General features: G+C 44.4%; 1 protein-coding gene across 4 annotated transcripts; it reads left to right on the forward strand.

Moving 5' to 3' along the window:
• The first annotated feature begins 7,947 nt into the window (after nucleotides 1–7,947).
• LOC139229220 (signal-transducing adaptor protein 1-like) lies at nucleotides 7,948–59,810 on the forward strand. 4 transcript variants are annotated; one of them, XM_070860877.1, is made up of 13 exons: nucleotides 7,948–8,108; nucleotides 21,868–21,939; nucleotides 26,717–26,836; nucleotides 27,909–27,965; nucleotides 29,177–29,349; nucleotides 30,079–30,210; nucleotides 31,724–31,793; nucleotides 33,573–33,675; nucleotides 35,583–35,666; nucleotides 36,975–37,046; nucleotides 49,781–49,813; nucleotides 54,998–55,096; nucleotides 59,420–59,810. In XM_070860877.1, the coding sequence occupies exons 1-13, from the start codon at nucleotides 8,019–8,021 to the stop codon at nucleotides 59,653–59,655; spliced, it is 1,341 nt and encodes a 446-aa protein (XP_070716978.1). In that variant the 5' UTR covers nucleotides 7,948–8,018; the 3' UTR covers nucleotides 59,656–59,810. The 4 variants fall into 4 exon arrangements, with proteins under 4 accessions (XP_070716978.1, XP_070716980.1, XP_070716981.1 ...); XM_070860879.1 differs by having other exon boundaries at nucleotides 57,363–59,512; XM_070860880.1 differs by having other exon boundaries at nucleotides 57,366–59,512.
• The last annotated feature ends 3,275 nt before the right edge of the window (nucleotides 59,811–63,085 follow it).

Below are 63,085 nucleotides of genomic sequence, written 5' to 3' on the forward strand. Positions count from 1 at the left end.
TGTTCCAAAGGCACTTCACAGTTGCGTTATTAAACAAAATTTGACACTGAGCCACATAAAGACATACAGTATTGGAGCAGATGGCCAAAAGCTTGTTCAAAGAGGTAAGTTTGAAGGAGGGTCTCAAAGGAGGAAAGAGAGGCGGAGAAGTTTAGGGAGGGAATTCCAGACCTTAGAGCTTTGGCAGCTGAAGGCACGGCCGCCAATGGTTGAGCGATTGCAATCGGGGGTGCTCAAGAGGCCAGAATTGGAGGAGTGGAGATTCCGGGACTGGCTTTTTCAATGTTAAGTTTCGCACATGTGCGAAAATGTAAATGGGCTGCGCAGCCCCTTAAAGGGGTCGCATACCCCAAAGAACTTAGGGGGAACATTGGTTGTGGGGCTGGAGGAGATGACAGAGAGAAGAAGGGGCGAGACCATGGAGGGATTTGAAAACCAGGATGAGAATTTTAAAATCGAGGCCTTGCTTAACCGGGAGCCAATGTAGGTCAGCGAGCACAGGGGTGATGGGTGAATGGAATGACCGCGATTCTCCACAATTTTCCCCATTTACTTAATCTGTTAATATCGCTTTGTAATTTTACACAGATCCCAGTGGGACACCACTAGTTGCATCCTGCTAATTGGAATACCTTCCCATTATCTCTACTCTCTGGGGGCGAAATTCCCCTGTTGTGCGCCTCGTGTTAGCGACTCCGGGGGGCACTAACGGGGTGCGAAAGTGTTTTAACCCGGGGGTGGGGGAGGGGCACTACAGGCTCCCGAAGAATTGCAGGGGAGTTAGCGGAGACGCGAATGCAGTTGTGTCGCGCCCCACTGGTAAGGCTCAGGGCCGCCGCGCCTCCGGCGATGATGTCATCACCAAGCCGCTATGCCTCCGCCGATGATGTAATCGGCGTACGCGGCGACCACCTTTCGCCCCAGAATGGCCCAGTTCCGTCCCATGGCGAAAATTGGGCAGCACCCAATGAGACTGCCGAGGGCGATGTTAGCACCAGCCTCGCGGGTCGTGAACCGGGCTGCACATCGATCGCGGGACGAAAGTTAATGGGGACGTGCGCTGTGCCACGCGGCACCATTTTATTTTGTTCTCCGACTCACCAGTCAGGACGTTGTCCATTGATGTCGCGGGGTCCGAGCTGCGATCGTGTTGCCCGGCACTCCGTTTCGGTGCCAGGCTGCGGTCACAACACCCCTCATCCCTGGTGCCCCAGTGGAGGCCCATCAAAGGGCCAGCAGAGTTCGCAGCATCCCTCGACTTTAACGGAAGGGGAGGGGTGTTGAACATGTCAGCGCTCCGCGATGTGCCCGGGTAGCCCACCCGATCCTGCCCTGAGAGAAAGTAGAGTGCTTGACATCCTGTGAGAGGTGGTAACCCCAAGTTCGCATCCGGGGCGGGACTTCTGCGCCGGGCACAAACTGTCCGGCCTCGGAAACGTTACCATCCCCAACCGGGGCGATAGCCAATTTTGACCCCACTGTCCCCTGCCATTCAGCCAATTTCCTAACCAGGTCGATAATTTGCCTTTAATTCCCCAAGCTTCAATGACAAAAGGCATGATGGTGCAAAAAGGAATAATAACGGGACAAGTAAACAAACAAAAGATGGGTCTAGAGGAGCTGTAAATGGCAACAGCAGAACCTTTGTCATCACCTGCTGTCTGAAAATATGGGGCCTGTGGTTTTGATCTGAAATTGTTGAACTCGATGTTGAGTCCAGAAGATCGTAAAGTGCCTCATCGAAAGATGAGGTGCTGTTCCTCGAGCTTCCATTGAGTTTCATTGGAACAGTGTAGGAGGCCGAGGACAGAGAGGTCAGAATGGGAGTGGGCCGGAGATTTAAAGTGGCAAGCGACCAATAGCTCAAGGTCACGCTTGAGGATTGAACGGAGGTGCTCAGCAAAGTGGTCACCCAATCTGTGTTTGGTCTCCCCAATGTAGAGGAGACCACATCATGAGCAGTGAATACACTTTACTAAATTGAAAGAAGTACAAGTGAAGGAGTGTTGGGGGCCCTGGATAGTGTGAAAGGAGGAGGTGAAAGGGCAGATGCTGCATCTCCTGTGCTTGCATGGGAAGGTGTTGTGGGAAGGGGAGCGGGTGTTGTAGGTGATGGAAGGATGGACCAGGGTGCCATGGAGGGAACGGTCCCTTCGGAATGCTGACTGGGAAGGGAAGATATGTTTGGTGGTGGCATCGTACTGGAGGTGGCATACCTTGGGAGCCTACTATCAGCAAGGACAGACATCGATGACGAAGTCCAACACCACCTTCAGTGTGCCAGTGCAGCCTTCGGCCACCTGAGGAAGAGAGTGTTCAAAGACCAGGACCTCAAACCCGGCACCGAGCTTGTGGTCTACAAATCAGTAGTGATACCTGCCCTCCTATATGCTTCAGAGACATGGACTATGTACAGTAGGCACCTCAAAGCACTGGAGAAGTACCACCAATGCTGCCTCCGCAAAATCCTGAAAATTCATCGGCAGGATAGGTGCACCAATGTCCCCAGCATTGAGGCATTGACCACGCTTGATCAGCTTCGTTGGGTGGGCTACTTTGTCCGCATGCCCGATACTAGACTCCCGAAACAAGCTCTCTACGAGCAACGTCATGGGAGGCGAGCCCCAGGAGGGCAGAGAAAACAGTTCAAGGACACCCTCAAAGCCTCCATGAAAAAAGGTAACAGCCCCACCGACTCTTGGGGATCCCTGGCCCAAGACCGCTCAAAGTGGAGGAGAAGCATCCACGAAGATGCCGAACAGTTCGAGTCTCGTCGCTGTGAACGCGCGGAAGTCAAGCACAAACAGCGAAAGGAGCGTATGACAAATCAAGCACCCCACCCACCCGTTCCTCAAACCATCATCTGCCCCTCCTGTGACAGAGACTGTAGATCCCGCATTGATCTTATCAGTCACCTTAGAACTCATTTTAGTGTGGAAGCAAGTCATCCTCGACCTAAGAAGAAGAAGGCAGAAATGGCAGAAGATGATCCATTGAATGTGGAGGCTGATAGGGTGAAAGGTGAGGACATAGAAAATCCTATTGTGGTTCTGGGAGGGAGGGGAAGGGGTAATGGTAGAAGTGCAGGAAATGGGATGGACGCAGTTAAGGGCCCTGTCAACCATGGTGCAGGGGAATCCTTGTTTGAGGAAAAATGAAGACATAGCGGAAGCATTGGTGTGAAAGGTGGCATCGTCAGAACAGATGAGGCGGAGATGAAAAAACTGGGAGTATGGAATAGAGAAAGTGGAGAGGGAGAAAGGGTAGTCAGGCTAGCTGTGGGAGTCAGTGGTCTTACAGTAGATTAGGATAGATATGTCCTGGTAGAAAATGGGGACTGCCCGATATTCACACACATGCACTGCCCAACAGCAGTCATAGAACAATAGTCGGGAGTTTGCCCCTCCTTGCTCAGGACAACAACAGCAACAACAGCGTTTATTTATATAGCGCCTTTAATGTAATAAAACGTCCCAAGGCGCTTCACAACAATGTTACAAGACAAAACAGATAAATTTGACACCGAGCCACAGAAGAAATTAAGGCAGATGACCAAAAGCTTGGTTAAAGAAGTAGGTTTTATGGAGCATCTTAAAGGAGGAAAGAGCGGTAGAGAGGCGGAGAGGTTTAGGGAGGGAGATCCAGAGCTTGGGGTCCAGGCAGCTGCAGGCGCGTCCAGCGATGGTTGAGGATTATAATCAGGGATGTTCAAGAGGACAGACATCTTGTGCGGGTTGTGAGGCTGAAAAAGATTACAGCGATAGGGAGGGGCAAGGCCATGGATGAGAATTTTGAAATTGTGGCATTGTTTAACCGGGAGCTAATGTAGGTCAGAAAGCACAGGGGTGATGGGTGATCGGGACTTGGTGCGAGTTAGGACATGGGCTGCTGAGTTTTAGATAGTAAACCTCAAGTTTACGTAGTGTAGAATGTAGGAGGCCAGCCAGGAGTGAGTTGGAGTAGTCAAGTCCACAGTTAACAAAGGCATGGATGAGGGTTTCAGTAGCAGATGAGCTGAGGCAGGGGCGGAAGCAGGGAATGCTACGGAGGTGGAAAAAGGCGGTTTTAGTTATGCCACAGATATGTGGCCGGAAACTCATTTCATGGTCAAATATGACACCTAGGTTGCAAACAGTCTTGTTCACCCTCAGATTGATGCTAGGGAGAGGGATGAAGTCAGTGGTTAGGGAACACAGTTTGTGGCGGGGACCAAAGACAAGCAGTCTGACAATTTAGAGACCATGGAGGGTGGAGAGAAGTGGTGGAGAAGTAGAGCTGGGTGTCGTCTGCGCACATGTGGAAACTGACTCCGTGTTTTGGGATGATATCGCCAAGAGGCAGCATATCGATGAGAAATAAGAGGGGGCCAAGGACAGATCCTTGGGGGACACCAGAGGTAATGATGCAGGAGCAGGAAGAGAAGCCATTGCAGGAGATTTTCTGGCTACGATTAGATAGATAAGAATGGAACCAGGCGAGTGTAGTCCCACCCAGCTAGACGATGGTGGAGAGGCATTGGAGGAGTATGGAGTGGACAACTGTGTCAAAGGTTGCAGACAGATCGAGGAGGACGAGGAGGGATAGTTTCACAGTCACAGTTGTCACAGTCACAAAGGATGTCATTTGTGACTTTGATGAGAACTGTTTCGGTACTGTGGCAGGGGCGAAAGCCAGATTGATAGGATTCAAACATTGAATTCAGGGAAAGATGGTCACGGATGTGGGAGTCGACAACATGTTCAAGTACTTTGGACAGGAAAAGGAGGTTGGAGATGGGGCGATAGCTAGCAAGCAAAGTGGGGTCAAGGGTTGTTTTTTTGAAGCGAGGGGTGATGACGGCAGATTTGAAGGAGAGGGGAACAGTACCTGAGGACAGAGAACCGTTAACAATGTCGGATAACATGGGAGCCAAAAAAGGAAGTTGGGTGGTCAGCAGTTTAGTGGGAATAGGGACAAGAAAGCAGGAAGTGGGTCTCATGGACAGGATGAGCATGGAGAGATCAAGAGGGGAGATCAGAGAGAAACTCGAGAAAGATGCGAGTTTAGGGCTCGGGCAGGGGGGAGTGTCAGAGGAAGTTTGGCCCGGTGGGCTAGGGGAAAGAAGGGAAGTGGCAGAGGCAGCTGATCGGATGGTCTCAATCTTTGAGACAAAGAAGTCCATGAGCTCCTCACAGTTGTTGTTGGAGGTGAGTGTGGTGGAGACAGGAAAGAGGGGTTTAAGAAGACGGTTAGCAGTAGAGAATCATAACCAGGGGTTATCTTTGCATTCCGGAATGATCCTGGAATAGTGAGCAATTTTTGTAGACAAGTGTAGGACCCGATAACGTTTTATGTGTTTGAGCCAGACCTGGCGGTGAATGGCTAAACCAGTTGACCACCACATCTGTTCAAGTCTGCGCCCTTTTGATTTGAGGGAGCGAAGATGAGGGCTGCACCAGGGGGAATGGCCAGCGTGGGAGAGAGTAATCTTTTCAATAGGGACTAAGGCATCAAAGGTGGTGGTGAGGGTGTGGTTGAGCAGATCAGTGGCTGCAGAAATGTCATTGTTAAAAGAGGGCCCAAGGTTGGACTAATGTAATAGTCCCCGTCCCTCCCCCAGCTAACTCCACACAGACTGGGAACCAATCAGGTCTGCATGATCCTTCAAGGGACAGGTACATTTACACGGACATGATTTTTGCAGCGCGACAGCTGCAGGAAAAACACAGTGAACAGCGCCAGCCCTTATACATGGCCTTCTTTGATCTTACAAAGGCCTTTGACACTGTCAACTGCGAGGGTCTATGGAGCAACCTCCTCCGTTTCGGATGCCCCCAAAACGTCACCATACTCTGCCTGCTCCACGATAACATGCAAGCCGTGATCCTTACCAACGGATCCATCATAGACCCAATTCATGTCCGGACTGGGGTCAAGCAGGGCTGCGTCATCGCCACAATTCTCTTCTCAATCTTCCTCTCTGCCATGCTCCACCTCACAGTTGATAAGCTCCCCGCTGGTGGGAACTAGACTACAGGACCAGTGAGAAGATGTTCAACCTTTGCCGTCTCCAAGCCAGGTCCAAGACCACTCCAACCTCTGTCGTTGAGCTACAGTACGCGGATGACGTCTGTGTCTGTGCACACACAGAGGCTGAACTCCAGGACATAGTCAACGTATTTACCAAGGCATATGAAAGCATGGGCCTTATGCTAAACATTAGTAAGACAAAGGTCCTCCACCAGTTGTCCTCGCCACACAACACTTCCCCCCAAACATCAAGATCCACAGCATGGCCCTGGACAATGTGGACCACTCCTATCAACAAGAGCAGGCATTGATGATGAGATCCAACACCGTCTCCAGTGTGCCAGTGCAGCCTTCGATCGCCTGAGGGAAAGAGTGTTTGAAGATCAGTCCCTCAAAACTGTCACCAAGCTCATGGTCTACAGGGCCGTAGTAATACCCGCCCTCCTGTATGGCTCAGAGACGTGGACCATGTACAGTAGACACCTCAGGTCGCTGGAGAAATACCACCAGCGATGTCTCCACAAGATCCTGCAAATCCCCTGGGAGGACAGACGCACAAACATTAGCATCGTCGTCCAGGCCAACATCTCCAGCATTGAAGCACTGACCACACTTGATCAGCTCCGCTGGGCAGGCCACATAGTTCGCATGCCAAACACGAGACTCCCAAAGCAAGCGCTCTACTTGGAACTCGTCCACTGCAAATGAGCCAAAGGTGGGCAGAGGAAATGTTACAAGGACACCCTCAAAGCCTCCCTGATAAAAATGCGACATCCCCACTGACACCTGGGAGTCCTTAGCCATAGACCGCCCTAAGTGGAGGAAGTGCATTCGGGAGGGCGCTGAGCTCCTCGAGTATCATCGCCGAGAGCGTGCAGAAATCAAGCGCAGGCAGCGGAAGGAGCGTGCGGCAAACCAGACTCCCCACCCACCCTTTCCCTCAACGTCTATCTGTCCCACCTGTGACAGAGACTGTGGTTCTCGTTTTGGACTGTACAGCCACCTAAGAACTCATGCTAAGAGAGGAAGCAAGTCTTTCTCAATTCCGAGGGACTGCCTATGATGATGATGACACTTACACTTAGGAGGGAAAACAGGCAGAGTCTCAAAGTCTGGGAGCAGTGATATTCCTGGTTGAGGCGGAATACCCAGGTGCCACACCATAAACAGTGATGATGAGCATGCACTGAATGATAATAATTTTACGGGATTTTCCCAAGTGCACAACTCTTTTGGAGTAAAACATAATTAACAGTAAATCAAGTACCCCCTAATCTGGGGGACACTCCAGCCACTTTTCAACTGCCCTTTTGTTTTGTGTTTAAAAATTTTTTTTTTTGTGATTTTCCAACAGCTCTTCAACTCTTTTAGAGGAGACAAAATAAAACATTTAAATCAAGTACCCCCCAATCTGGGGAGCCACTCCAAACATTTTCCAATGCCCTTTTTTTAATTTTTTTTTAATTTTTGTATTTTTTTGGGGGGCATTAAAATCGTATATTTTACAAGTGCCCCCTATAAAAGGGGAGGGGGACACTTCCCAAGTGCACAACTCTTTTGAGGCGGAACAAAATAAACATGAGATCAAGTGCCCCCAATCTGGGGGACACTCCAAACATTTTTCAACTGCCCTTTTTTTGGTTTTTTAAAAACTTTTTTTGGTTTTTTTGTGATTTTTTTTGGGCAATAAAATCATAAATTTTACAAGTGCCCCCTATAAAAGGGGAGGGGGACACTTCCCAAGTGAACAATTCTAATCTGTTGAGGCAGCCGGTTGCAGTTGAGGGCCGTGTGACGGGCATTAATGGGGAAACCAATCAGTTGGCTCTCTGCAGCCGGCCCAGTCTCCCCGGTCCAATCAGTATCGGTGAGGGGCGGGCGGGATCGCCTTGCCTCCAGTGCCCAGGTAGAGTAATTGACATTCCTGGAGCGCATACTTCCGGGATCAGTCCCTGAAATAAGCCAGCCTGCTAGCTCTCAGCCACTCCACTCGCACCAGTCCTTGCACCATGTCAACTCCAATCCCAACACGTCACAGAGCTTTCGTCAAACCTGGCTACTACGAGGGTTATTTAGAGAAACTCGAGTCTAAAAGCAAGGTAATTACATTTCTAATCGATCCATTTTAATGTTTCATTATTGCATTCTTTGCAACAAATACATGGGGACTTTGACAAATGCTTACAAAAAATTAATTGTAATGCTATTCGATTGCTTCTGATAAATAGTTCGTGCAAAAAATGACAGATATGTTGCAGTTAGTTTTTGTTCCGCAAACTTCTTTTTGATCCCAGTTTTGACTAGAGGTGGTTAGGACACTGTCTGTTTTCATGGATGGTACACTTTGCTAGTAAGTATGTCCAGAAGTTTTGCACAGTTAAAACCTACTGGCACAGAAAGGGATCCAGGGAGCTGAGCTGTTACGGTTGAGGTGTTTACAGTGTGTAGCTGTTAAAAGGATTATCACCTGGCAGATCATCTTGCAAAGGGAATCAAAAGTGAAGTCCTTTTATTTTTGTTTGTTAACATAGCTGAAGGGGTCAAGGTCTGAAGTGCGGTGCGGACTTTTTCTGATAAACAGGGCAAAGGTTGTTCAGATCAAGAAGGACATTCGGCCTCTCTCAATTCATCCCTCCGGGATAATCTTAGCAACCCAGCTCCCCCCTACTCCCTCCAGTGCAACATCCAACTGTTAACTGCTTCCAGAATTGTGGCCTCCACTATATCTAGAAGTCTATTCTGCACCTTGATCGCTTTTTGTGTGAAGAATTTCCTGATCGCTGTCCTAAAATTAACGTTTACCAGGGACCTGTGGGCCCCTTGTTCTACTCTTGCAGTTTAATTTAAAATAATATTCACATTTAAAGTTTTCTAAACGCATGAATACATCTACAAGCTTGCCACTCAAATGTCTCATTTCTCGGCTGAAAAATCCAAATTTCTCCAGTCTTTGCTCCTAACTCGGACTCCCTGAGGATAAATACTTGATGTTGCTTCCAGTGCTTTAACTTCTCTTGTTTTGGTGATCAGAACTTAGGCAATATTCAAAGTGCAGTCTGATAATAATATATAGGTTTGAACATTACTTTCTCTGACTGATATTCTGCTGCCTTGGTGATATTAGTTGGAAATGTTTAACGATAAGTTGATTTTTAAGACTTTTTTTTTAGCTATATCAACACCATTCATGTTTTGAAAGGACAGGGAGGATAAAACAAGAGGTGGTGTAGCCCTGTCTGCCTGGGAAACCTGGGAGGTAAAAGAGGTTGATTCTGAGGGTGGTTGAACTCTACAGAATGAACTACTCTGGTTAGACATTTCTACACATTAAAGGTGTTATGTCAGAGTGGGGGCAGAGGGAAAGTATTGAATTTGTGCCCCAAGGCTCAGTGCTGGGAACACTACTGTTTCTAATTTACATAAATGACCTGGATTCAGAAAGTCAAAGTGGTCATGTTTGCTGAAGATGCCAAACTAGATGGGGCAATTGAATCATAAATGGCAGCTCAAATTATACAATGAGTTGGATGGGCAGAATGATGGCGGATACAATTTAATGCAGACAAATATAAAATGCGACAGGGCAAGAAATTGGACAACTCCACCTCCTCTTGTCCACTCTTATCTTTTCTGCACACTCTATTCTCTTAAATGTATATTCATGCCCACCCTTTAGATTTAGACAGGTTTCTGATATTCCCATCACATCATAGTCCCCTGTTGCCACAACAGCATCCAGTTCCAGCATTTATTTCTACTGCTACTAGCCTCATGTATATACATTTTATTATACATTTGCCTTCTCTCATATTTCCCCTGTTTTTGGTCTCTGGTTCATGTATGTCTCCCAGGTTATCTATGTCAATACTTATCTGTTGACTGATTGCTACTCTACGCTCTGTCTTGCCTGTAATTCTGTTTTTTCCACCTGCCTCCCCCATCTGGTTTAAATTACTTTGTTTTGCTGGCCCAATGTTCCTCGCAAGACCTTTTTGTCCCCACTTGGTTTAAGTGCCACCATTTTATTCTGGAAGGACTCCCAGTTATTTATTACAGTGACATTGTTGTTCAAGCACCGCACTGAGCTGCCAGCTCACTGGTTGGTAAAAGGATGACTGGAAACTCTGTGAAGCTACCAAAGTGATTCTATTGGCGAACAGTTACTAGGCATGGACCAACATTACAGAGGGTAATAAGGTTGCAGAGGACACTAAGGTCACAGAAGGAAAAAAGTTAGAGCATTTTCATTGTCCAGATTATTGATGAGTTGGTTTTACTTAATGACACTGTTGCTGACTCCTTCATCACTTTGCTGATGAATGGAAGGAGACTGAGGACAGTAATTGGCTGGGTTAAATTTATCCAGTTTTTTGTGGATACTACATATCTGGGCAATCTACCACATTGTTGGATAGATGCTAGTGACCTAACTGTACTGGAATAGCTTGTCTGAGAGCGGTTAGCTCTTGTGCAAAATTGTCGCAGTCCCAGAGTATCACTGCAATAATTCTTTGGAAGCATCCTCTGCCTAACTGTCTTCAGTTGCTTCATCAATGACCTTCCTTCCATCAAAAAGTCAGGAGTGGAGCTGTTTTCTGATGAATCCATTGTGCTCAGCTCCATTCACAACTCCTCCGATAATAATGTAGCCCTTGCCAGTCTTTAGCAGTAACTGGATAACATCCAAAGAGTGATGGTGTTCCCACGATCATGCTGCTCTTGCTCTTCCCAGTGGTAGAGGACATGGGTTTGGGAGGTACTGTTGAAGTGAACATTGTATTGCTGCAGTGATTCATGTAGGTAGTAGTAGTATGTCTGTAGCCATAGTGTGATGAGGGTTTAAGGGGAGGATACTGAGCCCAGAAGCAGGGGATACTGATGAAGCAAACTGTTATGTCCTACATGATGTCGAACGTCTTGTGTTGTTGTAGCTGCACCCATCCATTACCTCCTTGTAAATGATGAAAGGGCTTTGAGGAGTCAGTGGCCTCTGCCCTATGCTTGTAGCCTCATGTTCTGGCTGGTCCAGTTGAGACTTTGCGCAATAATAATCTCTCATCATCATAGGCAGTCCCTCAACGAGGATGACTTGCTGCCATGCTGAAAAGGGATGAGTTCACATGCGTTTCAATGATATTCCAGGTCCTGAACTACATTCTGAAGGGTGGAAGATGCCTGTGCATGGATTATTTTAACGTGTGATGGCCGTTGCACCCCAGCCACCACATGGGCTTGGTCCAGTGGCAAGAATTAACCCAAGACGACTGGAGACCAGCTCTGCTACACGGACCTAGTGCGCACATATCAATCTCTAGGATGTTGATGGCACCACTATTTGAAAGTCAGGGGGAGGTGGTTGGGCCTCATCATGTTGATGTACATAGCCTGGCACTTGTGTGGTGCAAATGCTACCTGCCATTTGTCAACACAAGAGGTGAGCATGTTACCCATGAAGCAAGGCTGACAGTACGGTTAAAGTTGAAGTAATGTCATGGAAATAGAGCTTCCATACTTTAAAAAAAAATTATCTTTATAGATCTGAGGTCCCTATCGGGTAATTATAAGTTGGAGAGTAAGGGGCCGAAATTGGGGCACGCAGTTTAAATCTGGAAATGTAGCACCCAGCAAGGTGGGCTGCTAAATCTCTCGAAATTGGCTTATTTGTGAAACATTTTTTTGGGGGCAGTAATTGGGTGCTTGCAGGGCATGATGCTGAGTGGTATGCTCTGCACATCAGCGCCACGCTAATGGCGTCCGTGGTCCTTCCCTTTTTAAAGAGGAGGGCCGCTGTGAGCTCGGTAGCCACTTTAGTGGTGCCCAATGGGCCACCAGAAGAGTTTCAGCCGGGCCAGTGGCCTGGCACCCAAGAGGGGTTACCGGGCTGTCGTTTGGCGGCCCGGCCGAACCAGCGGCCGCCATTGTCGTGCCGACTGCAAAGTTGGCTGACAAAAAAAAAAGATGGCAGCCACGGCACAAGGCCCTCCCCTTTAAGGGTGACTGGGCACCACAGCTTTGCGACTCGCAAATCTTTGGTTGGCATCGTCCCGTGCCAACCTCGCTCCCGCGGGGCAATTTCCCCGCGGCACGCAAAGGGGTCAGCGCGTGTGGCGATGACACATTGGTGTGTGCGTGATGCCTGGGGTGAAAATTACGGGGCATGGCACAAACCTATTTTCGTCGCCGCTGCCATCCCAAGGGCAATTCTGGGCAGATGGCTTCTGCTGCCCGCCAGCGCTGCCTGCCCCCAGGTGAATACCCTTTAGTGCCCCATTAGTGCCTCGGCGAGACGCTAATAACGGGCCATTTTGAGAGGGGCAATTTCAGCCCCTAGGTTTTCCCAGTCCTTCCTCATAACTCCGACACTAAAATGAATCGGCTTAATCTATTTGTTTGTGATTTTAGAAGACAACGATCTTAAAAAAAAAAAAATGTGGATTGACGTGATTTGTGGCATAACTTGGCATTTGGCCAGAAGTATCAGCATTTATAAAATTTGATTAGTCATTGGGACAACACTGTTACAGTAAGTGTAAAAGTACATCCTGGCGTCAGTGTATTATTCACAGTGATGTCAGGATGTATTTTTACATTTATACATAAACGCAGAATCGCGCACTCACTCCTATATATGCTTGCACACATGTATTACACAAGCACATAACAACAACTTGCATTTATATAGTGCCTTTTTTAATGTGCATATTCTCTCTCTCCCTCCCTCTCCCCTTGGGTCATGTTGTGCTTTAGACACAAGCCTTTCACCTCTGGAATCTGGGCTCAAATAAGTCTGGATTGCTGGTTTAATATGGATGCCTGCTGTAAAAGTCATATGTGACATGAATTTGGAGCAGTCTCCATTCAGTTCTGAGGGCACAGGCTCACAGCATAAATCTGTCTGTTTCTCTCCTCTCCCCCCCCCCCCCCCCCTCCCCCCCCCCCCCCATAATAATACTGAGTTTATAATCTTACTCTAATACAGAACAGGATTGCTGGCATGAGAAAAATGTCACGCCGGAGCAGATGTGAAGGTGGGCCCGAGGCATGTTGCTAAATAGATATACAGGGACCATTAATCTGCATTCCATCTTGCTGTACCTGACCTGGGAGTGCTTGATGCTGATAACTTATCACAAAATTGAAAAAAAATGTAATATCCACCCAAAACCAGAAGAAACAGAACAAGTAGTTCACCGCTAATGGTTACATGATGCAACAAAAAGCACGATACAGCAACTGCTGGAAATCTGGTATAAAAGCAGAAAGTGTTGGAAACACTCACCTGGTTAGGCAGCATCTGTGGTGAAAGCTGACGCTTGAAGTCTTATCATCCTTCGTCTGAATGTCACAAGACCTCCTGAAATGTTCATCTTTTTTCTTCCTCCACAGATGCCGCCTGATATGCTGGGCGTTTCAAGCATTTTCTGTCATGCGTGACATTATGAAATGTGATTTTCTATTTTTCCTCTGCAGAGTGTTTGCTATCATCGTGTGATCATTTACCCACATAGTTCGCCTGTGGGTTGTTGTGACAACTGACATGCCAGAGACTATCCAAACCAGATTTTGCTTTCCCTGATTTGATTCATGTGAACGGTCACAGACTCGTTAGACCAGGAGCAGTATCTTGTATGAAACGCTTTTTAAAAAAAAAGTCACGATTATATAATCTCTGAAACTTTCAGGGGAAAATTTATTGTGGTGACTGTTCCATTTGGATCAGCCAATGTGGCAGCAAGTTCCACATTCTAACCACTCTCTGGGTAAATAAGTGTCTCCTGAATTCTTCTTTGAATTGATTAGTGACCATCTTATATTTATGACCCCTAGCTTTGACTCCTCCACAAGTAGAAACATCTTCTCTACTTCTACCCTATCAAACCCCTTCATAATTTGGAAGACCTCTTAGTTCATCCCTCGGCCTTTTCGCTTTGAAGAGGATAGAGTCCGAGCATCTTCCGCCTTTACTGGTAGTTATAATCTCTCCGTTCTGGAATAATTCTTCTAAAACTTTCCTGCTCTTTCTCCAGTGCATCTACATTCTTTTTGTAATATGGAATTAATAGCTAGTTTACCAGTTTGCTTGGATTTATCAAGTAAATAGAAACAAAACTTGTTACATAACCGAGGGAGAGATAAAATATGCTCGCACCGAACCCAAGGGGGTGAATTCATAGACGGTCTCTCGAGCAAGGATGACTTGCTTCCACACCAAAAGGGATGAGTTCATCAATGTTTCAATGAAGGACCCAATACTCCAGTTGAGGGGGTGGAAGATGCTTGTGCATGGATTTTTTTTTTAATGTGGTGACTGTTGCACATCAGCCACCACACTGACTTGACAGAGCTAGGCCTTTATCCAGTGGCAAGGGTAAACCAGGACAACTGGAGACCTGCTCTACTGCACAGACCTAGTGTGCACATGTATATCGCACTGTGGGCAGGCCCGTGCTGCCCCAGGGCCCTCTGCTCTTCTGGACCCCGTACCTCATTTGCCATACCTCCGTCACGATCTCTCGCCGCCCATCCGCCCCGACCTTCCTGCTCCTCTGTTGTACCTGGACCCTGCCCACGCTCCAAACGATGACCTGTGTTTTGATGACATCACAGGGGGTGAATTAGGTGGGTGGTGACTGGGTGATTGGGAAGCCCATATAATGTGGCCTCATGTGAAGCCTGCGTGATTTTTAACTTCCGAGCCTCATCTGCGTGGTCCAAACCACGAGAAGGCAGTGGGTAAGTTGCCGTGGCAGTTTTAACTGCCGGATTGAGCTGTGTGAGTCAACCCTTTTGGCTCTGTTAGGCAGATGGATATTGGGTGTGGCGCTAATTAATTTCCATTGTGGGGGCTGAAGACAGGCAATTGCAGAAGGGGCATACATTGCACAGTTTAGAAACATAGAAATTAGGTGCAGGAGTAGGCCATTCGGCCCTTTGGGCCTGCACCACCATTCAATAAGATCATGGCTGATCATTCCCTCAGTACCCCTTTCCTGCTTTCTCTCCATACCCCTTGATCCCTTTAGCTGTAAGGGCCATATCTAACACTTTTTTTTTTGAATATATCTAATGAACTGGCCTCAACAACTTTCTGTGGTAGAGCATTCCACAGGTTAACCACTCTGAGTGAAGAAGTTTCTCCTCATCTCGGTCCGAAATGGCTTACCCCTTATTCTTAGACTGTGACCCCTGGTTCTGGAACTCCCCAGCAACGGGAACATTCTTCCTGCCTCTAACCTGTCCAATCCCCTCAGAATGTTATGTTTCTATGAGATCCCCTCATTCATCTAAACTCCAGTGGATATAAGCCCAGTTGATCCAGTCTCTCGTCAGTCCTGCCATCCTGGGAATCAGTCTGGTGAACCTTCGCTGTACTCGCTCAATAGCAAGAACGTCCTTCCTCAGATTAGGAGACCAAAACTGAACACAATATTCCAGGTGTGGCCTCACCAAGGCTCTGTACAACTGCAGTAAGACCTCCCTGCTCCTATACGCAAATCCTCTAGCTATGAAGGCCAACATGCCATTTGCATTCACCCGCCTGCTGTATCTGCATGCCAAACTTCAATGACTGATGTACCATGACACCCAGGTCTTGTTGCACCTCCCCTTTTCCTAATCTGTCACCATTCAGATAATATTCTGTCTTCCTGTTTTTGCCACCAAAGTGGATAACCTCACATTTATCCACATTATACTGCATCTGCCATGCATTTACCCCCTCACCGAAGCTGTCCAATTCACCCTGCAGTCTCTTAGCATCCTCCTCACAGCTTTCACCGCCACCCAGCTTAGTGTCATCTGCGAACTTGGAGATATTACATTCAATTTCTTCATCTAAATCATTGATGTATATTGTAAATAGCTGGGGTCCCAGCACTGAATCTTGCGGCACCCCACTGGTCACTGCCTGCCATTCTGAAAAGGACCCGTTTATTCCTCCTCTCTGCTTCCTTACTGCCAAACAGTTCTCTATCCACGTCAATACATTACCCCCAATACCATGTGCTCTAATTTTGCACATTAATCTTGTGTGGGACCTTGTCAAAAGCCTTTTGAAAGTCCAAATGCACCACATCCACTGGTTCTCCCTTGTCCACTCTACTAGTTACATCCTCAAAATTCTAGAAGATTTGTCAAGCATGATTTCTCTTTCATAAATCCATGCTGACTTGGACCGATCCTGTCACTGCTTTCCAAATGCGCTGCTATTTCATCTTTAATAATTGATTCCAATATTTTCCCCACCACTGATGTCAGGCTAATCGGTCTATAATTCTCCGTTTTCTCTCTCCTTTTTTTAAAAAAAAAAAAAAGTGGTGTTACATTAGCTACCCTCCAGTCCATAGGAACTGAACCAGAGTCGATAGACTGTTGGAAAATGGTCACCAATGCATCCACTATTTCTAGGGCCACTTCCTTAAGTGCTCTTGGATGCAGACTATCAGGCCCCGGGGATTTATCGGCTTTCAATCCCATCAATTTCCCTAACACAATTTCCTGACTAATAAGGATTCTTTCAATTCCTCCTTTTTGCTACACCCTCGAACCCCTAGTATTTCTTGAAGGTTATTTGTGTCTTCCTTAGTGAAGACAGATCCAAAGTATTTGTTCAATTGGTCTGCCATTTCTTTGTTCCCCATTATAAATTCACCTGATTCTGTCTGCAACGACCACCTTTGGTCTTCACTAATCTTTTTCTCTTCGCATATCTATAGAAGCTTTTGCAGTCAGTTTTTATGTTCCCTGCAAGCTTCCTCTCGTACTTTATTTTCCCCCTCCTAATTGGACCCTTTCTCCTCCTCTGTTGAATTCTAAATTTCTCCCAGTCCTCAAGTTTGCTGCTTTTCTCACCAATTTATATGCCTCTTCCTTGGATTTAACACTCCCTAATTTCCCTTGTTAGCCACAGTTGAACTACCTTCCCCTTTTTTAAACTCCAGACAGGGATGTACAATTGTTGAAGTTCATCCATGTAATCTATAAATATCTGCCATTGCCTATCCACTGTCAACGTTTTAACTATCACTTGCCAGTCTATCTTAGCCAATTCACGTCTCATACCATCGAAGTTACCTTTCCTTACGTTCAGGACCCTAGTCTCTGAATTAACACTGTCACTCTCCATCTTAATAAAGAATTCTACCATATTATGGTCACTCTTCTCCCGGGGGCTTCGCACAACAAGATTGCTAATTAGTCCTTTCTCATTACACAACACCCAGTCTATGATAACCAGCTCTCTAGTTGGTTCCTCGACATATTGGTCTGGAAAGCCATCCCTAATACACTCCAGGAAATCCTCCTCCACTGCATTGCTACTAACTTGGTTAACCCAATCTATGTAGATTAAAGTTGCCCATGATAACTGCTGTACCTTTATTGCACGCATCCGTAATGTCTTGTTTGGTGCCATCCCCAACCTCACTACTGCTGTTTGGTGGTCTGTACACAACTCCCACTTGTGTTTTCTGCCCTTTTGGTATTCTGCAGCTCTACCCATACAGATTCCACATCATCCAAGCTAATGTCCTTTCTTACTATTGTGTTAATTTCCTCCTTTTTAACTAGCAATGCTACCCCACCTCATTTTTCTTTCTGTCTATCATTCCTGAATGTTGAATACCCCTGGATGTTGAGTTCCCAGCCTTGGTCACCCTGGAGCCATGTCTCCGTAATCCCAATTATATCATAATCGTTAATAGCTGCCTGCAGTTAATTCATCCACCTTATGAATACTCCTCGCATTGAGGCACAGAGCCTTCAGGCTTGTCTTTTTAACACTTTTTGTCGTTTAGAATTTTGCGGTAATGTGGCCCTTTTTGATTTTTGCCTTGGGTTTCTCTGCCCTCCACTTTACTATTCTCCTTTCTATCTTTTGCTTCTGCCCCCATTTTATTTCCCTCTGTCTCTCTGCATAGGTTCCCCTCCCCAAGAGCACTAGCAAACACTCCACCTAGGACATTGGTTCTGGTCCTGTCCAGGTGTAGACTGTCCGGTTTGTACTGATCCCACCTCCCCAGAACCGGTTCCAATGTCCCAGGAATTTGAATCCCTCCCTCTTGCACCACTCCTCAAGCCACATATTCATCTTGGCTATCCTGCTATTTCTACTCTGACTAGCACATGGCACTGGTAGCAATCCTGAGATTACTACCTTTTTTGAGGTCCTACTTTTTAATTTAACTCCTAGCTCCCTAAATTCAGCTTGTAGGACCTCATCCCTCTCTTTACCTATATTGTTGGTACTATATGCACCACGACAACTGGCTGTTCACCCTCCCCCTCCAGAATGCCCTGCAGCCACTCCGATACATCCTTGACCCTTGTGCCAGGGAGGCAACATAGAATCCTGGAGTCTCGGTTGCAACTGCAGAAACGCCTATCTATCCCCCTTGCAATAGAATCCCCTATCACTATAGCTCTTCCACTCTTTTTCCTGCCCTCCTGTGCAGCAGAGCCAGCCACGGTGCCATGACCTTGGCTGCTGCTGCTGCCTTCCCCTGGTGAGCCATCTCCCCCAACAATATCCAAAGCGGTATATCTGTTTTGGAGGGAGATGACTGCAGGGGACTCCTGCACTGCCTTCCTACTCCTGCTCTGCCTGATGGTCACCCATCCTCTATTTGCCTGATGGTCACCCATCCTCTATCTGCCTTTTGTAACCTTTACCAGTGGGTGTGACCAACTCATTGAATGTGCTATCCACGACATCCTCAGCATCGCGCATGCTCCAGAGTGAATCCATCCGCAGCTCCGGTGCTGTCATGCGGTCTAACAGGAGCTGCAGCTGGTTACTCCTCCTGCACACAGTCATCAGGGACACTGGAAGCGTCCCTGATTTGCCACATGGCACAGGAGGAGCATAACACGGGTCTGGGCTCTCCTGCCATGACTTAACCCTTAAAATGACCTAATGTGACAACAATGCCAAAGGTTTCTTACTGACAAGATAAGGGAAAAAAGAAAAACTACTCACCAATCACTTACCCTCTTGGCTGTGTCGTCACACTTCGTTTTCTTTTCCTCCCAGGTCGGGGAGTCAGCACTGGTGGGGTAAACAAGACAAAGCAACACCTCCTGCTCCCACTTGCCCGAATTCTCCCACTTACCAAACTCCTTACCTTTGCACTCTGACCTGCCGCTGCACTCTGAGTTTTCCCCATACCCTGAGAAACTGTGCTTAGCACCGTCCTCAGCAGGACGAAAGGGTTTGCGGACCTGAAGTGTGACTCGGTCCCAAAACCTCCTGCCCAAGTCTGCCACTCAAACAGCCGAGCTACCCTTTTCTGTAAGACCACAAGCGTGAGGGGGAGAACAAAAGTCAATAGGAAGTTTATTGGTGCAAAATTTAATGGAGGGAAAAATAAGTTCCAGAAGAAAATTTCCCAGGTCCATTTGCCCTTTGTTAGCCGTTTCTCTGAGACTGAGCTTGTGTGGACATTATTCGATATGCACCATTTCTGAGGACCTTTTTTTTAGGTTGTTTCTATCGGTGGCAAACTTCTGTGATCTTGTCCCCACATTCTGGAATGCTGTCCCTTAACTGCCCTGTCTTGCTGCTTACCTTCAAAAACTACCCAATGGCAACCTCCTGACAGTCCTGTCAGGCTCTGATCACACAAGACGACAGCTAAGATCCTTCCTCAGCTGTGTCAACCTGACCCCACGATTCTAGCTGAGCTATTGTTGTCAAGGCAACAGGATGTAAAATTTCACCGAGGGAGAATGATTGTGGGATCAAGGCTTGTTTACAGTGGTTTGTTCATCTGCAAATTAAAATTCATTAGCAAAGGGATCCACGTGTGTGGGGGGGGGGGGGGGGGGGGCGGGCAAATATAATCCTTAAAAATAAATTTTGTTGTCAAATTTTCTTGACAGTCGACTCGAGCCAGTGGCTGTGTCCAAAGCTGTTAACCCTACTCTGGACTCGCATATCATTTCCTTTAATTGTCTTTAGGGGCTCTTGTGGTGGTGCTCTGTATTTGGAACAGTGGGACTCTACTAGTCTCTGTTGTGTCAGTTGTGGCTCAGTGGGTAGCAAACTCGCCTCTGAGTGGGAAGGTTGTGGGTTCAAGTCCCACTCCAGGGACATGAGCACATAAACCTAGGCTGACACTCCAGTGCAGTGCTGAGGGAGTGCTGCACTGTTGGAGGTGCCATCTTTCAGAGAGATGTTAAACCGAGGCCCTGTCTGCTCTCTCGTGGCCGTAAAAGATTCCATGGCACTATTTTGAAGAAGAGCAGGGGAATTATCCCCGGTGTCCTGGCCAATGTTTATCCCACAATCAACATACAGATTATCTGGTCATTATCACATTGCTGTTTGTGGGAGCTTGCTGTGCGCAAATTGGTTGCTGCGTTTCCCACATTACAATAGTGACTACGCTCCAAAAGTACTTAATTGCCTGTAAAGCGCTTTAAGACGTCTGGTGGTCGTGAAAGGCGCTATATAAATGCAAGCTTTTTCTTTTCTGGCCATTGCACTCCCGTTTGGTGCACGTTTGACATTCGGTAACAGCCAGAAGCAGAACAAAGTAGAACCATTTCAATATCCGATGGTACCAAGAACCTGGTTTGACTGCAAATCAAAATACACCTTTTAATCTCCAGTTGTAAATTCTCTAACTTCAGATTCTCCCCCATTCTTGTGTTGAAAGCAGACACTGCCATGGCGACTAGGGTAAGGAATGTAGTTTATCACCATGGACTTTGCCAGACAGTTGATTGCTGTATAATACACCCACATATTTTGCATGGTCTCAGTTCAAGCTCCAGGTAAGTTGAGCTATTTCAACTACATGCAAATTTTGTAATCTGGTTAATCCATTATGAAAGGAAATAATGGAGTGATTAACTTAAGTTTGGTTGGATAAGCTGATAGTTTCTAGAAACTGTTGATCTGCTGTATTGCAAAAAATAAATTAATAGGAATCATTTCCTGGTTGACAGCAACATTATACAACTGGTGAAAATGCTACGAGGCAAGAATGACATTTATGTTGGCTCAACTCCAGTCATTAATGATTGATCGCTTCTTTGTTTATCTAAAAAGGGTTAGATTCAATGATCAGTTTTCCCATTCCTCCATATCCCAGGCCATTCCTCTGAGGGAATTTTCCCCCCCCTCCTCTCCCTCCAAGCCACCAAGTTGACCATTGCCCCTCACAAGCATGGAGGGGGCAAATCTGCAATGAAGAAGCCCAAGGCTTGCAGCCCTTGGAGAAGTGAACTCAAATTTTCAGATTTCTTTGAATTAGCTCATTTATCCATATTATTGCTGAAATGCAGAACTGGTCAGGATGAGATCCGATGATGAGAGCTAGTTTTGGCCTGGTAAATCTAGGTGATTTGGGCTCTGTTAATAGCATGTTTACTTTGCTACTGTTGCTGTGAGTGATGCCACTGTATGGTGTGATACTGTTATACAGGCCAATTAAGGCCTAAATGTTGATCCCTGGTCTGAGTTGGTTGACCTCTGTGTGGGGTAGAAGTTTAGTGCTACAATTGACCTCGGGACCTGTGCGCTAACTGGAGGAAAATCAACCAACACACTCCAGGAAGAGGCCTTCAATTGGAGGGGGCAGAAATTTGGATGGTAATTCCAAATTCAGACAGGCCTGATTGGACAACTGCTTCTCCATCAATGAGGGCAGGGGAGAGAAATATGCTGATGGGTACGTGTCGCATACCACAGAAACCGACTCCATCAAACTGAGAATTCCATTCAGTCTCCATGGTGATGCCAGTGGCCGAAACCATTTGTTCTTCTAACAGGTCCAAGTTGGGATGGGAGGGACCTAAGAGAAAATGAATTAAAGAAACACATTTCTTTGCTTAATGTGCAATTTCTTTTGACAGAGTTACAAGAGGTACTGGACCGTGCTAAGAGGGAATGACCTGTACTTCCAGGTGACCAGCAGGAATCCAATGGTAGGTGTTTCTCCATGCTGGTGCCTGTACCTTTCAATCTGCGACAGTGTCAGTAAATAAATCATTGCACTGTAAATATTTCTCTCATGGTTGAGGGGAGGGGGAGGGAAGTTTTAGCTGGTGCTTGCCAAGATGATCCAGTAACCTTTACAGGATCCCCTGCCATTGGTTACCATATTGTAAGCCATTATACAATAATTGGTCAAGTCTGATCGTGGAGAGAAAAGCTTACAAGATAAGTACACAATGAAACTCTCAACACATTTGAGCTCAGCCAGTCAGAGAAACCTATACTGCCATCCATCAGAGCATCCAACTGAGAATAGAACTTGAAGATAAAATTGGCAAACAACAATGGGACACATTTAAAATGGTGGTCAACAGAGTGCATGGAAAATATATTCCACTAAAAGAAAAGATCAAACTAAACACTAATGAGACTCCATGGATGAATAAAGACATAAGGGAACACTTTTGAAGCATACATTAAGTTCATATATAGGAGAGGAGTGCATGATAACAGAATATGAAGGGATTTGGAGAGAAGTCAAAAGAACAATTCGGAAGGCAAAGAGGAATTATGAAATTAAATTATCAAGGAACATAAGATAATATATTTTACAGGCACATCAATTTAAAAAAAAAAAAGGAAGATTGGGATGGTAATGGGGCCATTAAGGGATTGATGGGACAATACCACAGGTGATAATCGCGATATCAAATATTAAATAATTATTTGGTTCAGTATTTACCAGGGAGATAGAGGTGGACATGACATTGGATGATGAGATAAGTACATTTAAAATAAAAAGGGAGATATTGAATAAACAAATCCAACTCCGAGGATTACATGGATTATATTCACACATATTTAATAATTCATTAGAAAAAGGTGTAGTGCCAGAGGACTGATGGATAGCTAATGTAAATACTTTATATATTTTAAGAAGGGAGATAGAACATGTCCAGGGAATTATAGACCAGCCAGCTTAACATCGGTGATGGGAAAAATAATGGAGTCCCTACTAAAGGTGAAAATAGAACACCTGGAACCCAAAGAATTTTCAAAAGGCCTTTGATGAGATACCCCATAATAGACTGAACAAGACCAGAGAATGCAGAGTCAGGGGACAAGTAGCAGAATGGATCACTAGCTGGCTTCAAGACAAAGCAGAGTAGGGGTAAAGGGTAGCTATTCACAGTGGCATAAGGTGGGTAGTGATGTTCCATAAGGATCAGTGCTGGGACCACTGCTGTTCACAATTTATATTAACGATTTTAGAGTTTGGACTTCAACATAATTTCTAAATTTGAGGATGATACCAAATTGGGGGGAGGGGGTTAGTCAATATTGAAGAGGACTGCAACAAATTACAGGAGGACATTAATAAATTTGAATGGACAAATAATTGGCAAATGGAGTTCAACACAGATAAATGTGAGGTATTACTTTTTGGTAGGAAGAATAGGGAGGTCACTTATTACTTGAAAGGTGCGAGTCTAGGTGGGGTAGAGGAACAAAGGAATCGTGGAATACAAATACACCAATCACTAAAGTTGTGCCACAGGTTAGCAAGGCCATTTAAAAATAAACAAGCACTAGTGTGTTTCTTGATGGATAGAATTGAAAAGTAGGGAAGTTATACTAAACCTGTATCGAACCTTGGTTAGACCACACTTCAAATACTGCGTGCAGTTCTGGTTGCCATATTATAAAAAGAATATAGAGGCACTGGAGCAGGTGCAGAGAAGATTTGCAAGGATGATACCAAAATTGCGAGCGTATACATATCATCATAGGTAGTCCCTCGGAATCGAAGAAGACTTGCTTCCACTCCTAAAGTGAGTTCTTTGGTGGCTGAACAGTCCAACACGAGAGCCACAGACCCTGTCACAGGTGGGACGGAGATTCGTCGAGGAAAGTGGGTGGGGGCGGGGTGGGACTGATTTACCACACTCCTTCCGCTGCCTGCACCTGACCTCTTCACGTTCACAGCGTTGAGATTCGACGAGCTCAACACCCTCCTGGATGCACTTTCTCCACCTTGGGCAATCTTTGGCCAGGGTCTCCCAGACATCAGTAGTGATCACCAGGGAGGCTTTGAGGGTGTCCTTGTAATGTTTCCTCTGCCCACCTTTGGCTCGTTTGCCATGAAGGAGCTCCGCATAGAGCAGTTGCTTAGAGTCTCGTGTCTGGCATGCAGACTAAGTGACCTGCCCAGCGAAGCTGATCAAGTGTGGTTAGTGCTTCAATGCTGGGGATGTTAGCCTGGTCGAGGACACTGATGTTGGTGCGCCTGTCCTCCCAGGGGATTTGCAGGATCTTGCAGAGACATCATTGGTGATATATCTCCAACGACTTGATGTGTGTTCTGTAAGTTGTTCATCCCTCTGATCCATACAGGAGGGCAGGTATTACTACAGCCCTGTGGACCATGAGCTTGGTGGTAGGTTTGAGGGCCTGGTCTTCAAACACACTTTTCCTCAGGTGGCCAAAAGCTGCACTGGAGGCGCTGTTAAATTTCCGCATCAATGTCTGCCTTTGTTGACCGGAGCCTCCCGAGATATGGGAAATGGTCCACGTTTTCGAGGGCCGCGCCATGAATCTTGATGACTGGGAGGCAGTGCTGTGCAGCGAGGACAGGCTGGTGGAGGACCTTCATCTTACGGATGTTAAGCGTAAGGCCCATGCTTTCATATGCCTCGGTGAATACATCGACTATATCCTGGAGTTCTTACAAAGGCCTTATACATCAGGAAAGAATGAACAGGCTGGGTCTCTTTTTTTTTTAAACTGTGGGGGAGGGGAGGGAGAGGGAGGAAAGAAAGCAGGCTGGGTGGTGACCTAATCAAGGTCTTTAAAACTATCAAATGTTTTGAGGGTGGATACAAAGAATGTTTCCACTTGTGGAGAAGAGCAAAACTAGAGGCCGTCAATATAAGATAGTCACCAAGAAATCCAATAGGGAATTCAGAAGAAACTTCTTTACCCAGAGAGTGGTGGGAATGTGGAACTCGATACCACAGGAAGTGGATGAAGCCAATAGTATCGATGCATTTAAGGGGCAGCTGGACAAGCCTATGAGGGAGAAGGGACTAGAGGGTTATGCTGATGGATTTGGATGAGGAAACTCGAGTGGAGCATAAATGCTGGCATGGCCTGTTTCTGTGCCTATGTAAACTGGCAGAAGCTGTTTTTACACTTCTGTGCTGCCATGTTAGGCTCCTGATACATTCGCACCCTCGAAGAAAACTTGTTGAATTAACTAAGGTCATCATTCAGGAAAGCACATTTGATCTAACCGGCAAATTTCTTTTAATCATTTTGTCTAAATTGGAGAAGTGCCCAGGTGTGTGAAGAATCCATGTACCTGCCAGTTGACTTAAGTTATTTTTGAGGCAAAAGAAAGCATTTAGCTGCTAGGCCTGCATTTTGCAAATGAAGCTCTGTTCCTTTGAATGGAGCCATTGTTCCGATCTACAATGTTTTCAGCAATCTTGTACACAGACTATTTGGCAGCTGCAATTTTTAATTTAATGGAATAATACACTATTAGTGCTGTCTCTTGGGGGGGGTTAGTGCTGTGATAAATGAGTGTACATGCATTGAGAGATGGGGACAACTGATCTTATTCCTACCTCCAAGGGTAAAACAATACTGGCACCAATTATAAGCGGCCTGCGGTGGTGGCACTTAGTGCTGGGTAGTTAAATTTTTTTTTTTCTGGCTGCAAGTTGATGAGCTCAAATATGATTTTCCACCCCCCCCCCCCCCCCTCCCCATGAGAAGTCTTGGCTCTGAGCTGTGGAATCTGTCCTATTTATACTGTAGACTGGATTCCATGGTGCCAGTGTATGTGTAATATGGTCTGAATATCTATGAAGTGAAGCTTTCAGTTAGAACATAAGAACACAATAGGAGTAGGCCATTTGGCCCCCTCAAGCCTGCTCCGCCATTCAATAAGATCATGGCTAATCTGATCTTGGCCTCCGCTCTACTTCCCTGCCCGCTCCCCATGACCGTCGACTCTCATTGTTCCAAAATCTGTCGATCTCCACCTTTTTAAATATATGTTTAAATGACCCACTTATTCAAGCTCCTGAAATTCCCAAGCTCAATGCAGCTCAACCACCGGATCTGTTCTGCCTCCACTCTCCCTGTTGCCAATTTGCCCTCAGTAGATCCAGCACCAGGTCCACTGTCTCCCCTCCAACTCACCTTGTGGTCATGTCACTTGTGGTTTGTTTCAAAGTTTGGTGAGCCAGTGGTTTCCACCATACACAGACACCGCCATCGGGTACATATCACGAGAGCTTCCCCGGAGGCTGGACAAAGTCCATGCAGGCTGGTGATTGGGAAACCTCATCAATGGCTGGTACAAAGGCTGAGCACTTGGCCTGCCACCATTCCCCAAAACGTGGTGATCAATGCCACCCATTTTAAGACAGATCGATTTAAGAAGCTGTCTGAGGTTATGGGGAGCATGCAGGGGACCCGAGTCCATGATCGGATCAGCCATGATCGTATTAAATGGCGGAGCAGGCTCGAGGGGCTGTATGGCCTACTCCTGCTTTGTGTGGTGTTCCTCCAATTCAACTGTGTCCAGTGGAGCCTGAGAAAACCACACCTTGAAATGGTACTTGGCTCCACTGGAAGCAATAGTATCATTACTTTTTTATTGCACCTTTTTCACCCATAGTAAATACAGCACAAAGATGATAGCGCTTTATAGTCCTTGAGGAACACTCATTTATTTAGAATTTCTATATTTTTCAGTACATTGAGAAAATCAGTCTTGATGACTTTGTGTCTGTGGTGAATGAGGACAGCAAAGACGAGAACCTGCAAGGAGCCAGTTTAATAATAAAGCTGAAACATGGAGATGTTAAATTAAAGGTAACACTTTGCTGTTGATGGCGATTTCCACAGTTTTGGCTCTGGGTAGTTTACATCCCTAGTAAACATTTCTTCTTTTAATTAGTATTCTTGTAGCTTGCTTCACCCAGGAAAGTCAGAGGTCAGTGCATCACCCTCGGCAGAGCTGTCAACATTGGACAGATTCTAGGTGTGAATTTTACACCTGAGGCATCCACTCTGACCAAAAACATAAAATGGCTTAAAGCAGCAAGCTACCTGTCACATAGGCAATAGGGAACAGCCAAATAGCATTAATGTTTATGTTTTCTCTCTCCTCCTCACCCTGTTTGTCTCCTTTTTTGTTCTTTGGATGCGATGTTAAACTGAGTCCTGTTCTGGGTGGTTTAGGTGGATGTTAGGACGTCCATGACACTATTTGAAGAGGAGCACTGAGTTCTTCTGACGAAGGGTCATTGACCTGAAACATTAACTCTGTTTTTCTCTCCACAGATGCTGCCTGACCTGCTGAGATTTCCAGTATTTTCTGTTTTTATTTTGGATTCCAGCATCTGCAGTATTTTGCTTTTGCACAAAGTTCTTCAGCTATGTTGGCCATCAACCAACACTGGCAAAAAAAAAAAGTTCAACTTTTCATTTGTCTCATTGCTGTTTGAGATATTGCTGTGTGCAAAATGGCTGACTCATTATTGTTAAAATGTCAAAATGAAGAATAATTTCAATTGTTTTGACATTTCTGAGCGATGTAATGAGGTGCTATACAAATGCAAGTCCTTCTGTCTTCCTTTTCCTATATTCCTGTTCTCTCTTCACAGCCTTCCTGCCTGTGGCATTGCATGTGTTATCTTCCTTTCTCCCCACACCTCTAGTGAGAGAAAGAAAGATGATGTAAGGAGGCAGGCACTCTCGGCACTCCTAGTCATAGTGAAAGCCCTCTATTACATCTACAAACCCTCTGGTTGTCAGAGGGGTTTAACTACCATGAATACTGGGATAGCTCCCCATCACCTTTCCTAGATGGGAAAAAAAATCCTCCACTCCAAAAACATACAAATGACCTCAAAGCTTTTTAAAATTGTTTCTTTCTCCACAGGCAGATAGCTCAGAGACCCGCGAGCAATGGAAAGGTTTTATTTACACAGTTGCAAAGGTAAGCCAGCTCTTATTGTCACTTCATGGATGGCTTTGGTTACACCCTGGATGAGTAGTGGGATGCTCTAATATTCACTTCTGACCAGATGCAGTAACTTGAGCCTTAACCAAGTCTAGACACTGAGGATTGTGTAGGTCATTGATTAGACTCTGAAGTGCCTTTGTCCACTGCAAATGCACTTTTTGGCTGGCCTGTTTTGGGACACATTGACAATGAAGACAAGGTGGGTAGATGGGATTCAGAGCAAACAAAATGGGATGGACTTTGTAATGTATTTGCTTCATGGGTTCTTTGCTTAAGAATTCATAGCAACACATTGCTATTAAAAACTAGTTGGTTTATTAGCAAAGGTTTAACAATCACACTACACATTACCAGTTCAACTATTTTAGTTGTGCACTTTAAACAAATGCCCCCTGCAAGGGGTGGGGTGACACTCCAAATTTTTTTTTCCAGTGCCTCTTTTTTGGGGGCGGGGGGTGTGGTTTAGGGCACTAAAAACAGAAATTATACAAGTGCCCCCTGGCTAAAAGGGGGGGGGGGGCACTAAAACTGGCAAATTAAACTTTAAACTTGAATGACCAAATTAAAATTTGGTTGCTGGGGGTGATGCACTCCAGTCCAAGTTACCAGTTCATCCACCAGGCTCAACTACCTGCCTCAGTGTGGACTCCCTGGACCCAACTGGCTGGGGTTTTATTGAGTCTTGTGAACATCATGTGACTGGCTAAGCCACTCTCAGCTCAACCAACCTGTGAGCATACTCACGGGTGCATACGTTAGACTTGTTCAGCCAGAACAAGAGGGAGCTCTCACACTCTCCCCTCTTTTGCATATATCTTGTGCCTAGTCTCACTTTTCAAGTATCACATTTGATAACCGATGCAAATCAATCTTTTTAAAAAGATGATCAATTTACTGACCTCTAATTGACAAGCAGATACAATTATCTGGAATCCCAAAGGCCGTGCTTGAGCAGTGGCCATAAAGGCATGGGCCAATTAGGAGCTAAATTGCACTTGCATTTCTCCAGTTCCCAGACTACCTGCAAGTAATGCCACAGGAGAGTGCCACCCCCGTACCCCTAATATTGAATATCTAAATTGTTGCAAGACTATAAGTAAGGAAATGCAATATATATAATAGTGGCATGGAGCTGAGAAAGTTGTGTTGCTCTAAATGCTATGTTACACCTTTTCTTTCTGTAGCTGGAGATTCCCAACCTGGATCTCCTCCCAGGACAGATTCAAAGACTTAAGGAGGTACTAGAGGAAGAGATGAAACCAGGCAGAAAATCAGCACCTGCACTATCCCCACCACGATCAACAGCCCCAGAGCTTGTCCAAGACTGCTACGATGATGTGGAAAACAACTTTCCCAGGTGTCTTGCTAAGATATGGAAGGAAGGGATGGTGTGTGTGGGTTGGGGGGGGGGTAGGGGTAAAGGGAGAGATGATTTTCTTAGGTTATGCATGTCCATTCCCTCATTTTTAGTTCCATCACCCTCTTCTGCTGAATGTGTTGACTCGTTACTGCCCTGTGGTTTCATAGGTGCTAGTCACCCTCTGGTACATCCCCCAATTGGCCATTCTTCATGTATGTACCTATTCTGTTCCAGTCCAATCTTATCCTCAGCTGACATCTATAGTTTCCCATAGAAGTCAAAGGATAGTGATGAGAATCGGGAGCACTGGATGAATTTTGTCCTCTTTTCCCAACTCTGGTGCCCAACTGCCACCCTAATTTGATCACCTAATCAGCATAAACCCAGGACATTCTATGTCTGTATGGCTTAGAGATGGAGACATTATTTCAGAATCATTGGAGGAGCACTGATGACACCTGTTATCTGAACCGAGAGCCTGAAATTACACTGCAATATGATCCTATGAATATTTGTCTGAAATTCTCCTGACTGCTATTTTATTGGAAGGCTTTACCTATGTATTTTGAAGAGGTCAACACCTTCATTTAAAAGAGCGGACAAAGGAATTTGATATGAAGGTGTTAAATATTCATATTCTACCTCGGGCCTTATACATGTACGGATCTCTGTTTAGTTGAACACTGCTCTGTTGTAACTGTTTGTTTTTACCTTGCTTTGTTCCAGATGCTACTATAAGTTGTCACGGGTTGAGGCCGAGCTCATGTTGGAGAGGAACATGGAGTACGGAAACCTGTTAATGAGACCTGGCAGTGATAACAAGAACATTTCAATTACAACACGGCAAATGTTCAACAAGTAAGCAAGAAATAACTTGAATTTATTATCGTGCCTTATTGCATCCTCAATAGATGTTGACAACCAATGGATCACTTTTGAAGTGCAGTCTACATTGTGTTGGAGAATGCAGCAGCCATTTTGTCACAGTAATGTCCCACAAACAGCAACAGGAGAACGGCCAGTTAATATTTTGGGGATGTTGATGCAGACTTTTTAACAACACCATTACTGTCAGGGACAACTAAGTTTCTAACTTTCTTGGAAACATAGGAAATAGGTGCAGGAGCAGGCTATTCGGCCCTTTGAGCCTGCACCACCATTCGATATGAGCATGGCTGATCATGCAACTTTAGTACCCCATTCCTGCCTTCTCTCCATACCTCCTGATCCCTTTAGCTGTAAGGGCCACATCTAACCCCCTTTTTGAATATATCAAACGAACTGGACTCAACAACCTTCTGTGGTAGAGAATTCCGCAGGTTCACAATTCTCTGGGTGAAAAAGTTTCTCCTCATCTTGGTCCTATATGGCTTACCCCTCATCCTTGGATTGTGACCCCTGGTTCTGGACTTCCCCAACATCGGGAACATTCTTCCTGCATCTAACCTGTCCAATCCCATCAGAATTTTATATGCTTCTATGAGATCCCCTCTCATTCATCTAAATTCCAGTGAATATAAGCCTTGTCAATCCAGTCTTTCTTCAAATTCCCATTATCCTACCAGTTTTCCAGCTTCACCACCATTTAGCTCTAGATTACATAATTCCAGGATTTAGCAATCCAAGATTCTGGATGTTTGAAGAGTGTCCTTCCAGAGGACAGGTGGGCGGACAACATCATGGTCTAATTTTTAAACTTCGCCATGTGTGCTTGGGTTCATATTAGACCACACTTCTGCTGTCGTCATTAAGCATTCTTTAAATATACAAAGCATCTTTTAAAAATTCATTCATGGGATGTGGGCATCGCTGGCCACCATTTATTGCCTGTCCCTATTTGCCCTTGAGAAGATGGTGGTGAGCCACCTTATACAACTAAGTAGCTTGCTAGGCCAATTCAGAGGGCAGTTAAGAGTCACCCACATTGCTGTGGGTCTGGAGTCACATACAGGCCAGACTGGGTAAGGACAGCAGTTTTCCTTCACTAAAGGACATTCTCTTCAAGTAAAAGTTAAACTTGGAACAAATTACAATAGCATCACTTTAAACCTCAAAGGGTTAGGCAAGCAACATAATTCCATGGAAGCTAAATGCAGTAGGATTGTGTTGCTTGGAGAAACCTAGACAAAGGGCCAAAGCTCTTCATGCAGGGCACCCATCAAAGGTGAAAACAAACGATTAGGTATCCAAACCAAGCTTGGGTTTTATAAACCTGCTGATTTTTGTAGACAGAAGGGAGTTAAGGAATTGCACAGATTTTAGGGCCTGAGTGAATGAGATATGGAGGAGCAAGCGTTGTGATGAGGGCATGGGATAATGGTTTGAGAATGTTAAAAATGTAGTTATAGTAAAATTGTGGTTTACATTTCAGCACTGCACTTGTAAAGCACTACCGAATTCGCTGTGCAGACAACGGGTACATCATTGAAATTGACTGTGGAGTAAGTAAGATGCTGAATAATTTTTTGTCAATTCATTTTGTGTCCAAGTGGCTCATGGCAGATGTACCTTCCAATGTGGTTCTGAACCATGCAGAGCAGGAAGGTGCCTGGGTTTGATCCCCAGTCTATGGTGAGCTTGCAGATTTGAGCGAGGGTGGCTGTAGCGATGCTACAATTGGTCTTGAAGTCCCTAAGCTGGGGTGGGGGGGGGGGGAGAGAAATCGGTGCGCTCATACCAAAATTGCTATCTAGTGAGCAGTTTTGGAAAGTGCGAATGTGTGGTTGGGGGAAAAAAGCAGGCTTGGTTGAACACCCTGCTAACACTTCAGTGTGTAGGATTGCACTTTGAGTAAACAATTCACTGAGGTGTTGCAGGAGAATAATGTGTGGAACTATACCCCAGGAGGAATCGGCATCTACAGGACAGAAATGTGCTTAAAAACTTTTTAAAGAACTTTTTATTGTCGTACATGACCTTGATGTGATCACTCATGTTTTTGACCAATTCTAACCCAATGTTGATCCTTCACTTCAACACTTTAAAAAAAAAAACATGGAGTTTGGTCTATTGAGTGCCATCCTTCGCACACCATGGGCTCAACACCATTCACAACCTTCTGGGCAGAGATCCATATTTTAGTAACCAAACAAAAGTACATCTTTACATCTCCACCATTCAACCCTTAATTCAACATAACTCCTCTGTCTTCAGCTGCAACAGCACATGTATTTTGGTCTGCAGTTTCAGCTGTGAGTCAGTGGGTAGCACTCTGGCCTCCGAGTCAGAATATTGTGGGTTCAAGTCCCACTCCAGGGACTTGAGCACCAAAAAAATCTGCGCTGGCACTCCAGGGCAGTGCTGAGGGAGCGCTGCACTGTCTGAGGTGCCATCTTTCGGATGAGACATTAAACCGAGGCCCCGTTTGCTCTCTTTAGTGGACATAAAAAAATCCCAATGCACTATTTCGAAGAAGAGCAGGGGAGTTATCCCCAGTGCCCAGTGTCCTGGCCAATATTTATCCCTCAATCCACATAATGAAACAATAGATTTTCTGGTTGTTATCATGTTGCTGTTTGTGGGAACTCGCTTTTGCGCAAATTGGCTGCCGCGTTTCCTACATTTAATGTTGCTGTGAAATGATTTCACCATTGCCATAACTCTAAGATTGTGTTGTGGAAATCTGGCGTCCAGACCCATTCCGATTCCAGAGCAAAATACAAATGGAACTCCCTCCTCCAGGGAGTTGCACTCTGTTTTCCTCCTTGGGGCCTCCCTGATTCAATTGCAACGTACTTGTGAAGCGAAACCCCTTCACACCAACAACAACTTGTATTTATATAGCACCATTTAATATAGTGAAACATCCCAAGGGGCTTCACAGGAGTACTGAGATTAAAACATTTGACACCAAGCCACATAAGTAAAATTAGCGCAGATGATCAAAAGCTTGGTCAAAGAGATAGGTTTTAAGGAGCATCTTGATGGAGGCGGAGAGGTTTCGGCAGGGAGTTCTAGAGCTTGGGAGTTAGGCAACAGAAGGCATGACCACCAGTGATTGAGTGGGGGAGGGGGGATTAGAGATATAGAGGGACTTGAAAATAAGGATCATTTTGAAATCGAGGCGTTGCTTAACCGGAAGCCAATGTAGCAGTGAGCTCAAGGGTGATGGGTAAGCGGGACTTGGTGCGAGTTGGGACACTCTTAAATACCAATCCCCTGCTTTGCCCACTGACCAAGTAAGACAAAAGCCTTAAAAAGAATAATCTGATATTTTTCAGATCTTGTGCTGCAGTATGCAGGAGGTGATCGATTATTTTGTTCAACACACCAGTGGAGTTTTGAAGCCTTTAGAAAGATCAACGGACTATGAAATCAATCTGAGTATGTTTATTCTTTGTTCATAGTTTATTGGTTATTTTGCCTGCAACAGATAATTTCATTGAATCTTTAGGGCTTCCACAATGACTTACCGGAGAAGGAAAGTCTGAGAATTCTTTTTGTTCAAAGTATTCCCTCATTACACACAAAAAAATAGAGGCTCTGTCACAAGTTTAGGGTCTTGCCATAGATGATCTCTTCAGTACACTGATTCTAGTTAATCCCATAAGCAGTCTGAGCATTATATAGTATGGGGCATGCCTGTACTACCCAATATTTAATGTATGATCGTGTAACCCATGGGTGTAACAACAGTATCCCCTTTTATAGAATGGTAACAGCGCAGTAGGAAGCCTGTCAAGCCCGTGCCTGCTCTCTGCGAGCACTGGTCCCACTCCCCCGCCCTTTCTGCGTAGCCCTGCAAATGTTTTTCCTTCAGGTACTTATCCAATTTCCTTTGGAAAGCTGCAATTGTCTGTCTCCACCACCCTCAGGCAGTGCATTCCAGATCCTAACCACTTGTTGTATAAAAAAAGTTTTTCCTCTTGATGCCTTTGGACCTTCTGCCAATCACCTTCAATCTGAGTCCTCTGGTTCTCGACCCTTCCGCCAATGGGAACCGCTTCTTTCGATCTACTCTGCCTAGACCCCTCATCATATTTATGATCCAATCTGGATATTTGTGTTTGTTTCCTCAATCTCTGAAGACAGACCAAGCAAGCACTGGTGAGATGAGGGCAGGTACACATTGTTAAGCTTATTTATTTCACAGCATGTAAACACACACAGCAATAGTTGTGAGCAGATGCCGTTGGCTCGAGCAGTACAACCTGTCTCAGCATAATGATACAAAGCAATGGCCATTCCCACAGCACTTAACCTAGGCTGACCATCCAGTGCAGCACTGAGGGGCTATCAGAGGTACGATCTTTTGGGGGTCTTCAGATGGCTGTTACAAACCATGGAGCTTGAAATCTTAGACTGTTAATTCAAGATCTTGTCTACCTGCACAGGTGAATGTATTTGAAGAAGAGCAGGGAGTTCCCCTGGTACCCTGTTAACCTTCCTCCCTCTGCCAACAGCGCTAAAGAACACTAACTGATCATTCATCTCGGTTACCATTTGTGTGACATGCTGTGTATACATTTTCTGCTATACTTGCCCATATAACAGTGACTGCAATTCGAAAAAAATATTTAGATGTGAAACACATTAGGATGTTATGAAATACTATATAAATGCAGATTCTTTCATAATTTGCTTGTCACCATTTTAACCCAATGTACCGAGTCTAACAGTCACAGTTTAGTTTGAAGTAGTGTTCAGGATTCACTTTTTCTATTTACTATCTTTGATATCCCCTCTGTCACCTATCGTCAAGACTGAAAAGACCAAGGGGCTCATTTTAATCTAACTCGCCTGATGTGATCGGATTATCCACCCAGTTCACACCCCCGCCCGATTTTACTTACGACTGACTTCTTGTAAAACGGGTGGCTGGTCCAATCCTGTCAGTTTTCTATCGGACAAGTTAGATTAAAATTACCCATCTCTACCAAGCTTTTATTTCTAAAGGTGGAAGTCTGGAACTCACTGCCTGAAAGGGTGGTAGAGGCAGAAACCCTCATCACATTTAAAAAAAAAAAAAAAGTACTTTGGATGTGCACTTAAAGAGCCGCAACCTACAGGACTATGGACCTAGTGCTGGAAGGTGGGATTAGGCTGGATAGCTCTTTTTCAACCATCACGGACAAGATGGACCGAATGGCCTTCTGTGTTGTAATTTTCTATAATTCCTACTTTTAAGAGCAACATTTGAGATACACAGCTTGATGACATCACTACATCAACGTTGCATAAAGCACCCATCAAAGTCACTATGTTATAATATCCATGACTCTTGTATTTAGGTTTTGTGCAGAAAGATGCTGAGAGTGGAGAAATGATCCTTCGGAAGCAACAGGCACCTCCACAATCACTAACCCATCAACCAGGTAATCTGATAGCTGTGCAATGACTTTCTGTTAATGGGGGGCCAGGTTCAATGTTGCCTTCGAAGCCACAGAGGAGAGCTCACAAGATGATTCCAATTATCAGGAATCTGATGTTATGGAAAAAGATTAAAGATGCAAGTTTTTGTTGGGGTCTTTGAAGTGACCTTTTTGAAGCTTTCAAGATTATGAAGGGAATTAGCAAAATTGATGGAGGGAATTGCTCACTGTGAGGAAGGGTCACATACAGCAAGAAACATTAGGTTAAAAATGCAGTTGAGTGGGAAGGGAAGTGGTTGGAAAGTTGTCCCTTTGGAATAGGTTACTGGGTAAATGCCACAAAGCAGGCAGTATTCAGTTCAAAAGAAAATTTGGAGTGAGATGGGATTGAGGAATATGATGACATTGGTCCCTATCGGGACTATTAATTGGAGTAACTGTTGGTTACAGGGTCTGTCATAATATCCGTGAATGCAGAAAACGGAAACGCAAACAAAAGTGCTTCTGTCAGCAACTAAAAGATGAACGGCAGGTGACAGGTTTTGGGGTGAAAACCTTTCCTCTGAACTGATTAAAGAGGATGCCCTTCTTTTCCTTAGAGGGCTGACCGAGATGAGCAGGAAAGTTGGTTGGACTGATCAAAGCAAAGATGAAGCAGAGAGAGAACAATAGCACAGAGTACAGAAATGCTGACTCCTATTATAACGAAACAACTGAAGAGTTTAACAGCCTGAGAACAGATTATAAAAACTAGAAAGACCGGGAATGCACTGGATGATATACGAAGATCATCTGTCAGGCTGTCAAAAAGGTATTAGAATGACGAGGGGTAAAATGCTCCAAAATGGAAAGGATCAAAGTGAATGACTGGGTGAAACCGACAGGAAAATGTGATAAATAGATAAGTTTGAGGTTGTTAAAGGCCGTGTATGTAGGGGAAGGATGAGATGCTATTTGTGTTGAGGTTGGTTGGCACATTATAGGTAAAAGATGGAAAAGTTGGAGTGAGAATGGGATGGAGAGTCCAAATAGTGAGCCAGAATGGTCAGGCCTTTGCTCGTGGACCGAGCGGAGATATTCACTGAAGCAGTCACTAGATTTGTGTTTAGTGTCTCCAGTATAGAGAAGATGGCACTCTGAGCAACAAACACATGAAGAAAATCGAGCATATTAAGGGGTTGTCTGATCAAGGGACTCTACCTAACCTGCCGTACGTTTTTATGTTTGCTTGTTCCCCTTTTGTCTGCATCATTCCTGATGATAGATGTGGCTCCTGCACTGAGTAATTGCATTCCAAATCTTTCTTCACAGTTAAGGAAGAAAAACTGAGCTCAATGATTCCTGTCGCATCAGAACCGGGTGCAGAGTACCTCAATGATGATGGTACATATTTTTTCCCTCTGTGTTTAGTTGTCAAATGTTAAGTGTGACTCACCATCCATATCTTTCAGCGCTGTGTTCAAACACATTATGTGTATTATTTTCTGAAGGGGCGAAATTGTCCCACGTCCTGCTTGGAGACGGTAACGCTTCAATTAAAGGGGAGGGCCGCTGTGCACTCCAGTCCTTTTGGCAGCTGCCACTCGGCCGCCAGGGATGGCCTCGGAACGGGCAACAGCCCGGCCTGGTCAAGGCGAGGGCCGCCATTGTCGAGTCGACAGAAGAGTTAGCTGACAGAAATATATGGCAGGCCATGGTGAAAATGGCCTCCCCTTTAAGGGGCACCCGCGAATCTGGCAGTGACATCGGCCGCTGCTATCCTCGCTGCCTGCGGGGCAATTTTCCCCTGCGGGCCGCAAAGTGGTCGGCAGGGGGCGGTGAGGGGTTGGCGTGCACAGTGATGATCTCGCAGTGCGTGCACCAGCCCGTGGCGCTACCAACATAAAGCTATGCAAACCTCCAGGGCAATTTCCCCGGAGGTGCTATCAACCCCTTTCAGAATATCTGAATGGGGATAACCTCGTAGCGCCCTCCGGAGGCGCTAATGGGACTATTTTTTTTTAAAAAGGGCAATTTCTCCCATCGTCTTCTGATGGTACTGACTCCTGCTGGGTAACGCTCCACGCAAGCTTTCATCCAGTACCTTGTCCTTGTGACCAGTTCTCGTGTGAACCTAGCCAGTGAGTATCATAGCTGAGACAACCCTGTCCTGACTCAACATCCACTCAGGCACCTTCCAGCAGTGTTAACTGGATAGCCATCAGAAGCACGACCTTCCCTAGCCCAAGGGTGCTGCTGCCTACACCCAGCTGGGCCTTGCTAACTCAGCGTAGATCAGGGATTAAACTTGTGACCTCCAGAACTATGATTCAGTTTCACATTGATCAGCACCTTTAACAATTGAGCAGTTGGGGATATTGCACATGGTCAGTATTCCAACAATAAAACTATTCCTATCATGCAAGAAACTTTACTGTAATATTTGTGGTTGTTTTGGCATCATAATACATGAGCTGACAACTAAAGAGACTGGTACTAGGGAGATGGGAAATTACCTGGACCTGCTTAGAGTTGAAAGGTGAATTAAGATGTTAGCTGCAGGCTGTCAGGAAGTGTGATAACACTAGAGGCACTGATGAGTCCCATTGTAACAACTGGGATTACATGACAATTTAGCAAGAACATGTTTCCTTAAGAGGGTGGTTGGACTTTGTTCTGTGTTCCTGGTCTGGCAACACAATTTTAAAATTCACATCTTGTGTTCAAATCCCTCCATGGCCTCGTCCCTCTCTATCTCTGTATTCTCCTACAACCCTACAACCACTGTTCCCTCTTATTACTTTTGGGTGTGCAGCCCCCTTTTTAAGGGGTTGCGTGGCCCAATCACAGTTATGCGCTCTGTGAAACTGGACATTGAAAAAGCCAGTCCTGGGCCGCACAGCTTCTAGGAAACATTGCCTACAATCCTCCTAGATCTCTGTGCTCCTCCAATTCTGGCCTCTTGCTCATCCCCAATTTCAATGTTCCACCATTGGCAGTTGTACCTTCAGATGCCTTGGCCCTAAACTATGGAATTTCCTCCCTTAACCTTACCACCTCTACTCTTTTTAAGTCGCTCCTTAAAACTTACCTCTTTGATCACACTTTTGGTCACCTGTCCTAATATCTCCTTATGGGTTGGCATCAAATTTTATCTGATAATGCTCCTGTGAAAGTGCCTTGGAGCAGGCCACCTGGCCCCTCGAGTCTGCTCCACCATTTAATAAGATCATGGCTGATCTGATCATGGACTCTGCTCCACTTCCCTGCCGACTCCCCATAACCCTTTTTTCCCTTATTGCTCAAAAATCTGTATCTCTGCCTTAAATATACTAACCTCCACAGCTCTCTGGGGCAGAGAATTTCATAGATTTACAGCCCTCTGAGGAAATTCCTCCTCATCTCCATCTTAAATGGGCGGCCCCTTATTCTGAGACTGTGTCCCCTAGTTTTAGTTTCCCCTGAGTGGAAATATCCTCTCTGCATCCACCTTGTCGAGCCCCCTCATTATCTTATGTTTTGATATCATCTTTCATTCTTCTGAACTCCAATGTGTATAGGCCCAACCTATCTTAAGTCAACCCCCTTATCTCCGGAATCAACCCCGTGAACCTTCTTTGAACAGCCTCTAATGCAAGTATATCCTTCCTTTAAATATGGAGACCAAAACTGTACGCATTACTCTAGGTTGGCCTCACCAATACCCTGTACAGTTGTAGCAGGACTTCTCTGTTTTTATACTCTAGCCCCCTTGCAATAAAGGCCAACATTCCATTTGTCTTCCTGATTACTTGCTATACCTGCATACTAACTTTTGTGTTTAACATAAGACCCCCAGGTCCCTCTGTACTGAAGCACTTTGCAATTTTTCTCCATTTTAAATTATAAATTGCTTTTCTCTCTTTCTGCCAAAGTGGATAACCTCTCATTTTCCCACATTATACTCCATCTGCCAAATATATCCCTTTGCAGATTTTTTGTGTCCTTCTCACAATTTGCTTTCCCACCCATCTTTGTATCATCAGCAAACTTGGCTACATTGCACTCAGTCCCTTCATCCACGTCATTAATATAGATTGTAAATAGTTGAGGCCCCAGCACCGATCCCTGCAGCAGCACACTAGTTACTGTTTGCCAACTGGAAAATTATCCATTCATCCTGATTTTGTTAGTTAGCCAATCCTCTATCCATGCAAATATATTACCCCCAACCCCGTGAACTTTTATCTTGTGCCTTTATGTGGCACCTTATCGAATGCCTCCTGGAAATCCAAATACACCACATCCACTGGTTCTCCCTTATCCATCCTGCTCATTACATCCTCAAAGAACTCCAGCAAATTTGTCAAATATTTTCCTTCATAAAACCATGCTGACTCTGCTTGATTGAATTATGCTTTTCCAAATTCCCGCCACTGCTTCCTTAATAATGGATTCCAGCATTTTCCCAATGACAGATGTTATGCTAATTGGTCTATAGTTTCCTGCTTTTTGTCTGCCTCCTTTTTAAAATAGGGGTGTTACATTTGCAGTTTTCCAATCCGCTGGGACCGTCCCAGAATCCAGGGAATTTTGGTAGATTACAACCAATGCATCTATTATCTCTGCAGCCACTTCTTTTAAGACCCTAGGATGTAAGCCATCAGGCCCAGCAAAATTCTAAAGGGTCAAAGTGTAATAAAAAAGGCAAGCATGAAAGCTCTGTGCCTCAATGCGAGGAGTATTCAGAACCCAGGAGAGGGCTCTGAGCTAGTTAGTGGGTGAGATCTCAGATGAACAGGACCCCAAGAAAGAATGCAAAAGGCAGGAGGCAACAGAGCAGAGTAGCACTGGGGTAAGTGTAAACCACAAGGTGACAGGAAGGGACAATATGTATGAATATAAAGGGGCTGCAGGAGGAGTCAAAACTAAAAATCATGGTTTAAAAACTAGTATTAAAACACTCTATCTAAACGCACGCAGCATTCGAAATAAAGTAAATGAGTTGACGGCACAAATCATTACAAATGGGTATGATTTGGTGGCCATTACAGAAACGTGGTTGCAGGGTGGCCAAGACTGGGAATTAAACATACAGGGGTATCTAACAATTCGGAAAGATAGACAAGAAGGGAAAGGAGGTGGGGTAACTCTGTTAATGATATCTCCCCTCAGACTTCGCTCAATTACCAATATTTTTACATTTTAAAGGATGATATCAGGGCAGTCGTGAGATGATATTGGCTCTAATGAACAAAATGTTGAATCATTGTGGGTGGAGATTAGAGATAGTAAGGGGAAAGAGGCACTGGTGGGCATAGTTTATAGGCCCCCAAATAATAACTTCACGTTGGACCGGACAATAATCAAGGGAATAATGGAAGCATGTGAAAAAGGAACGGCAGTAATCATGGGGGATTTTAACCTACATATCGATTGGTCAAATCAAATCGCACTGGGTAGCTCTGAGGAGGAATTCATAGAATGCATACGGGATTGTTTCTTAGAACAGTATGTTCCAGAACCTACAAGGGAGCAAGCTATCTTAGATCTGGTCCTGTGTAATGAGACAGGAATAATAAACGATCTCCTAGTAAAAGATCCTCTTGGAATGAGTGATCACAGTATGGTTGAATTTGTAATACAGATTGTGGGTGAAGAAGTAGTGTCTCAAACGAGCGTACTATGCTTAAACAAAGGGGACTACAGTAGGATGAGGACAGAGTTGGCTAAAGTAGACTGGGAACACAGACTAAACGGTGACACAATTGAGGAACAGTGGAGGACTTTTAAGGAGCTCTTTCATAGTGCTCATCAAAAATATATTCCAGTGAAAAAGAAGGGTGGTAAGAGAAGGGATAACCAGCCGTGGATAACCAAAGAAATAAAGGAGAGTATCAAATTAAATGTGTATAAGGTGGCCAAGGTTATTGGGAAAATTTTAAACGACAGCAAAGAATGACTAAGAAAGCAATAAAGAAAGGAAAGATAGATTACGAAAGTAAACTTGTGCAAAACATAAAAATGGATAGTAAAAGCTTTTACCGATTTTTATATAAAACGGAAAAGAGTGACAAGTAAATGTTGGTCTCTTAGAAGATAAGGGGGATTTAATAATGGGAAATGGCGGAGACCTTAAACAATTATTATGCTTCGGTCTTCACAGTGGAAGACACACAAACCATGCCAAAAATTGCTAGTCATAGGAATGTGGGAAGGGAGGACCTTGAGATAATCACTATCACTAGGGGGGTAGTGCTGGACAGGCTAATGGGACTCCAGGTAGACAAGTCCCCTGGTCCTGATGAAATGCATCCCAGGGTATTAAGAGATGGCGGAAGTTATAGCAGATGCATTCGTTATAATCTACCAAAATTCTCTGGACTCTGGGGAGGTACCATCGGATTGGAAAGCAGCTAATGTAACGCCTCTGTTTGTTTTTTTTAAAAAAAAAAAGGGGCCAGACAAAAGGCAGGTAACTATAGGCCGGTTAGTTTAACATGTCTAGTGGGGAAAATGCTTGAAGCTATCATTAAGGAAGAAATAGTGGGATATCTGGATAGGAATAGTGCAATCAAGCAGACGCAACATGGATTCATGAAAGGGAAATCATGATTAACTAATTTACTGGAATTCTTTGAGGATATAACAAGCATGGTGGATAGACATGTACCGATGGATGTGGTGTATTTAGATTTCCAAAAGGCATTCGATAAGGTGCCACACAAGGTTACTGCAGAAGATAAAGGTACGCGGAGTCAGAGGAAATGTATTAGCATGGATCGAGAATTGGCTGGCTAACAGAAAGCAGAGAGTCGGGATAAATGGGTCCTTTTTGGGTTGGAAATCGGTGGTTAGTGGTGTGCCACAGGGATCGGTGACAACTGTTTACAATATACATAGATGAGAGAGAGAGAGAGACAGACTGCAACTGTACAGGGTATTGGTGAGGCCGCACCAGGAGTACTGCGTGCAGTTTTGGTCACCTTACTTCAGGAAGGATATACTAGCTTTGGAGGGGGTACAGAGACGATTCACTAGGCTGATTCCAGAGATGAGGGGGTTACCTTTATGATAGATTGAGTAGACTGGGTCTTTACTTGTTGTAGTTCAGAAGGATGAGGGGTGATCTTATTAAAAACATTTAAAATAATGAAAGGGATAGACAAGATGGAGGCAGAGAGGTTGTTTTCACTGGTCGGGGAGACTAGAACTAGGGGGCACAGCCTCAAAATATGGGGGAGCCAATTTAAAACCAAGTTGAAAAGGAATTTCTTCTCCCAGAGGGTTGTGAATCTGTGGAATTCTCTGCCCAAGGAAGCAGTTGAGGCTAGCTCATTGAATGTATTTAAATCAGAGATTTTTAACCAATAAGGGAATTAAGGGTTATGGGGAGCGGGCGGGTAAGTGGAGCTGAGTCCACGGCCAGATCAGCCATGATTTTGTTGAATGGCGGAGCAGGCTCGAGGGGCTAGATGGCCGCCTCCTGTTCCTAATTCTTATGTTCTTCTTCTTAATAATAATATGTTTTTATGACTTGTCCACCCTTAGTCCCATTATTTTACCGAGTACTACTTCATTAGTGATCATGATTGTATTACGTTCCTCCCTCCCTATAGCCCCTTGATTATCCACTATTGGGATGCTTACTGTGTTAAAGGTGCTATATGAATGCAAGTTGTTGCTGCAGTATGTAATCGACCATCAGATGTCCAGGGCTGCACCTATTTGATTGATCACTATATATTCCTATCTGGCAAAGTTCAAGAATGTGTCATAAATCAGCCACAGTCTAGACTGCTTTCCATATAAGACAATTGCCTCACCTGCAGTCACACCCTTTCTGACCCAACCCTTTCTTGTCCGTACTAAATTGCTAACCATCGCACTGGATTGAGTAATCAGGCTTCTTTGCCCTGGTCACATGCCAGCTGCTGAAACTATTTCTGGCTGACTTTCACCCTGTAGCAGATATTGTCTGGCTTCTGCTCATGTGCTGATGTTGCACAAGTGCAGAAAAGAGAGAGACTTGCATTTATATTGTGCCTTTCATGACCACTGGATGTCTTCAAGTGCATTACAGCCAATTAAGTACTTTTGAAATATAGTCACTGTTGTGAAGCCAGTTGCATCAAGGTGCAAGAGTCAGTCAGAGCTCGACATGCTGCTTTCAGAGTATGTGAATGGGGATTGGCAGATCTGACTTGTCACATTTGCATTAAAACTACTCCATCACTTTTTTCAAAAGATCTCGCCTTTATCTATGCCACAACTCATAGTGCTCTCTTACTCTCCATGGGCTTCAGATCATTTATATGTTTTAAGCCATGTGTTCTAATGCAAGCATAGAATTAAAAGATATTAAATTCCACTAATGCCAATTGTATAGAAATAATTATTCAGCCACATTAAATTTTTAGTTAATTGTTCAGGAGAGTGAATTTAGCACGCTCCATCACTTCATTTTAACATCCTTTATAGATTATAATAAAGTACTTTAAATTTAGATTCCATTTCAATAGGAGTGATAAAACATTGAGGTGCAAACTGAGCTTGTCCTATTTCCCCATCCCTTATAAACAGCACCTCAAACACCCTGTGGCCCCCATCCAGCAGTCATGCATGGGCTGAAGAAACTCACCCTGTTTAGACTACAGAATGCTAACGATCAGCAGCTCTGAAATCTTTTAATATATCCCCTGCTCTAAGAAACCGTGCCATGGGATCTTTTACGTCTGAGAGCAGACGGGGCCTCGGTTTATCGTCTCATCCAAAAGATGCCGCCTCCTACAGTGAGGCACTCCCTCAGCACTGCACTGGAGTGTCAGCCTAGCTTTATGTGCTCATGTCCCTGGAGTGGGACTTGAACCCACAAAACTTCTGACCTCCGAGGTGAGAGCGCTACCCACTGAGCCACAGCTGACACTGGTGTGTTTGTCGGAGGATGTATAGGGGAGTGGGTCAGGACACGATCAGACGATGGCCTAGAAATTCATCTCTGGCAGTGGCGCAATATGGCTGGTGTCTGGTCACCCGTTATTGCAGTTAATGAACGGAATGAGGCGCTGCGTATAACGGGCAGCTGATCCGACACTGGCCATATTGCGCTACCACCCCACACCAATTTCTCGGCTGATGTCTCTTGCAACAAAATAATCTGCCATCACTCACTGTCTCAATTCAAACAAGAATGGCTATTGGAGCGCTGGCCAGCAGGATGGTTTTTCATCTCTCGTCTTGAATGAATCTTTTTAGAAGATGAATGAAACCTGGAGGGTCAACATTTATTAATTATAAAGAATACTGCAATATTTGAGTGCAAAAATAGTTTTTAAATCCATTATTATTGGGAGTGCAATCACATTGCAATTGATTCACTGAAGCACAGTGCAGTGTTGCTCACTGACGATCTTGGCTCTCTCCCTTCCGGCAGTTATTCTTTAACACACTGCGTTCACGTTGATCGAACAAAAAGGATTTGGTGTTCCAGCCCATTTGCTTGTGGCCAGTGCTAGTCAAATAGTTTACTATATTGTCCAAAGTCCTTGTGATATTGAGCAATGCTGGAATTTCCCAACATTGCCAGTATCTTCTTTACCTCCTTATCGTCATCGCACTAGCTCTGCTGTGGCCACTGTGTACATAGGTGCTGGCATCTTCTTTCAAATCAGAGATGGTCATCTGGTAACTCTTAATACAGCAAAACACACTTTTTTTTTGCTCCCCCTCAATCACTCCAATTAAAATGTGCAGTGCAGCCTTTAATGTTTGAGTTTTTAAGTTGGGTATATGCATGAAACCAGTTAGTTTGCAATGTGCAAGCAGGAAGTGAATGTGCTTGCAGTTTTGCAGGGCAATTTTTAAAAGCAGCATTGGAAATGTGTTTGTGATTTTTATTTTGTTGAAAATCAGAATCATAGAATGGTTACAGCACAGCAGAAGGCCATTTGGCCCGTCGAGCTTGTGCAGACTCTCAGCTAGTCCCACTCCCCCACCCTTTCCCCATAGTCCTGTAATTATTTTTCTTGTACTTATCCGACTCCCTTTTGAAAGCAGTGATTGAGTCTGCCTCCACCACCCTCTGGCAGTGCATTCCAGATCCTAACCACTTGCTGTGTAAAAATGTTTTTTCTTCTGTCACTTTCAGTTCTTTTGCCAAACACCTTTAAATCTGTCTCCTCTGGTTCTCGAACCCTCCGCCAACGGGAACAGTTTCTCTCTATCTACTCTGTCCAGACACCATGATTTTGAACACCTCTCAATCAAATCTCCTCTCAACCTTCTCTGCTCCAAGGAGAATAACCCCAGCTTCTCCAGTCTATCCAAATAACTGAAGTCCCTCATCCCTGAAACCATTCTTGTAAATCTTTTCTGCACCCTCTAAGGCTTTCACATCCTTCCTAAAGTGCCCAGAATTGGACACAATATTCCAGTTGAGGCCGAACCAGTGTTTTATACAGTTTCATCATACCTTCCTTGCTTTTGTGCTCTATGCCTCTATTTATGAAGCCCAGGATCCCGTAAGCTTTGTTAACCGCTTTCTCAACCTGCCCTGCCACTTTCAACGATTTGTGCACATATACCCCCAGGCCCCTCTTCCTGCACCCCGTTTAGGATTGTACCCTTAAGTTTACATTTCCTCTCCTCATTCTTTCTACCAAAATGTATCATCACACTTTTTTCTGCATTAACTTTCCTCTGCCATGTGTCCACCCATTCCATCAACCTGCCTGCCCTCTTGAAGTCTATCACTATCCTTCTCACTGTTCATATTATTTCCAAGTTTTGTGTCATCTGCACATTTTGAAATTGTGCCCTGTATACCCACATCCAAGTCATTAATATATATCAAGAAAAGCAGTGGTCCTAGAACCGATCCCTGGGAAACACCATTTCCTCTGGTCCGAAAAACAACTGTTCACCACTACTGTTTCCTGTCACTTAGCCAATTTCTTATCCATTCTGCCACTGTCCCTTTATTCCATTACATCCTTTTTTGAACAAAGGTGCAACATTTGCATTTCTCCAGTCCTCTGGCATCGCCCCAGTTTCTAAGGAGGATTGTAAGATTAGGGCCAGTACCTCTGATTTCTTCCTTCACTTCCCTCAGCGTCCTAGGATACATCTCATCTGGTCCTGGTGACTTATCTACTTTAAGTACAACCAGCCTTTCTAATACCTTGTCTTTATCAATTCTTATCCCATCCAGTATCTCCTCTACCTCCTCCTTTTACTATATCCAAATTGCAGCACCAGGAACTGAGTTATCTGGTTCAAAAATGTGTAGCCAACACCTATCCTCAACAGAGCACCCAAGCTGCAGTCTTGAGGTAGCATTGCTACAGAGGCACTGTATAAACTAAACTGTTGCTAATGGTGCAGCCACCATTCCTTTGACTAAATTTGTTTTGGTGACATCGTGCCTGAGATCCAATGTACAATTTATATCTATGCAGAGACCAAACGTAACCCAAAATGTAGTGACTAGTGGGGCGACACATCTCCGATCAAAGTACCTTCACTGTTCTTCAGGCAATGCCTGCTTATAATTGGAGAACAGATTATTGCTTGTCCAACACTTCTTTTGAGAAGAGTGCCCCATCTAGTGGACACTACTTTCATTCTTCCGTTTGGTATAAAGAAACACTGCGAGGTACTACTAGTGGAAAATTCCAGTCACTGATTCTATCCCATCTGTCAGAAAGACTGTTGTAATTCACTGAAGACTTTGCTGCTTGGGGTGAAATTCTTACATAAGAACATAAGAAATAGTAGCAGGAGTAGGCCACTCAGCCCTTGAGCCTGCTTTGCCTTTCAATGAGATCATGGTTGATCATCGACCTCCTTTCCCGCCCGATCCCCATATCCCTTGATTCCCCTAGAGCCCAAAAATCTATCGAGCTTAGCCTTGTATATACTCAATGACCAAGTGGGATAGAGAATTTAAAAGATTCACAACCCTGAGTGAAGAAATGTCTCCTCATCTCAGTCCTAAATGGCTGACCCCTTATCCTCAGACTATAACCCCATAGTTCTAGACTCTTCAGCCAGGGTAAACAGCCTCTCAGCATCTACCCTGTCAAGCGCTCTCATTGTCGAGTAATTCTATTAAAAGAATTATCAGTACAAACATTTTTTTTTAAATACTGACGGTGGGAATTTCATCCCCTCAATGTTGTGAGGTTTTTCCTCACCTTGAGGGAAATCACAGAATTCTCCTTTTTATATGAAAATATCTCTTGCACCTGTTCAGCAATAAGTTTCAATTCCGATATTGGTCTTTACTGAAATCAGACAAATGGCGATTTACCAAGCCCCAATCTCCAAGAAATGTTTAATTCAGTTGCGCCCCCCCCTCCACCCTGCCCATGGCTGCTTTGGGAAATTCAACAACAACTTGTATTTATATAGTGCCTTTAACGTAGTAAAATGTCCCAAGGCACTTCACAACAGTGTTAAAAGACAACAAATACATTTTGACACCAAGCCCATAAGAAGAAATTATAGCAGATGACCAAAAACTGAGGAGCTGTGCTGTACAGACCAAACTGAGCTTGGGCTCCTTTCCTTGTCTTACTGACCTTGCCTGTGTTTAGGGTTGCCAACCAGCCAAGATTGTCCTAAAGTGTACTGGAATTTTTAAAATTCATTCATACGATGTAGGCATTGCCGGCAAGGCCAGTATTTATTGCCCATCCCTAATTGCCCTCGAGAGGGTGATGGTGAGCCGCCTTATACAACTGAGTGTCTTCCGAGGCCATTTCAGAGAGGAGTTACGAGTCAACCACATTGCTGTATTTGTGTGTTTGTTTTTTTACTGGAACCAAACAATAGTTGACGCCTTGAGGGGAAGACTGACAATAATTAAATTGTATAGTGCAGATTTATACTCTTCGCTCTTTTGACCCCCTAACCGTGCCATAACCATACTGAGGGCACGCAAGCGACCATACTTCCAGACCCTGCCCACACTGCTCTACAACTAGACATTAGGAAGTGACCCAGAATGACTCTTCCCCGACTCCACACTCTCCCTCTATATGGAGATGTGTTTTGCTTCTGCTGTATAGTTCCCTATGATGAGTTGAGCTTCGCAACTCACTGGCAGATCGCTTGTTGGAGCTTTAACTATTTGTTTTGCACTTCCACGGTAAGAGTTTCAAATGTTTATTGATGAATTTGGTGTAGTCTCACGCCAGGTCTGAATGGGCACAGTCCCATAGCACAAAACCATCTCAAATTGCCAATGTAACTTGCCTGCAGATTGAGTGGTGCAAATGCTCCATATCCAACTTTGATTATAACATGGGTGCATTGGATAGCATTCCCATTGTGGGTAAAATGGGCAGACACGTGGCAGATGATATTTAATGTGGAGAAGTGATACATTTTGGAAGGAAAATGAGGAGAGGCAAAATAAATGAAATGGTACAATTTTAAAGGGGGTGCAAGAACAAAGACTTGGGGGTTCACCTACACAAATCGTTGAATGTGTCATGACAAGTTGATGAGGCTTTTTTTTTAAAAAGCAGACTGGATCCTTTTTATAAATGGAGGAATAGCATCCAAAAGCAAGGGAATTATGGTTAACCATTATAAATCACTGGTGAGACCTCAGCTATAGTATTGTCCCATTTTGGACACCACACTTTAGGAAGAATGTCAAGGCCTTGAAAAGGATGTAGAGGAGATTTGCCAGAATGGAGACTGGAGAAGCTGGGATTGTTCTCTTTAGAGCAGAGAAGGTTACGGGGAGATTTATAAATGGTTTTGATAGAGTAGATAGGGAAAAACTGTTTATACTGGCAGGAGGGATGGTAACCAGAAGACAGATTTAAGATAATTGGTAAAATCTGGGGATGGGGCATGAGGAGACTTTTTTAACACAGCGAGTTGTGATCTGGAATACACTGCCTGACAGGGTAGCGGAAGCAGATTCAGTAATATCTTTCAAAGGGAATTGGATATACACTTGAAAAGGATAAATTGGCAGGACTATGGGGAAAGAGCAAGTAAGTGGGATTAATTGGATAGCTCTTTCAAAGAGCCAGCACAGACACAATGTGCTGGTTCATTCTATGATCACAGGCTTGTGTTGTATGTCTTTATGTTTAATCCTTTTTTGATTTGACAATATAACATATTTTTTCTTTCCTCAGAAATCCAGAAGCTGAAAGAACCCAAAATACAAGGTAAGTTTTAAAAAAAAAAAAAGATAAAACACTGATGTAAATCTAGGCTGAGATACTGGGAATACAGTGAGCGGGGCTCAGTTGGACTTGCCTTGGCAACTCGTTTCACAGCCTTGCCAACTGTGATGTTGGATTCAGTGCTGTTCCCTCTCCTTGTCTTGGTGTTCCACAAACGCAAGAGGTTGCTATTAGAAGACAGGATTATCCCAGCTTCTGTACAGTGAATGAAAGGGTCCTATTGAATACAACACAGTGACTGCTGCCAACGAACTGGAAGCTACGCAGAAGCATTCTGCGCATAACTGTCAGGTCCAAAATTTGAAAAATGAATATTCACCACAACTGACAGGAGCTGATGGCGATAAGTGTATTCAGCAAGAGTTCAATCAAACTCTCTCTCAATCTGTCAACATCCTGAAATTTCCAACCCTCACCTTGCTCTCGCTCTCGCTAATCTTTCGGATGAGACGTTAAACCGAGGCCCCGTCTGCTCTCAAGTGGACGTAAAAGATCCCATACCACTATTTCAAAGGAGAGCAGAGGAATTCTCACTGCTGTTCTGGCCAATATTTATCCCTCAATCAACATAATGACCAGATAAACTGCTTTTGTTATCACATTGCTGTTTGTGGGAGCTTGCTGTTTGCCACATTACAACAGTGACTGCACTCCAAAAGTACTTCATTGGCTGTAAAGCGCTTTGGGATGCTAGGTGGTCATGAAAGGCGTTATATAAATGCAAGTCTTTAATCTGTGGGCAGGCTGGTGACAACAAACCAACAAAAAGACCCATGGGAACTGCGCATGTGCAACTACTTCCAGTTCATTGGCAGCAGTCGTGTCCTTAATACAACTTTTAGTCTTATAATTGTGTGTTTATCCTGTGGGGAAGTGTCTGGCATTTACTCCGCTACCACAGTGGCATGATTTGAAAGCCAGTAGCTCGTGGTATGGAAATTGCTGGTGCAGATCCATGTCACATTACTCCATATTGCAGCATTCCTGACAATAATCCTCGAACCTGTTGTGTATAGAACAACTCCACAAGGCTGAGTACTGTGAGCCAAACTTCGTGTGACCTTAGTCTTTATTACAACTCCAGAGTGCTGAAACAACATGGTAGCCAATCTTTTATACTGGCCCTGCACGTGTCATTAGGACTCCAAAAGTTGCGTCCTCTAGTGGCAAGTATTACATAGTTACATACATAACAGAACCAGACATTGATTGAACAGAGGATAGACTCTGAGATGTTGATTGGGGAATAAACAGAACCTGTTTTCAGTTTAGTGGCTGCCAAAACTGCAGGATTTCTGAGCAGCACTGTTTAGCGAATTGAAAGTTGGAAGTCTGTCCCATCCCAATGCACGGGGGGGGGCAGGAAAGAGTGGGAGAGCTATAGTGGTAGGGGATTCTATTGTAAGGGGAATAAATAGACTTTTCTGTGGCTGCAATCGAGACTCCAGGATGGTATGTTGCCTCCCTGCTGCAAGGGTCAATGATGTCTCAGAGCGATTGCAGGATATTTTGGAGGGGGAGGGTGAACAGCCAGTTGTCGTGGTGCATATAGGTACCAACAAAATAGGTAAACGGGATGAGGTCCTACAAGCTGAATTTAGGGAGCTAGGAGTTAAATTTAAAAAGTAGGACCTCAAAGGTAGTAATCTCAGGATTGCTACCAGTGCCATGTGCTAGTCAGAGTAGGAATCGCAGGATAGCTCAGATGAATACGTGGCTTGAGGAGTGGTGCAGAAGGGAGGGATTCAAATTCCTGGGACATTGGAACCGGTTCTGGGGGAGGTGGGACCAGTACAAACTGGACAGTCTGCACCTGGGCAGGGCCGGAACTAATGTCCTAGGGGGAGTGTTTGCTAGTGCTGTTGAGGAGGGGTTAAACTAATATGGCAGGAGGATGGGAACCTATGCAGGGAGACATAGGGAAGTAGAATGGGGGCAGAAGCAAAAGATAGAAAGAAGAAAAGTAAAAGTGGAGGGCAGAGAAACCCAAGGCAAAAATAAAAAAGGGCCACATTACAGCAAAATTCTAAAGGGGCAAAGTGTGTTGAAAAGAGCAGCTTGAAGGCTCTATGCCTCAATGCGAGGAGTATTCATAATAAGGTGGACGAATTAACTGCACAGGCAGCAATTAATTAATATGATATAATTGGCATCACAGGGACATTGCTCCAGGGTGACCAAGGCTGGGAACTCAACATTCAGGAAGGATCGACCAAAAGGAAAAGGAGGTGGGGTGGCGTTGCTGGTTAAAAAGGAAATTAATACAATAGTAAGGAAGGACGTTAGCTTGGATGATGTGGCATCTGTATGGGTAGAGCTGCAGAATACCAAAGGGCCGAAAACACTAGGAGTTGTGTACAGACCACCAAACAGTAGTAGTGAGGTTGGGGATGGCATCAAACAAGAAATTAGGGATGCGTGCAATAAAGGTACAGCAGTTATCATGAGTGACTTTAATCTACATATAAATTGGGCTAACCAAACTGGTAGGAAGAGGATTTCCTGGAGTGTATAAGGGATGGTTTTCCAGACCAATATGTCGAGGAACCAACTAGAGGACTGGCCATCCTAGACTAGGTGATGTGTAATGAGAAAGGACTAATTAGCAATCTTGTTGTGCGAGGCCCCTTGGGGAAGAGTGACCATAATATGGTAGAATTCTTTATTAAGATGGAGAGTGACAGTTAATTCAGAAAGGTAACTTAAGGAAAGGTAACTTCAATGGTAGGAGATGTGAATTGGCTAGAATAGACTGGCAAATTATACTTTAAATGTTTGCCATTGCCTATCCACAGTCAACCCTTTAAGATCACATGAATGAACTTCAACAATTGTACATCCCTGTCTGGAGTAAAATAAAATGTGCAAGGTGGCTCAACCGTGGCTAACAAGGGAAATGAAGGATAGTGTTAAATTCAAGGAAGAGGCATACAAATTGGCCAGAAAAAGCAGCAAACCTGAAGACTGGGAGAAATTTAAAATTCAGCAGAGGAGGACAAAAGGCTTAATTAGGAGGGGGATAATAGAGTATGAGGAAGGTTGCTGGGAACGTAAAAACTGACTGCAAAAGCTTCTATAGATATGTGAAGAGAAAAAGATTAGTGAAGACAAACTTGGGTAGCTTGCAGTCAGCTTCAGGTGAATTTGTCATGAACAACAAAATGGCAGATCAGTTGAACAAATACTTTGGTTCTGTATTCACAAAGGAAGACACAAATAACATTCCAGAAATACTAGGGGACCGAAGGTCTAGTGAGAAGGAAGAACTGAAGGAAATCCTTATTGGGCGGGAAATTGATGGGATTGAAGGCTGATAAATCCCCGGGGCCTGATGGTCTGCATCCCAGAATACTTAAGGAAGTGGCCCTAGAAATAGTGGATGCATTGGTAATCATTTTCCAGCAGTCTATTAACTCTGGATCAGTTCCTATGGACTGGAGGGTAGATAATGTAACACCACTTTTTAAAAAAGGAGGGAGAGAGAAAATGGGTAATTTATAGACCAGTTAGCCTGACATCAGTGGTGAGGAAAATGTTGGAATCAATTATTAAGGATGAAATAGCAGTGCATTTGGAAAGCAGTGACAGGATTGATCCAAGTCAGCATGGATTTATGAAAGGGAAATCATGCTTGACAACTCTTCTGGAATTTTTTGAGGATGTAACTAGTAGAGTGGACAAGGGAGAACCAGTGGATGTGGTGTATTTGGACTTTCAAAAGGCTTTTGACAAGGTCCCACACGAGATTGGCGTGCAAAATTAAAGCACATGGTATTGGGGGTAATTTACTGATGTGGATAGAGAACTGGTTGGCAGACAGGAAGCAGAGAGTCGGGATAAACAGGTCCTTTTCAGAATGGCAGGCAGTGACTAGTGGGTGCTGCAGAGCTCAGTGCTGGGACCCCAGCTATTTACAATATACATCAATGGTTTAGGTGAAGGAATTGGGTGTAATATCTCCAAGTTTGCAGATGACACTAAGCTGGGTGGCAGTGTGAGCTGTGAGGAGGACGCTAAGAGGCTGCAGGGTGACGTGGACAGGTTAGGTGAGTGGGCAAATGCATGGCAGATGCAGTATAATGTAGATAAATGTGAGGTAAAACACGAAGGCAGAATATTATCTGAATGGCGGCAGATTAGGAAAAGGGGAGGTGCAACGAGACCTGGATGTCATGGTACATCAGTCATTGAAAGTTAGCATGCAGGTATAGTAGGCGGTGAAGAAGGCAAATGGTATGTTGGCCTTCATAGCTAGGGGATTTGAGTATAGGAGCAGGGAGGTCTTAATGCAGTTGTATAGGACCTTGGTAAGGCCTCACCTGGAATAATGTGTTCAGTTTTAGTCTCCTAATCTGAGGAAGGACACTCTTGCTATTGAGGGAGTGCAGCAAAGGTTCACCAGACTGATTCCTGGGATGGCAGGACTGACATATGAGGAGAGACTGGATCAACTGGGCCTGTATTCACTGGAATTTAGAAGGATGAGAGGGGATCTCAAAGAAACATATAAAATTCTGACAGGACTGGACCGGTTAGATGCAGGAAGAATGTTCCCAATGTTGGAAGTCCAGAACGAGAGGACACAGTCTAAGGATAAGGGGTAAGCCATTTAGGACTGATGAGGAGAAACGTCTTCACTCAGAATTGTTAACCTGTAGAATTCCCTGCCGCAGAGAGTTGTTGATGCCATTTCATTGGATATGTTCAAGAGGGAGTTAGATATGGCCCTTACGGCTAAAGGGATCAAGGGGTATGGAGAGAAAGCAGGAAAGGGGTACTGAGGTGGATGATCAGCCATGATCTTATTGAATGGTGGTGCAGGCTCAAAGGGCCGAATGGCCTACTCCTGCACCTAATTTCTATGTTTCTATCCCATTTCTATGGGGATGAGCCGGGCTCTGTTCAGCACTTCCTCCCTCTGCGACTAAAATTGGAAATCTGAGTGCAATGACACAGAACTTCCATTTTGGAATTCTGTAGCACATGGATGAAGGGGTACACTACCCGAGCCATTAAAATGCTGAGTCCTAGATATTCGGGAGCTAATTGTTAATCTGATACCCTAACCAGTAAGTAAATGGAGATATTATAACCTATGCGAGATCACATTACAGAAGACCATGGCGGTGCAGTCTTGTTGAACATCTGACTCTTGTCTTTTTGTAGCTTTACCCAAGAAGATGCTAACTCCTCCACATCCAAAAACTCGGTCACATCCAAAATCTTGCCAGTCCAATACTCTCCCAGTCCTGGGATTAACACATGGTAAGCAGAGAAGTGGTTAAAACAATGATGTATTGTTTTTCAATACCCTTATAAAATTGATGTACCTATCAATAACAGCTTGTATTTATATAGCACCATTAACGTAGTGAAACTTCCCAAGGTGCTTGACAGGAGTATTGAGCTAAAACAATTTGACTGAGCTGCATAAGTAGAAATTAGTGCAGGTGACCAAAAGCTTGGCAAGAGGTAGGTTTTAAGGAGTTTCTTGAAGGAGAAAAGAGGTGGAGAAGTTTAGGCAGGGAGTTCCAGAGCTTAGAGCCTGGACAACAGAAGGCATGGCCACCAATGGTTGAGCGATTTTTTTTTTTTTTTTTTTTTTTTAATTTTTTTTTTATTATTAAATAATCGGATGTTTGAGGGCAGAATTAGAGTGCAGACATCTGGGAGGCGCCATGGAGGGATATGAAAATAAGGATAAGAATTTTGAAATTGAAGCATTGCTTAACCGAAAGCCAATGTAGTTCAGCAAGTTCGAGGGTGATGGGTGAGCGGGACTTGGTGCAAGTTAGGACACGGGCAGCCAAGTTTTGGATCGCCTCTAGTTTATGTAGAGTAGAATATGGGAGGCCAGCATCGGAATAGTCAAGTCTAGAGGTAACCAATGCATGGGTGAGGGTTTCAGCAACAGATGAGCTGAGGCAAGGTTTAATTATAAAGGCTGTGTTTGCAAACCTGCATTTACTAAGAGGGCATGCTGTTTGGCCATGCAGCCAGTGAGCTGCTGCAGAATTTTTTTATTCAGCCAAATGAATGGATGGAAGAGCCTATGGGACCCATGGACTTCCACACACAAATTCCTGCTCTGTGTTCCCAGCAAGTGAAGATCTCTACTGGGAACATTCATTTTTAAAAAAAAAAAAAAAATTCTGGTTTCCATGTTGATAGTTATTGTAACCTTTTTGTTTAGATACTTTGGAGCACAGGCCAAATTTAATAAGTTTGCTGTTCGAAGTGCGCACCACAATAACATGCTCGAGTCATCATAGGCAGTCCCTTGGAATCGAGGAAGACTTGCTTCCACTCCCTTTAAAAAAGAGTCCTTAGGTGGCTGAACAGTCCAATACGAGAATCACAGGTGGGACAGATAGTAGTTGAGGGAAGGGGTGGGTGGGACTAGTTTGCTGCACGCTCTTTCCGCTGCCTGCGTTTGATTTCTGCATGCTCTCGGCGATAAGCCTTGAGGTGCTCAGCGCCCTCCCAGCTGCACTTCCTCCACTTAGGGTGGTCTGTTGCCAAGGACTCCCAGGTGTCAGTGGGGATGTTGCACTTTATCAGGGAGGCTTTGAGGGTGTCCCTGTAACTTTTCCTCTGCCCACCTTTTTTTGGCTCATCTGCCATGAAGGAGTTCTGAGTAGAGCACTACTCGGTGTCTGGCATCCTGCTAGAGTATCGTGGTGTTGTATATCTAGATCAGTATTTGGAAGCCCTTGATAGTTCAAATGGTAAGCTCACAGTGTGTGACTTTGAGCCATTCAGATCACAAGAGCCCAGGTTTGATTCCTGGTCTGTGCTGAGTTAGCTAATAATAGCAGGTGGGGTGTAATAGGGAACTACAAATTGTCCTCAATGCTCCTGTGCTGGAGGAGATAAATCAGCCATGGATCCTGTTTCTGATAGCCATTGTAAAATGTACATGGTTGGACTTTGGCTGAAGACAGGATTTGGCTCAGCTGTGATGTCCCTACATTTGAATATAGGCTTAAATGTGTAGAATGGCCCATTTGGGTGAGATATTGGCTGATGGCCTGTGCCTGTCTCAGTATGAGCCAGCATCAGGAGAGGAGAAAATTGGAGGGAAATCTTTTTAATAAATGTAAGTTCAGAGCTAACTCACCTTACCAATTCTGCTACATTTTGGTACGAAGAACAAGGAGGCAACATAAACCAAAGGGTACAGTTCTAAAGGGGATGCAGGAACAAAAACCTGGGGGTATAGATGCACAAATCGTTGAAGGTGGCAGGACAGGTTGAGAAAGTGGTTTTAAAAAAGAACCAAAAGCGACATGAGGGAAAACTTTTCTAGGGAGTGAGTGGTTAGGATCTGGAATGCACTGCCCGAGAGGGTGCTGGAGGCAGATTCAAGCGTGGCTTTCAAAGGGGAATTGGATAAGTACCTGAGAAATCTGCAGGGCAACTAGGAAAGGGCAGGGGAGTGGAACTAGCTGAAGCACTCTTGTAGAGAGCAGGTGTGGGCTTGATGGGCTGAATGGCCTCCTATGCTGTAATCATTCCATGGTTTCTCCAGCAGCTGTTAATACTGAGCTCCAAGCAAAGTTGAAGAGAAGGGCAGCCATGTATGAGTGAGATTCTTCCCAATAAGGTCCACGTTCATCAGTGGAGTAGAGAAGCATCAAGTGAAGAAATGAAATTTGAGTCAAACATGTTGTGACATGTCTGAGCATGTAACATCTTGATATTAAAATTGGTTGACTCCCTTTTGGATAACATCAAACCAAACCTCTTCGCAAAAACTATGTTTAATGTTGATTCTGATACCTGCATGAATTTTGATAATTGCCAATTGCTGCATTTCCTAATCAATGGTGGCTGTGGCAGCATTGCGTTAACTGAGATGGTCAACATTATGACACAAATTGTGCTGTGAATAAGAGTTCTGAATTTTTTTTTTTTTAAAAAGGGATGTTGTCCACTTTTTGTTGTACTAAATTGAGCAAGATTGTATGCATTCATTTTCATGACATGGTGGACTTTTGTGCCACTGCCTTGTATGGACCTACGTGAAGGACCTACCTAAATTTCATCTGGGTTTTTACTTTTGGTATGAAGCTATCATGTCTAATGACCTGTTTAAGAATTTACAAGAGTCACCAAGACTGAGATGGATGAGCTGAAATTCACGTGCGCTTTGTCACTCCATCGTCTTCTGCTGTGAACTCCAATGTTCTAACTCTTGTCTCTGGTCTAACTGCTAAAATAGACAAATAATGTGGTGGGCAGTGGGTGAGATTATGCTGATTCATATGAAATATATCTGAAATTAATGTGCAACTCAGTAATAAAGTTTGCATACTGCTTTACTTATCAATTAACCAGGGAATATTGTAGCTCTATATGGAGCTTATTTGTGTGAAGAAAGAGTGCCTATGTATTAATGCTCTTCATGATTCATTGTATTATTTATTTATCCGATGAGGGATATAGCCTAGCCTCTGATATTTTGATTCGAGGGACAAAAATGATGTTGTAAAGGATAGATTTTAAAAGTGGAAAGCAAATGTTAAATATCATTGAAGAAAAGAAAATTGTGAGGGGGAGGGGAAGATCTCGTTTCTTAAAATGCTGAGGAGAATGAACATTGCAGGAGTGAGTGATCTAACCTGGATCGAATATGATAAAACGAACAAGCCTCAAGTTAGAGATTTCTCTTTCTTGCCCTCAACCACTTTCCATTAATGCCCTTATTTAAAAAAAAAAGACACATACTTGTTCAGGAATGGGATTGATTATTGCAAATACAGAGAGTTTAATCACCCCCTGTGTGGAACATGATTGCGAGGAGGAGGAGGAACGGGTCTGGGGCTGAGAATGTATGATGTAAAGTTAGGATGGTATTCTGGAGTTTTTGCTTGATAGCCATTTTGGGCAGGTGGGGGAGTGGGGTCCCGGGGGAAATTTGCAGAATCTTCCCTCAGGAGATTAAATAGATTTGTTAAGAGTCCATGATAGAGTGGATCGTACATGGTCTGTCCTTTAATAGACTAAGTGGCTTTTCTTATGTTCCCTTATTCTGACAATTGTCAGGGCAACACATGATATATAGATAAGTAAAGTGCACCCAAACTAGAGTAGTTTGGATATAATCTCACAAAGTGGAAGTACGAGCAGTGAGTGGTTGAACTTCACCACTAGAGTGCAGTTTCCTCCTAAATAACACCACTGCTCGTGTCACGTTATTATAGGACTACGTGTTGACACAAACATATGCTTTATGACAAAGCTGAGCGGAGTAACCAGCAGTGCTGTGAAATAGATCTTACGAGATTTATTTAAACATATACTTGGGGGATGAAATTGTCCTCCACCTAAAACAGAGTGCACCTACCGGTTTTTTAGTGCACCGTCCGTTCCCAATGTATAAGGTGGGAAATTCAGCTCGCTTTGGAGCAGGGTGGATGTGAGGTCATCAGGGCGGAAGGGGCAATTTCGGCCCCTTAATGTTAAGTAATTTTGATAATTTAATGTCAATTTTGAATCCATTCATATAGGTTGCAATGATATCTCATAACATAGAACAGAATTATTTTACTTTTTTCCTTGATTTTCTCCCTCCCCCTCAAGTAGCTCACCCCAAACCCCTGTTCATCTGTGATCCTAAACCGAGTTCCGCCAGGTTACTTGAGGATGGAGGACAACATCGCAAAACCTATTCCTGCCCTTACCCGAGCAAAACCGTTCCCTTTCCTCACTCGGACTGGCAGCGTATGTATAATCAACAGGAGCAGGAAGCCTCAGTGTTCCCTCACAAATACAGGAGGGGCATTGAGATCAATTATAGAACCTCTTGCTGCTCTGGCTGAATGAAGTTAACGCTGCCCAAATCATTGAACTTGATTCCACTTGTCATGTTGTCCTCTAGCGGGGGCACACGGGAATATCAGTAGAAAACAATAGAAAAGCAAATGATTCTGTATATATTTATGGATTACACTAGTTAATATTTCTATATTTAATTGCAACCATTAACATGTAATGTAAATGAAAATAAAGTTTTGAAAAACATTATGGAATTAAAGGTTGTGTTTATAATATTTATATTTGGTGTCAAGTAATGTCAGGTGAAATTTTCCTTGTAGTTTTGATCTGATCTTTACCTGCTCATTATGAATGTGCCTATAGTCACAAAGGTAATTATCCTACCTATAATGTGTTCATGATACCCACAATGTGTTTAATCTTCTACCTGAAACTTTGTAAAATAAAGCTGAAATTGGGGTGAATCTTGCCTCGAGCAGAGCCTCCCTCAACAGGAGAGCAAATCAGAGGGACAGGCATGGAGGTCAGTGAATCTGATTTGCAACACCCCAGCCATTAAATTGTTCAGATTGACCCCCAACCCCTCAACACATGACACACTGTGGGAGCCAGGTGGAACGTTGTTGAGGGGTTCGCTATTTGGAAAAGTTACTTGTAACAGATCATGAAGGGAAAAAAATGGATGATTGAGATAATAGGCAGATGGAATATCCGGGAATGGTTTAATCTAGCTGTGTGGAGACAAGAAATGGAGAGGAAACCATTTCACAACCAGACAGAGGCTATTTGTCACATCGCATGTGCACCGGCTCTCACAGGAGCCACATGTTTAATCCCATTTCCCCCACCCTTTCCAAGTGTTTATTTTTCAATTATTTACCCACTTCCCTTTGACAAGCTATTGTGGATTTTATATATATATATATATATATGAAATTCTGCTAAATTCACCCCTTCATGATCTTAAATTTATAGCCTCTCATCATCATCATAGGCAGTCCCTCAGAATCAAGGAGGACTTGCTTCCACTCTTGAAATGAGTTCTTGGGTGGCTGTACAGTCCAATACGAGAACCACAGACTCTGTCACAGGTGGGGCAGTTAGTCATTGAAGGAAGGGGTGGGTGGGACTGGGCTGCCGCACGCTCTTTCCGCTGTTGGCGCTTGTTTTCTGCACGCTCTCGGTGATGAGAGTTGGTGCTCAGCGCCCTCCCACCTGCACTTTCTCCACTTAAGGCAGTAGTTGGCTAGGGACTCCCAGGTGTCAGTGGGGATGTTGCACTTTATCAGGGAGGCTTTGAGGGTGTCCTTGTAATGTTTCCTCTGCCCACTTTTGGCTCGTTTGCCGTGAAGGAGTTCCACGTAGAGCGCTTGCTTTGGGAGTCTTGTGCCAAGCATGCGGACAATGTGGCCTGCCTAGCGGAGCTGATCAAGTATGGTCAGTGCTTCCATGCTGGAGATGTTGGGCTGGCCGAGGACACTGATGTTGGTGCATCGGTCTTCCCAGGGGATATTTTTTATGGCCTCTATTTAGTTATTGACTCATCAACCATGGTAACCCTATTTACTGTGTCAGCTGTGGCTCAGTGGGTAGCATTCTCACCTGAGTCAGAAGTTTGTGGGTTCAATTCCCACTCCAGGAGCACAAAAATCTAGGCCGACACTCCAGTGCCGTACTGAGGGAGTGCAGCACGGTTGGAGGTGCTATCTTTCAGATGAGACATTAAACCGAGGCCCATCTGCGCTCTCAGGTGGACATAAAAGATCCCAATGCACTATTTCAAACATGAGCAAGGGAGTTAGAAACATAGAAAATAGGCGCAGGAGTAGGCTATTCGGCCCTTCGAGCCTGCACCACCATTCAATGAGTTCATGGCTGAACATGCAAATTCAGTACCTCATTCCTGCTTTCTCACCATACCCCGTGATCCCTCTAGTAGTAAGAACTACATCTAACTCCTTTTTGAATATATTTAGTGAATTGGCCTCAACAACATTCTGTGGCAGAGAATTCCACAGGTTCACCACTCAGTGTTATCCCCACTGTCCTGATTCTAGGGGTATTAATATAGATTTTGGACCAAGCTGCAAAAGGGTAGCGAGCACTTGGTCTTTCTCATTAGCCAGTGCCTCGGGGTAGCCCCCTTGCCTCTGATTCAGAAGGTTTGTGTGAGACTTGAACACAAAATCTAGGCCGAATCTAGTGCAATACTGAGGGAGTGCTGCACTGCTGGAGGTGCTGTCTTTCGGATGAAACGTTAAACTGAGGATCTGCCTATGCTCTCCAGTGGCCACAATATCCCATGGCTATAGAGAGAGGGGGGGAAGGAAACAGCCAAAGTTTCCCACTCATGATCCAGTACGATCTGTTGAAAAATAGGTTAGATTAGTCTATGATGCTTTCTACCAAAGTCAAATATCCTGCCCACACTTATTTACAGATGTACTGACACAAAGATCAGCCACTTGGGTGAGTTACCCAAGAGCTACCAGCACCTGTGAAACTATCCTAATAAAAAGAGCAAATTTCTATAACACTGCTTACATACAGTAAAGTCTCTGTGCACTTAAAAATCTTCAGGATTGAGGGGAAAAAACTAAGTGGAAAAAAAAGTTATGGTCAAAGCAGAATTTTCTGGAATGTTTTACTGCAGGGCTTTTTAGGAGAAAACTCCAATAAGGTTATGCTTTGCAAAATGTATTGCACTGAAATGGTTTTGTCCTGCTGGTGGGAAAATTGCATTTTTCTGAAACACACCAGCATGTGGTTCAACACTTGGCAAAGAAATGCATTTGTGAATTGATGACTAAATTGTACAGTTGTTAAAAAGATAGTACTCCCCTTTAAATGCCTAAATTAGACAGTAGGACAGCCAGCCTAAAAAAGAGATTTAACATAGACTGATAACATAATTGGTAACTGCAAGGACTTGGCAAAGAGTCCAACCAATCCAGCTCCTCCCAAGTCTTTGAACACCCTACTTATCTTGCCTTACGTGCTCTGTTTGTGTTTAGACATTAAGTAATTGGAAAATGACTAACAATATTTGCATAAAAAAAACAGTAGAAGGCTCCGTTAAGAGCCGCTTTCATTAGAAGGCAAGAACCTTTTCTGTTTTTGAAGAAAGTAGACTAAAGATGGACATCAGACATCCAGTTTACCTGGCAAAACATTCTACTTGTGGGCAATGTCAACTTTGTTGCCCTCCTATATGCTTCAGAGGCATAGACAATGTACAGTACCACCAATGCTGCCTCTGCAAATTCATTGGCAGGATAGGTGCACCAATGTCAGTGTTCTTCTCTCAGGACAACATCCTCAGCATCAAAGCATTGACCACGCTCGACCAGCACCGATGGACGGGCCACATTGTCCGCATGCCTGATACTAGACTCCTGAAACAAACGCTCTACTCCGAGCTCCGACACGGCAAGCGAGTCCCAGGAGGGCAGAGAAAACGCTTCAAGGACACCG

Source organism: Pristiophorus japonicus, chromosome 18 (genome assembly GCF_044704955.1).
Source record: "Pristiophorus japonicus isolate sPriJap1 chromosome 18, sPriJap1.hap1, whole genome shotgun sequence".
Lineage (NCBI taxonomy): Eukaryota > Metazoa > Chordata > Chondrichthyes > Pristiophoridae > Pristiophorus > Pristiophorus japonicus.

What these genes read in the sequence shown, in the direction of transcription:
- LOC139229220 (XM_070860877.1), top strand. Translation starts at nt 8,019, where the DNA reads ATGTCAACTCCAATCCCAACACGTCACAGAGCTTTCGTCAAACCTGGC. An exon ending in AACTCGAGTCTAAAAGCAAG is followed by an intron (nt 8,109 to 21,867) that starts GTAATTACATTT and finishes TTCTTTTGACAG; the next exon opens with AGTTACAAGAGGTACTGGAC. An exon ending in TTATTTACACAGTTGCAAAG is followed by an intron (nt 27,966 to 29,176) that starts GTAAGCCAGCTC and finishes TTCTTTCTGTAG; the next exon opens with CTGGAGATTCCCAACCTGGA.